The following is a 60,948-nucleotide window of genomic DNA, read 5'->3' as shown; positions in this document are numbered from 1 at the left end:
GCTCCCAGCCCGACTGTCGCCTGAGCGGCGCGGGGCCCGAGACGTGCTCCCCTCGCGTGAAACCTCCGCGTTCCGAGGGGGCCTCTGAGAGCGCGGACGGCGCCCGCGCCGCCGCCGCCGCCACGTCAGCCGCCGCGCGTCAGGCCAGCGCGCCTGCGCGCGGGAGACGGGTGGTGCGCACGCGGAGGCCCGCCCCCTTACATCCGGGGCCTGGGCCGCGGCGCCGCCGCCGCGCGGAGGTCACGTGGGCCCCTCCTTTCCATCGCTGGCTGGCTGTCTGGGCGCGGGCGACTGCTGGTGAGGCGCGTGGGACCTCGCGCTGCTTCCCCTTCGGCCCGGGCCACTGAGGAGTTCCCTGACGCTGGGTGAGCTGAGCCTGCCGCCAAGATGCCGGCCTACTTCCAGAGGCCGGAGAATGCCCTCAAACGCGCCAACGGTGAGTAAGGGGGTCGGGGCGCTCCGCGCTGGGGCGGCCGAGGCCTCAGAGGTCGAGGGGCCCGCGCCTGGCTGCTCCCTGTTCCGCTGCCTGACGGCGGCCGGAGACGGGGGGGTGAAGGGGGTCGATGGCGGCCTGCCCGCCGCCGTCCCAGACCGTAGTTGGCGGCATGGTTTCCCTTCTCGTCCCAACTGACCGGGGAGTGGGAGGCGCGGAGCCGGGAACCGTCGCCCTGGGGCCCTTCCGTCCCCCCGTCGTCGCCCTCTGGGGAGTCTCGGGGGGCCGCCGCCCCGGAGACGGAGCCCCCCGGGCCGGAGCTGGCTCCCCCACCCCGCCTTCCCCCGCCGCCGCTCCCCAGGCCCCGGGTCTGCTCGCCTGCCTAGGCCCCCGGCGCCCCGGGCCGCCATCTGGGAGTGCCGGGGAGGAGGAAACATGGCTCCCTCCCGGGGACAATGCACGCGAGAGCCTCGGCTCCACCTCCCGCCGGGGCCGCGGCCGGGCCGGGCCGTCCCACCCCCGGCCCTGCCCCCGGGCCCTCCGCCCCCCGAACCCCGCGCGGTGCCCGGCTGGGTCAGGGTCCAGCTGACTCTCCTCCGGCCACCCCGGGCCTTGGCTTCGGGCGCTCTGACCCACAGAACCGGTTTTCAGTGTGTTTTTTTTCCTTTTCCGGCATTGATTATTGGCTGCCCCAAAGCCCGTTCGGAATCACAGGAAGTTGGGCCGGAGTTGTTAGTAGTCACAGAGGGACTGACTGCACGTTCTCTCCCAAGATAACGAAACTGAGGCCTAGAGGGAAGGAATGGGCTGCCCAAGGTCACTCCGCGACGGGAGGCTGCGCCAGGGGCTGAGGCCGAGGCCCCCGGGCGCCCCAGGAGCCGCGGCGACTTCTGTCCCCGTGTGTGCGCCGGGCCGGGGCCCGCGGCCTTCTCGGGGAGAACCCGTGCGTGCCCCGATGTATTCAGCGGGCACTCATCCACCTTGGCGTTATGGGGTGACACGTGTATCATGCCTGTCTCGGGTCTTGAATTAAGTTTAAAAAAAAAAAAACTTTTTTAGGGTTTTCTTAAAGCCCCTGTCTGCACCCTTCCTCCTCCCCCCACACCAGTTTTGGGTCTCATCCATGTTGCTGATGGGTATACCTGGCCTGTTACAGTGTTAACGTCTGTGGGGCTTATGTTGTTAGCTGGTTTGAAAATTCCTCTTTTGGGAAAGGTCAGGTCAGTCATTGCATGAAATTGATCTGGCAGGGCTAGAGATGTGTTTTGTCACTTGCTTATCGTTTTAACTGAAAGTAACCATTTCGAGAAGAGTTGACAGTCTGGAATAGGTTAATTCTACATTCTGTGGGCAGAGTAATTGTTTTTAAAAAAAGCTACATCTAAAGATCTGATCAACTACCCATTCTAACCAGCTATCTCGTGGTTAGAACAGGGGAGCTGCTTTAAGTTTATAGAAATTAATTACAAAATAAAGATGACCTGTAGCAAAGTTAGGACATATGTTTTTAAAGTTTCAAAATTTACCATGATGTTAAATGACTTGGGTAAAACTCTACTGGGTTTGCCATTGTAGGTCTGTCTCACAGTCATTTGAATGCTTTTACCTAAGGCTTCCTTCCCCCTTTCTGAGAGGCTGAAGCACTGTAATCTCCGTGGCCTGAAAGTTACTCATTTGCTGTGTTCAGGCTTTATTTCCTTCATCACTCCTCCCTTCTGAACCTTCCTATGAACTTAATATTTCAGTAACTTTTTAAACTTAATAAGGATACATAATGTGTAACATCTTAAAAACTTTTTTTTTCACATTTTCTAAGTTGAAATTGATTTGATTCATGAAGGGGAAGTTGGGCAAAGCATCTAAAATTAAAGTCGGCAAGATGAGAAGGATACTGCTGGCCGGGAGTGAATTTTGTTTCTGTAGTTTTGCAAAAAAAAACTGTAGGCTCCTTGCTTCGGCCCTTTTAAGCTGTAAGATGGGTGTTTCTGTGGTAGAGATGAAAGGCTTTGCCATTCACGTATTAATTTTTGTACCTTTGATCTTGTAAGAGATCTCTTCAGTGTCAAGGTGAGCAGAATGTAGATGGTGAATGGCACTGCTTAAAAAACTAAATAGGATAATGATAAAAAGCACCTTTCAATGGGAATAACCTCATTTTATCTAAATGTTTTATCTAACATTTGTGACCTCAAACACATTTAGAGCAAATCCATTAATAAAATGTGAATAAATTTAAGTAGAATAATCCTTCAGGTCACCCTGAGTCTGTATATCAGAGCAATGCTTTTGGACACAATTGCAGTAATTATTCAGGAATATGAGAGCTTGGCCCAGCAGCTACAGGCAAAAAATTCATAACCTGGTATCACTTGGGAAAAACCCTTTTTCCAGATTATATTGTTAGTAGTGCCAAATTAGCTGCTTCTGACCCTGTAAAAGCTTTTTAATTAAACTACATGGGGAATATAAAAATAGTTGTTATTAAACCCACAAATTGTGTAACAATATAGCTTATCTAGTTGGTCTGCTGAAGAAATTAGTAAGATTGAGAGGTTCACCTAAACTTTTTCTTTATAGATAGACATACAGTGTCACTCATTGTGGCTGGAAGGTAAACTCAGGATGCACTAACAGTTTATAATTCCAGAATTTTATTTTTGTTTCAGGAATATCAATCTAGAAAGGAACATTCTTTAAACATAAAAATAGAGCCTTTAGTGTGACAGTTTTTCCAGACTTAACCCCTCACCCCAAATCAGATAATTCAGAGAAACTACATCTAAATCCTCCTTGTATGTGTTAGGGTAAAGACATCATAGATTATCATGAGAAATCTGTACCCATTCTAGTTTTTTCTTTTGAAAACATCCTTGCCTGGTATCCATGTGGTTTTTTTTTGTGTGTGTGTTTTTTTTTTTTTTTTATATCCATGTTTTTGTTGTTACTATTTGTTGATGGTTGAAGTGCTTGTTCAATAAAAATTATTTTTTAATGCATTTGCTTTGGCTTTGAAAGAATGGTATGGGATTTGGAAGCAAATTGTAATTAGCTATCTAGGAGTGAAAAATACTTTTAATTCTATTCCTAAATAAGACTTATTTTTAGAATGTTAATAAGAAACCATACTCTTGCCGAAACCGGTTTGGCTCAATGGTAGAGCGTCGGTCTGTGGACTGAAAGGTCCCAGGTTCGATTCCGGTCAGGGGCATGTGCATTGGTTGTGGGCACATCCCTGGTGGGGGGTGTGCAGGAGGCGGCTGGTCGATGTTTCTCTCTCATCGACATTTCTAGCTCTCTATCTCCCCTCCTCTCTGTAAAAAAATCATTAAAATATATTTTTTAAAAAAGAAAGAAACCATACTCATTTAAAAATCAAGAGATTGGGAAAGTGAACTATTTTTAGACAGTTTAGTATTTTGTCATCACACCATACTGGGGCCAGCTCTCAACTTTAGCTCTCTTTGTCCCTATTTTATGTTAACAAGATATTGACAGTACTTAATACAGTAATGTAAGGTTTAAATCTTCAGTATAAGATTGGGAATTGTATAGAATAGGTCATTTTAGTGCTGCTGTTAACAATATTTTCAATGTAAAGGATACATTTAAAAACATTTTCTCCCCAATTTTTGGCTGGTAGATATGGTTTTTGTTAAATAGTTGTGAAAAAGACCTAAATTCTACTGTTGCATTTTAGAAAGTAACCTTATGTGCATGCTCCAGGAATAAGATCCTATAGGTCCACCCCTTAAAACAAGAAAGGTTTATTATTCCAACAAGGTATCTAGCTATAACACGTCTTGTAGCATTTTGGGGGAAGGGTGTAATAAAATTGACAACTGAAAAAGGACTTTCTCTCTTAACGGAAATGTTAATATTCAGTTTATTAACTTGAAGTATTAAAGAGGGATTTGCATTTATTTACATACGAGGAATATTTGATGAAGTAGGATATTATATAAAGGTATTTATTTCAGTATGTTGTGTTGTGATTTACTAGTGTCCTGTTGCAAGCTTTTTCTATACTAGAGAGTTGCAATATTGTTTGTAGCTTTCTCAGGGCAAAAAATGTTCACAGTCAACATTCCTGAAAGATGTGATAATTGGAAGAAGAAATATTAGAGAATTACTAAACCTGTAGTTCTAGTAAAACCCCCAAATAAGGGGCCCTTTTGCCTATCCTTTGGTTAGCACAGAGTTGCATGATAGATAATGCTACACATTGTCAGTTTATTCTTAATTCTTTGTCAAATATTTTTAAAAATTTATTGATTTTTAGAGAGAAAGGAAGGAGTGAGTAACAGAAACACCGATTTGTTCCACTTATTTATGCATTGGCTGCCTGACCTGGATGGAATCCAAAGCCTTTGCATATTGGGATGACACTTAAACCAACTGAGCTATCTGGCCAAGGCAAAGCATTTTTTTTTTTTTTTTAAATACGTTTTTATTGAGTGAAAAGAAGGGAGAGGGATAGAGATGTAGAGACATGAATGAGAGAGGAACGGTAATGATCGCTGCCTCCTATACGCACCCCCCACTGGGGAATCAAGCCCACAACTCAGGCATGTGCCCTGACTGGGAATTGAACCAGTGACCTCTTGGTTCATGGACCAATATGCAAACACTGGGCCACATAGGCAGGGCAGATTTAAAAAAAATAATTTTTAATATATATTTTTTATTAATTTCAGAGGGAAAGGAAGAGGGAGAGAGAGATAGAAACATCAATGATGAGAGGGAATGATTGATCGGCACATCCATGATTGTGCACATCCCCTATTGGGATCGAGCCTGTAACCCAGGCATGTGTCCTTGACCAGAATCGAACCCGGGACCCTTCAGTATGTAGGCCAACGCTCTATCCACTAAGCCAAACCCAATAGGGCTAGATTTCTTTTTTAAGGAGGAAATTAAATGATTTAAAAATGAAGATGTGGTGTTTTAAGATATTTTGTATAGTGTAAAACTAGTGTTTTAGTGCTCCCAAGTTGTTCAAATGTTCAATGAAAAGGTACTGTCTGTGAAATTTGGCAATTACATATTGAGTTTATGTTGAACATAACCAGGTGACTTAACCCCTCCCCCAGTTTATTTGTGTGAAAGAAAGCAAAAAATGATAAATAAAAAAAAGATAAATTTCAACTTTAGTTAGAAATAATGTGATAGAGGGACCTTTGCTTTTGACTGAATTTGAAAATGAACAATATACATAGAACATGAGATTAGAACTGGATTTTGAACTATTGCCAAATATTGCCTTCAGTTTTAATTGGCAGTAAATTCAAAAGAGTGTTTCTTTGCTTTATATTCTAAAACATCCCCCTCCATCCCCAGTTTTAAAAAATAAAAATTGGAGAACTTAAGTTTTAGATTTTCAGAAAAACTGCAAAGGTAGTACAGAGGTCCTATATATACCAGGCACAGTTTCCCCTATTAATATCTTATATTAGTATAATAGTACATTTGTCACTTGACACAACTAATGAACAAATACTGATGCGCTATTATTAACCATTCAGATTTCCTCAGCTTTCCCTGATGTCCTTCTTGTGTTTCAGGATGCATCACATTTAGTTGTCCTGTCTCCTTAGGGCTACTTGGTTGTAGACAGTTTCTTAGACTTTCCTTTTTGATGACCTTGATGATTTTTGAGGGGTACTGGTCTGGTATTTTATAGAATGTCCCTCAATTGGGAATCTGTCTTAATATTTCCTCATGTTTAGACTGGGATAAGTGGAGACATACTCTTTGCTCATGTTTTGGCAGACTAAATTTTAAATTGTCAGTTCTACCAAACTCGATGTATACAATATCCCAATTGAAAATCCCAGCGAGTTATTTTTAGATGTCAAAAATAAATGTGACCTAAAAAGAGATGGTAATGAGTTCAGAAAGTAAAACAGCCAATTTAAAAAGCAAGATTTAGACTTTTGTGTAATATATATCACTGATTTTAATTCTGTTGAATTACCTTTCCAGAATTTCTTGAGGTTGGCAAAAAGCAACCTGCTTTGGATGTTCTTTATGATGTTATGAAAAGCAAGAAACATAGAACATGGCAGAAAATACACGAACCAATCATGTTGAAATACTTGGAACTTTGTGTGGATCTTCGAAAGAGCCATTTGGCTAAAGAAGGATTATACCAGTATAAGAACATTTGTCAACAGGTATGTACAGAGCTGGGTTTAATATTTTTTTTATAAGTGCATTTAGTAATTTTGACTTTACCGTTCAAAGTAAATATATGCTATGCCATAAAATTTGCTTTCAAGATATGTTTTGTTGGGAAAGTTTTATTTATTTTTTGTTTTTGTTAGGTGAACATCAAATCTCTAGAGGATGTCGTGAGGGCATATTTGAAATTGGCAGAGGAAAAAACTGAAGCAGCTAAAGAAGAATCCCAGCAGATGGTCTTAGACATAGAAGATCTGGATAATATTCAAACTCCTGAGAGGTATGTGGGTTAAACTGCTAATAAACTTCTCTGTGTTTTACTATACATGGGTCTCCATCCTGATTTGAAGGTGTTTATTAGAAAGATTGCTAATATTTGACATTTCAAATGTATGGTAACCAAAAGAATCATGTGTTAGTCAAAGTTCTTAAAAGTGAAAAAGTACAACCTTTAGATTGGTATATATTAATATAAATGGTTGTGCTACGGATTGGGAATTCAAATACTTGGACACTAAGCTTTATAGTTTGTCCAAAGTTGTAGGAAGATTATGTACTATTTTATAATGATTATCGGTTTTGGTGTTTTCATCATGGCAAAGTAGAAAACCGTGTCTAAAAATGTTTTCAATATATTTTATGTTTTTGTAGTGTTCTCCTAAGTGCTGTAAGTGGCGAAGACACTCAGGATCGTACTGACAGGTTACTTTTAACTCCATGGGTTAAATTCCTGTGGGAATCATACAGACAGTGTTTGGACCTTCTTCGAAACAATTCTAGAGTAGAGCGTCTCTACCATGATATTGCCCAACAAGGTAAAACAAGAACTGATTTGATAAGTTGACTTACGAATATAATTTGCAGCTCAGGCCCTTGTCCTGGGCATTGAAAGGTTGCTGGTTTGATTCCTGATCAGGGCACACATGCCCAGGTTGTTAAGTTCAATCCTGATGGGTGGCATATAGGAGGCAGCCAATTCATGTATTGCTCTCACAACAATGTTTCTCTTCCTCCCCCTCTCTCTAGAAATCAGTATAATTTAAAAAAATCTTAACGAATAGATTTTGCAACAGATTAACTGTTAATGTTTTTCGAAGTACTTCTTTTTTCGTAGTACTTATTTTACATAGTTTTTATCCCTATTGAAATATTTGCATTAATTTGAATAGTAAATAAATGACTTTTTAAGAAATTTGTTTTACTATTTGAAGTAATTTTATATGAAATGTATTTCATTGATGAATGAAACACCTTTTAAAGTCATTTTGGAGTTTTCTAGGTAATTGAAAAATATAAACTTTTTTATTGATATTATTTCTTTTTATTATTAGAGAGAGGAAGGGAGAGGGATAGATAGAAGCATGGATGAGAGAAACATCATTGATTGGCTTCTTCCTGCACACCCCCGACTGGGGATCGAGCCTGCAACCCGGGCATGTGCCTTGACTGGAAATGGAACTGCGACCTCCTGATTCATAGGACAACACTCAACTACTGAACCACACCAGCTGGGCGCAATATTAATGCTTTAATGACAGCAAGTAGTTCACATGCACATCTATGTACACAGTTAAAATTAGCTTACCACAAGTCCCCAATGGGTTCAGTTTTCATTAGTACAAAAGCTACCTGACTGTGCAAGTTAGGTAATAAAGTTCACTGCACATTTTGAACAGCATGGGGATTAGGGGTGTCGGCCCTCCATGCAGTTGAAAATCTGTATAGAACTTTTGACTTAAAATGTAATAGTCCACTATTAGAAGTCTTAATAACATAACCAATTAGCTCATGTTTTATATAAGTATCACATACTATATCCTTATACTAAAGTAAGCCAGATGGGGGAAAATGTTCAGAAAATTTTAAGGAAGAAAAAAATAAATTTTTAGTACTTATTGAAAAAAACCTGGGTGTAAGTGAACCTGCACAGCTCAGACCTGCATTGTACAAGGGTCGTCTGTATTTCAGGCTAGAATTTTTTTTTTTCTGTTTTAGGATTTGAAATAAGTGTTTGAAAGGTGAGTCTTTCTTAGACCCCAATTTGAATAATTTCCCATTGGTAAAGTCAGAAACATAATTTAGTCTTAGGACATGCTAATGACTATATCCAAAAGGTGGTTGGGGCACATGAAGTGAATTATAACTCTAACCACTTCTAAAGATATGATTAGTTTGGTAAATCTTATTTAAATAGCTGATCTTAATACATGAAATAAAACTTATTCAATACCTAAGTTGATTGTGGAAAGTACCTAATATATTTTACTTTTATGTTTATAGCTTTCAAATTCTGCCTCCAGTACACCCGGAAGGCTGAATTCCGTAAGCTGTGTGACAATTTGAGAATGCACTTGTCTCAGATTCAACGCCACCACAATCAAAGTACAGCAATCAACCTTAACAATCCAGAGAGCCAGTCTATGCATTTGGAGACCAGGCTTGTTCAGTTGGACAGTGCTATCAGCATGGAGTTGTGGCAGGTAACAGCCTATATTTTCCCCTTTCCTAATTTTCTTTATCTTGATACCTGTTGGCTAGTTTTTATTTTTTTATTTTCATTGATTTTTTTTTTTTTTTACAGAAAAAGGGAGAGGGACAGAGTTAGTTAGAAACATTGATGAGAGAAACATTGATCAGCTGCCTCCTACACACCCCTCACTGGGGATGTGCCCGCAACCAAGGTACATGCCCTTGACTGGAATCGAACCTGGGACTCTTCAGTCCACAGGCCGACGCTCTATCCACTGAGCCAAACCGGTTTCGGCTGTTGGCTAGTTTTTTATAAGTGAGGAATTAAAGCTTGTCTGATGCAGTAGGGAGAGTTCTGGACAGGAAATATTACAATATTTTGGTTCTAGGTGCCAGCTATGAAGTCTGGGCCAATTCGTGTAATTTCTTTTGGACCCAGTTTCTTTCCATATAAAATAGTTCTTCCCAGTGCTACCTAATGTGTGAACTTTTTACTGCATGATGAAATAAGTCCAGAGGAGAATGTTACTGTATTTTGTAAAAGTATTGGTGGTGTCAGGTTGGAAATTAAAAAACAAAATTTGTCTTTTACTGTGAAAAAAGAAGTGATGCACTGGATTTTCTCCTAGGTTTCTTGGTGTTGCTTAAACTTAGCATACATGATGGGTAATCAATGCTATGTTGGAAATCCCAGCCATGTTGGGAATCATTCTCTACTTGGCCTTTTCATACTAAGAATTCCACAAAGACATTTTCACATGATTTTGTAGTCATAAGTTGAAACTTTAATATATTTAATTCCCCAAAATCTAATTGAAATTGAAGAGAAATCAGTAATTTTTTTAGCCAGGTGAAAAATGGGATAACTTCCTTTTTCTGTAAGGACATCCTTAAAATAACTACCTGATGAATTAAGGAGGAAAAAGTTACGTAGAAAGGACAATTATGTGAGACCATAATCAATAAAATAAGTTATTAAAAAAAAAAGTTATGTAGAACACAAGAAAATGTGTTCATTATAGAAAACATGGATAATTGTAAAGAGGACAATATTCATATATAATCTTATAACTCAATAACTTCTATTGTGTGTTTTTTGTATTCTAGATTTTTTTAAAGTCTGCTCTTTCTACTTTAAAGAGTTTTAAGAATTTTGTATTTTTGCAATTATGGCAGTTTTTAGAAATATATCAAATACTAGGTTACAGATGAATAAAAAGAACCACACATGAAAGCATTTTATTTGCCACTTTTATTGTGTTTTGTGCTTTAGGTTTCATAATGAGATTTGAATTAGATTTTTGTTTAGTTTAGAATGTAATGACTAATTTATTCTCCTAATTTTAGGAAGCATTCAAAGCTGTGGAAGACATTCATGGACTATTCTCTTTATCTAAAAAACCACCTAAACCTCAGTTGATGGCAAATTACTATAACAAAGTCTCAACTGTCTTTTGGAAATCTGGAAATGCTCTTTTTCATGCATCTACGCTCCATCGTCTTTACCATCTATCTAGAGAAATGAGAAAGAATCTTACCCAAGAAGAGATGCAAAGGTAAGAATATTACAGTTGGATAGAACTGATGTTATGAAACAAATATCTATTACTGAATAACATGATAGTATGTTCTAGATGAGGGTTTCTCAACCTCTGCACTATTGATATTTGGGTTTGGATAATTCTTTGTGGTGGGGACTATGCATTTAGGATGTTAGTATCATTCCTCGTCTATACTCACTGGCTTCTAGTAGCAGTCCTTCCAGTTTGTGATAACCAAAAGTGTCTCCAGATACTCTGCTTGGATAGTATTATTTTATTTTTTTAAATTATTTTTCCTTAATATTTTTATAAATCCTCACCCGAGGATATTTTTTCATTGATTTTCAGAGGGAGTGGAAGAGAGGGAAAAATATTAATGTGTGAGAAACACATCGATTGGTTGCCTCCTGCATGTGCTTTGATCAGGGCCTGGGCATGGAAGAAGCCTGCAACAGAGGTATGTGCCCTTGACCAGGATCAACCTTGGGACTTTTTGGTCCACAGGCTGACGCTCTATCCATTGAATCAGACTGGCTAGGGCTTGGGTAGTATTCTTGATCTTCAGTAGCTATCTTGTCCAACTCTGCCAATGGTGCAATTGAGAAAAATGGAATATTAGGAATATTGAATATAAAAGACAGTGTTAAGGTATAAGCTTTCTATCCATAAATATAAGTATTTAAAACCTATTCTTAGAACAAATTTGACAGGAGTAAGTGGGTGGATGAAGTTTTTATTCTTAAGGTATTCATTTTAGTACGGTCTTATTTATAAATAATTTTATGCTTTAACAAATATTTATGAATATAGTTCACACTCACATAGTAATATACATAGTCTGTCACTGGCATATCGTACTAGCTAGATGGTTAAAGAGTAATGTCTTTCTGCTTGTCAAGTAACATTTACACATTTAACAGATTTTGTAATTTTCTTCTGCAGAATGTCTACTAGAGTGCTTTTGGCTACTCTTTCCATCCCTATCACCCCTGAGCGTACTGATATTGCTCGACTTCTGGATATGGATGGTATCATAGTTGAAAAACAACGCCGCCTTGCAACACTGCTAGGTCTTCAAGCCCCACCAACACGAATTGGTCTGATTAACGATATGGTTGGTATAAATTTGAGCATGCATATATACACTAGAGTCCTGATGTACGAAATTCGTGCAAAAGTAGTCCTTCCTTCCCCTGTCTACCAGCACTGGCTTCCCTCTGGTACCCGGCACCCGGGACCCGGGCTTCCTTGGCTTCCCTGGCAGCCCTTGCTTTGTCCAGAAGGTCGTTCAGAAGGACTAATGGTCTAATTAACGTGTTATGCTTTTATTATTATAGACACACACACACACACACACATAAAAAAAGAGAAATATGTTAATTAACCAGGACACAGTAACTGGTCATCGAGACAGGAAGAGGTTGCCTGCGCCATGTCGGGGGCAGGGCAGAAGGGGTCTTTGCACACCTGCACTGGGGGAGGGTCTGATTGGCTGCGGCTGCTTCCAGAGCTGGAGTCAGAGGGCCTGATCGACTGCTTCCAGAGCTGTGGCTACTGCTGGGCCAGGGGACAAGGCAGGGCTGGACTAGCCACTCGAGGATGGGCAGTGCCCCGCGATTTCAAATCGCCTGCTGGGCTCCTAGTATTATATATGCTTTGAACATAAAATTGTATGTTCAGGTTTTACAGTTCATGATTAAATACTGGTGTTTTACTTCTTAATCATTTTCCAGATTTCTAATTCTGTATTTTTTTAAATCAGTTCACAATTTTTCTTAAACAATTAAACTTTTTGTTTTATTTACTGTAGGTCAGATTCAATGTACTACAGTACGTTGTCTCGGAAGTGAAAGACCTTTACAATTGGTTGGAAGTAGAATTTAACCCCCTAAAACTCTGTGAGAGAGTCACAAAGGTAAGCCTTTGCATTTATGTTTGATTGTATCACCATATAGCTTGTCCTAGTGCAGTTTCAGATATATTTCTATTTATTAAGAGAGAAGTATTGTCCTGTGTTTGAAGTCAGTGCACATTTCATTGTCTTTTTTCTTTATGTCAAGAGAAAAGATATTTCTGATGTGCTAAATAAACCTGTGGAGGTAAATTAGCAGCATGGCCTGGCTTAGCCATTGCTGTCAGTCACCTTCAGACAAGTATTCACAGCTTCATTACACATTCTGTATTTTTTGTTGTGTTGATATTTTTGTCTAAGGAAATTGAAAAAGTTCTGTAGATGTTTTAGTATCTGTTACATAGAAAGTAGAAGTCTTTTTTTAATTTAATGGATTTTTATAGGTTCTAAATTGGGTTAAGGACCAGCCTGAGAAGGAACCAGAGCTGCAGCAGTATGTCCCACAGCTGCAAAACAACACCATCCTCCGTCTTCTGCAGCAGGTACGAATGAAAAATGGATGTTTTATGTAAGAACTGGGATTCCTTCCTTGGTTGTTTTGATTGCAAAACTGAAAAATTTAGGAATGACATAGGAAGTGAAGGTCTCCCCAAATTCTATTCCCTGTCCAAAATTAATCTTCTATTTGATATGAAAAAAGAATTTTACATAATTTACAACTGCTTTTTTTTTTTTTTTTTTAACAGTATCTTTGTACATTTTCCCTTGTTAGTCATGTAGGTTCCTCATTTTGTTTAATACCTACAAGGCTTTTCATTGTCTAAGGGTACTATGACTGAATATTCAGACTATTGATATAAATCTGTATTTCTCGGCTTTTTGCTATTAGAAAAATGTTGCAGTGAGCATTTTACACTTATCTTTGCATACTTCTGTGATTTTCTGTAGCATAGAATTAGGCATAGACTTTACATGTTTAAAGCTTTAGTAGCTCCTGAAAAGGGTCTATTAAGGGACATAACCAGTTGTAAATGAGAAAGCCTTTTCTCCTGCTTACACAAGGTATTATCAGTCTTTTAACATATTTTAGTCTGATTTCTCAAGTTTGACTAGTGTAGTTTATAATACGGCTTAAAAGTTTGTTTTATCTTTCATTTGTTTCATTTGGGGGGAGGAGCTTTCTTTATACGTTCACCTCAGTATTAGAGCACATTTCATTGACCTGCTTTCTCGTATATGTGAGCAGTGTTATTTCTCATGTGCTATACAAATAGTTGAAGGTTAATTAGCAGTGTAACTAAGTAGTAATGCTGCCAGTCTCCTTCAGACAACCAGTTTTATAAAAAAGCGTTCAGGTGAATTAGGTGGCTGGTCTTTATCTGCAAATTTGTGACCAGTTAGGTGTTTTTGTTTTGTTTTATGAAACTATGAATAGATGTTTTTCAGAAATGGTATGGGGTGACTGTTTAAAGCAGCAGTTGCCAACTAGTGGTCCGTGAGGTCCGAAAGGTTGGTGACCACTGGTTTAAAGCATGAGACTTGGGTTTGAGAGCCTTTTATTGGAATGCCAGCTCTAGCAGTGTACTGTTAATGTAGCTACTCTGAGCTTCAGCTTTTTTCTGAAAAATGGGCATAATTTCTACTTCCCATCCTATCCTATATAATATCTTATATAATAAAAGCCTAATATGCGAAGTGTCTTGACTGTTAGTTCAACCATTCAACCAGTTGCGATGATGCACACTGACCATCAGGGGGCAGGCACTGTGACCTATAGGTTAGTTTGCTGCTGGTGTCTGGGTGATCATGATTGGGTGAGATGGGCTGGACATGCCCTGTACCCTCCCACGGCCCCTTCCTGGCCTCAATTGTGCACCGATGGGGTCCTTTGGCTGGGCTTGTGGTGATCAGGCCAAAACTGGTTCTCCGACATCCCCCAAGCGGTCCTGGATTGCAAGAGGGCTCAGGCCAGGCTGGGGGACCCCACTGCACCGAGCCTTTAGTGATTTTTAAGACTGCATATAAAAAATGCTGAATAAACGATAAGCTATTCTTAGTAACCTTGTGTTGTTTTTTATACAGGTGGCACAAATTTATCAGAGCATTGAGTTTTCTCGTTTGACTTCTCTGGTTCCTTTTGTTGATGCTTTCCAACTGGAACGTGCTATTGTAGATGCAGCCAGGCACTGCGACCTGCAGGTATGTGCTGTAAGGGGACACTGAGGGGAAGGCAAGGCCCTTTAAGGACCAAAAACACAAAACCTTTGTTTCTTAGCTCTTGGTACATTGGCACTGATTTAAAGCTTTCCTGAGCTAATCTTGTAGGTTTTGTATTCAACATTCTTTCATTAATTTTTCTCAAGTTCAGTTGAAATTTTTTATCAGAAGTTGGACTTCATATATACATATAGACTTAACTATTGATGATAATATTTACTTTTCAAAGGTTCGTATTGACCACACTTCTCGGACCCTTAGTTTTGGATCTGATTTGAATTATGCTACTCGAGAAGATGCTCCACTTGGTCCTTATTTGCAAAGTATGCCTTCGGAACAGATAAGAAACCAGCTGACAGCCATGTCCTCAGTACTCGCAAAAGCACTTGAAGTCATTAAACCACCTCATATATTGGTATGCGTCTTTGGGAGAAATAGACTACAGAAATTATGAGGGGCCCTTATGCTATGTCTTTCACAAAAAGGTTTGAGATGGTGTCTGAAAGAAGGGATTTAATATAGATTATTCAGTTGTATTTGGTATTTTTAGCAAATGTCTATCAGATGTACAGAATACTAAGATGCCTTCCATTGGGTAAAATAATACAAGTATTAAATGGGTGTACAACAGAACACACAATGATGATCCCAAGTATTAAATGGGTGTACAACAGAACACACAATGATGATCCCAAATGGGGTTACTATGATTGGGCTTTGCCTTCATGCCTACGATTTTTTCTTTGTGTGTTAGTATTCCTCCCTGGCTTGAACACTTCAAAGGAGATTTGGTGCAGAGAAAAGTTGACCTAGCAAATACAGGCTTTTCAGCTATATCATTGCTGTGGGAGTAGTGACATAGCATTTGGAACTGAGAGTTTGTAGTTTGAATAATTCATCTACTGTTATTAAATGCAAACACATAGGGGTAATACTTCAGGATTATTTAGTAATTTTTGATGGCTAATACCATGATATGTCACTTAATTTTTAAAATGCGTTTGTTTTTGAAGCAAGAGAAAGAAGAACAACATCAGTTGGCTGTTACTGCATACCTTAAAAATTCACGGAAAGAGCATCAGCGTATCCTTGCTCGCCGTCAGACAATTGAGGAAAGGAAAGAGCGGCTTGAGAGTCTGAATATTCAGCGTGAGAAAGAAGAATTGGAGCAGAGGGAAGCTGAACTCCAGAAAGTACGGAAGGCTGAAGAAGAAAGGCTGAGACAGGAGGCAAAGGAGAGAGAGAAGGAACGCATCTTACAAGAACATGAACAAATCAAAAAGAAAACTGTTCGTGAGCGGCTGGAACAAATCAAGAAAACAGAACTGGGTGCCAAAGCATTCAAAGATATTGATATTGAAGTATGTAGTACATTACTCATTAAACTTAGTTTTATCCTGATTTCTTAGAAGCACAGTCCTTTATCGCTTATTGGTTTATTTTGGGTTATTTGGTTGTTCATTTTTGGTACACAGGATTTATTAACTAAAATCTGTGAAGTAAGCATCTATACTAATAATCTATACCAGTGGTCGGCAAACTCATTAGTCCACAGAGCCAAATATCAACAGTATAACGATTGAAATTTCTTTTGAGAGCCAAATTTTTTAAACTTAAACTTCTTCTAACACCACTTCTTCAAAATAGACTCGCCCGGGCTGTGGTATTTTTGGAAGAGCCACACTCAAGGGACCAAAGAGCTGCATGTTTGCTGACCATAGATCTATAAGAATAAAAGGGTAATATGCAGCCATGGGCTCAGGCAGCCAGGAGCCCCAGTGCCTGCGAGGCCCAGGGTTCAGGTTTCACAGCTGCCACGGCCAGCAGTGGCAGCAGCAGTGATGGGGGCGGCACTTCCCCTGATCAGCCCTGTCGCCTCCCACAGAGGGAGGCCATAGGGAGCGGGCCTAAGCCATCAGTAGGACAGGCTGGGCTGAAGGACCTCACTACCCTGCTACCCCCTAAGGGCACAAATTTTCTGCCACCTGGCAGTGGGCAGCCACTAATCTTTTTGCCTTTAGATTTGGCTATTCTAGGTATTTTATGTAAATAGAATCATACAATATGTTTTGTGACTAAATTCCATCTATAGTTTTTTGTGCCCTGGGTCTAATTTGTTTTTAATAGCTGTACAGTTTTTCAACACTGTTAAAAGGGAGTTTGGGTACATGCATATTTTTGTCCTTATACTCAAGTGGAAACATGGTTGTTGTAAAACATTTTTACATTGCTTAAATTTACCCATTGTGTAAAAAGTAATATAGGTTTTGATTCTAGAAGCAGTGCTCCATTGCGTTTTTCTTACATTCTTATTAATGATTGTGCATTTGTATTATCTTTCAGGATCTTGAAGAACTGGATCCAGATTTCATCATGGCTAAGCAGGTTGAACAACTAGAGAAAGAAAAGAAGGAACTTCAGGAACGCCTGAAGAATCAAGAAAAGAAGGTAAATGAAAGAACTTAAAATTTTAACATGTCAGATTAAAAAAAATATATTTTTAAACTGCATTTATTTTCATGTTATTCAGATTGATTATTTTGAAAGAGCTAAACGTTTGGAAGAAATCCCTTTAATAAAAAGTGCTTATGAAGAACAGAGAATTAAAGACATGGATCTGTGGGAACAACAAGAAGAAGAAAGAGTAAGATTTTAATTTAATTGAAATATTTTTAGACTGTAAGCTAAAATTAAATTCTCTGACACTATTGGGTCCAGGACATCAAAATTGATTTATTTTATTAATCCTCACCAAAGGACATTTTCCATTGATTTTTTTGGGGGAGATTGGAAGAGAGGGAAAGACTGAGAAACACATTAATTGGTTGCCTCCTGTTCCAACCCTGACTAGAGCCTCGGTCAGGGAGGAGCCTGCAACCAAGGTGTATTGTACCCTTAACAGGAATCGAACCTGGGACCCTTTGGTCCAAAGGCTGGTGTTCTATCTGCTGAGCCAAACCAACTAGAGAAAAATTTATTTTGTAATCTTTTGCCAGAAATGGTGTGCTTTAGTGGATGCAAACTAACAGATTGGTGGATAGATAGAAATTTTCACAGTGAGATTAAAAAATGAGACTTATAAAATACAAAGGATAGCTGAAAAGTTTAGTTTTTAAAACACCTTTAAGGAAACAGAATTCACACACCATCATGTGCAGCTTTTTAGTACAGAATTGTACAACTATCTTATACCATACCCCAAAAATAAGCTTGTTACTCATTTATCAGTCATTCCTCATGTAGAACTAAACTTTCTACCACTTGGCTGTAGAAAGTTTCAACCACTAATCTTTTTTGCCTTTAGATCTGGCTATTCTGGGTATTTTGTGTAAATAAATAGAATCATACCATATGTTGTTTTGTGACTAAACAATTCCATCTATAGTTTTTTTTAGCCTTTGTTTACTTGATACAAAAGTAAGGTTTGCTTGTAGTAGCCAAATTTATAATAAAAAGAAATGACTTGGTTCTGGTTAAAAAAAAAAAAAAGAGTAAAGTAACCACAGGCAGCAGGCAGGAGACAGCGTCCATTTGTGGGGACTGCAGTGTGGAGAATGTAGCCCTCTTCTCAATGATTGTTGTCATTGTGGGACAAGTATTGCCAGTTCTTTCAAATATTTTTAGAAGTTGAAATTTTTGTGATATAAAATTAGGAAAAGTGCTACAACAGACCAAATAAAATATTTGAGATAATTTGCTGCAATCTCTTCCTGAAGCCTTTCATTTTTCCCCCTTATGACACAAAAGGAAAAGCCTTCTTTAATCTGTAGTTTATCTTGCCTGAACCTCCAATTGTTTTTAAGGAAGAAATGCCTTTAATAATTCAACCATAGTGCTTACTACCAGTTTTTGGTGTTTTATTTGTTTTACCATATACATATATAGTTTTTCCTTTATAAAAACTTGTGCTACTGTGAGCCTAAATAAAAACGTTCTTGTAGATGTCTCGTTTATCCATCTCCCTGATTGCCTTCCTAGAGACCTGTTGGCATGAAGGATAGTAAGGTTGATAAGGCACAGGAGCTGCTTGTGTTCTGCAAAGATAAGCCAGGATTTGGGGTAAATTAGTAATCAGATAATGAATGCTTTGGAAATTTAACTTTGTATTATGTGTTTGCAGATTACTACTATGCAGCTAGAACGGGAAAAGGCTCTTGAACACAAGAATCGAATGTCACGAATGGTTGAAGACAGAGATTTATTTGAAATGCGACTCAAGGCAGCACGACAGTCTGTTTATGAGGTACATTTATGGCTTCAGGGAAATGTTCATGAGCTTTAGTTTTGCCTTAAGCGTTCTTCAATACAGTAGCACATTCTTTATTGAACTAACATATATAATGTTACCATTCAAATAACATTTTAATAGAAAATTTCTTAAATATTTTCTATGCTAAGTAGTCAACCATCAGTATTTTTCTAAAGGTGCTGGTGGGCTGCATAAAATTTGCAATTGATACAAGCTTTTGTTTACTATTTACAGAAAGAAAGAAATCAAGTATTCTGTTCATAGCATTCTAATTTAATCATTCATTTTAGTTTGTATGGTGGCAGGCCCACTTCATATTGTCAACAATTTATGTGTTTAGAAATTTGAGAAAACCTTTAATTATTTCGAAATTCTAGTTTTTTTACTTGAAGGTTGCTTTTTATGGTTCCAAGAAACCTGCAGTGCTTTTGTAAACTTAAAACTTCGTTACTTTTGTAGCTTTTCCAAAAAACTTGATATATATTTTTTAATTTGGGGTAACCAATTACAGGAAAAACTTAAACAGTTTGAAGAGCGATTAGCAGAAGAAAGGCATAATCGCTTGGAAGAACGTAAAAGGCAACGTAAAGAAGAACGCAGAATAACCTACTATAGAGAAAAGGAAGAGGAAGAGCAAAGAAGGGCAGAAGAGCAAATGCTGAAAGGTAACTGTAGACCAAGACTGGAGGTGGGATTACACAAGGTTGATATTAGGTCACTTTATAGCAGTCTTATTTAGAATATACATGAATTGAGATGTAGGGATCATTGAATTATTAACTGTAACTTTCTAGTTCTCAGTTTCTGGGATCTTAATTTTTGCTTTATGTGAAGATACTATATCATATCAGCTGAAATCTCACATTTTGGGTGTTCTTTTAAAAATCAATATTGCTTTTAAATTTTTTATTACTATATTCTGTGTAGTACTCACATTTATTTAGGAATATCTGTCAGATGAAGTCTGTCAAATGATCCTTTGTCTGGTATCAGAGATGTTCAGGATTTGAGGAGGGATTCCTAGTGTCTTCTTAAGTCATTACAAAACTTTTAATGATGAGTGGCATAATACTTGTTTTCTCAAATATCTCTGTTAGCTGATAGTAAGCTATTTTTAAATTGTTAAAAAAGGATTTACTTCTATATTATGCATGTTTAATACCAAAGAAGTAGACCTAGCACTAAAGGAAAGGTGCAGGTAGGAGGCACACTCTCTAACCTACTACATTTTATATAGAGCGTGAAGAGAGAGAACGTGCAGAACGGGCAAAACGTGAGGAAGAGCTTCGAGAATATCAGGAGCGGGTCAAGAAGTTAGAAGAAGTAGAAAGGAAAAAACGCCAAAGGGAGCTGGAAATTGAAGAAAGGGAGCGTCGTAGAGAGGAAGAGAGAAGACTTGGTGAAGATCCACTTTCTAGAAAGGTGAGTATGTAAACATTGCTTTCCCTGGGATGACCTGTTCTCTTCACGATACATATGTCAGTGCATATGTCAATGTCTGGGCTTAGTGTTTTGAACCAGTTTCATTCATGTCTCTGGAAGTCTGGTATTGCTTTGTCTTCCCAAAGGCAGAAGGTTTTTTGTTTTGTTTTGTTTTTTTTAAAATATATTTTATTGATTTTTTACAGAGAGGAAGGGAGAGATATAGAGAGATAGAAACGTCGATGAGAGAGAAACATCGACCAGCTGCCTCTTGCGCACCCCCTACTGGGGATGTGCCCGCAACTCAGGTACATGCCCCTGACCGGAATCGAACCTGGGACCTTTCAGTCCGCAGACCGACACTCTACCACTGAGCCAAACCGGTTTCGGCGGCAGAAGGCTTTTAAAGGGAGAAAATTGAACTTCTGTTAGTGGATCTGAGATTTTTATAGGCTTTGGTCTATTGCACTTGTCAGTCAGTGAATCTCATAAGACTTAAGTAGTTGACAAGTTATAACACTCATTAGTGCTATGGAAAGAGGGACTCTTCTGTGTTTCTAGGAAGGAGTTGCTGTGAATTAAAAGAATGATGTGAGTTCTCTTAGCTCCTTGGCACTCGAAATTGGCGGACCATCAATATTCAGAGTCCCCCTGGGAGCTTGTTAGAAATGCAGAATCTCAGGCCAGGCACCAAACCCGAATTAGAACCTGCTTTTTAACGAGATTGCCAATCAGTTCAAATGCTGCTCTCTTATATTTAATATGCAGCTGTTTACCTGCTTTTTAACGAGATTGCCAATCAGTTCAAATGCTGCTCTGTTATATTTAATATGCAGCTGTTTCCTCCCCCACTCTCTTGAGTCTCTTTATTTCCCCCTCCTGGCTGATAGTACTGTTACCACTTTAATCACAAGAGTTTTGAATCCCTCTCCTTTCTATTTTTATATTCCTGCCTTACTTTAGTTTTCTTTTGTTTATATTACTTACTGGTTTCCTTACTATTCTTTCTGGTCTTAATCTTCCTCCAGCATCAGACTGCTGATTTTTCATACTGAGATCATTACACCTGCTCTTGGGTTGCAAACCTTCTTTTGGTTGGTATTCATTACTTGGAACCAAAGATTAAAGCATGTCTTAGCAGTTAAGGCCTTTCATGTTGACTGTTTTTTCATTAGCTTTTCTTAGTCATCTATACTTCAGCCAGACTGAGCTAGTTTTAGCCTTTATCACGTGTCCTTGACATCTATCTGCAGGCTCTTGCCTGTCTTTTCTTCACTCCTTTATCTGTGTCATATCTTCATGAAGCCCTTATCTTTATTAGAGGAACCGTTACTACGTTACCTGTGTAGTCTTCAATTTTAGTTTAATGTGTATGTGGATGATAGATTTTCAGTTCTTTACTCTTGTCACTAATTTCTATTTTTACTTTCTTGGTATCGGTGGTTTTGGCTTATATGGTTTCTAATTTTTTTGAATTTTAGTACATTTCCCCTTGTGTTATAAAATATGGTCAGGTTTTATGAGTATTCTTTCCTTTTGGGCACAAAGTTCTGTGCGTATGTTGTGTTATCTAATTTGCTCCATCCTGGTGACTTACGGGAACTTCATCTTCTAAAGAACTTGAGGTAACTTCCTATGATTGTGGTTTCCAAGTTTTTTTTTTTTTTTTTTTTTTTTTTTTTTTTTAAGTGTTTGCAAATCTGTTCATCGTTTTGTGCATTTTAACATTTAGAGTCTGTTTTATACCCTTCTGTCCCCCACCTTCACCTTTTAATTAGATAATTTTTAGTTTTTAGTCTTTAAAATGTTTTTATTGATTGTTACAGAGGAAGGGAGAGGGGGAGAGAGGTAGAAACATCAAAGAGAGCCATCAATGTGGATCGGTTCCTTCCTGCAAGCACTCTGCTGGGAATTGAGCCTGCAACTCAGGCATGTGCCCTGATGAGGATTCGGACCAGAGACCTGGTGTATGGGTGGGTGCTCAGCCACTGAGCCACACTGGTTGAGTGGAGAGCGTTTAGTTGTATCTATTCACATTTAACATGGTTATTATTACTACTTGTTTTATTCCTAATATAGAGTTTGGAGTTTTTTATTTGCTTTCATGTGCCTGCCATCCCTTCTTTTCTTTAAGTCAAACTTAAGAACTTTGTTTTCTCTGTTTTTATTTTATTTTATTGATTTTTTAATTATTATTATTTTTTAATATATTCTATTGATTTTTTACAGAGAGGAAGGGAGAGAGACAGAGAGCCAGAAACGTCGATCAGCTGCCTCCTGCACACCCCTACCGGGGATATGACCGCAACCAATGTACATGCCCTTGACCGGAATCGAACCCGGGACCCCTCAGTCCGCAGACCGACGCTCCACCACTGAGCCAAACTGGTTTCGGCTTATTGATTTTTTTAGAGAGAGGGATAGAGAGTTAGAAACATAGATGAGAGAAAATCATTGATCAGCTGCCTCTTGCACACACCCCACTGGGGATGTGCCCGCAACCAAGGTACATGCCCTTGACCGAAATTGAACCCGGGACCTTTCAGTCCACAGGCTGATGCTCTATCCCATTGAGCCAAATCGGTTTCGGCTGTTTTTTCTGTTTTTAGTGATGACCATTTATGTTTTCCAAAATCACGTAAACTTTAATAGCCTGTAGATTTTGAGAACTCTTTTGCCTCTTCAGAACAAAACAAAATTCTGAGCATACTTTTATGTTGCGTTGAGACCAGCTGCATGTTTTTGCCCCGCAGAATGTTTAAAAGTTCTCTTAAGGACTCATTTAAGTTTTACAGCCATCTTGGCAAACATTATTTACTTTAAAATATGTTTACACTGTATCACCTTTCGCCCTTTGCAGATAACTTCTTTTTGTTTTGTATTTTATCATCTTAATTTTTTCAGAATGTCTTTGCGTATGTCTCAAAAGAGGTTTTGTTTTTATCTCCCAGTTGAACAATGGTTGAGCCAGTTCTAAATTCTCCTCTCCAGAGACTTAGCCCTCTGCTCACTGTTCTAGTACACATTGGGGAGGGGGCTTGATAATCGTCTTGGTAGAAACTCTTTAGACTTTTCTCTATCTTTGGGGTAAAGATTTAACACTATCGTTAGTTGCCTACGTCTGTGGTCTTTATGAGTCATCCTTTTTGGCACGTGTGCCCTTTCAGTCAGAGGATTTACTCAGAGAAGATTGGATTTCCTTAACTTAGGGAAATTTTTTTTCTCCTTGTCTCTATTCTGGCCTTTCAAAGTTCTATTTATCTCTCTCACTGTTTCATTTTTTCAACTTTGTCCTTTTGTAACTGGTTTTCTGTAATTCCTGTTTAGTTTCTATGTTTATCAATAAAGCCTATTCTGCTGTTGATCTACCAAGAGACTTTAAAAGTTTTGGCAATCATGTTAATTTTTCAGAATTCTTTTCATTTGTTTATTTATTGGCTCTCATAGCCACTCCCAAAATCTCCTTTGAAGTTCTGATACTTGTACTAAAACCTCATAAGTTGAAGTCTTTGAGTTTAATTTGCAGGATGAGTATGAATAGTAAGAGAAACTTGGTCTTCTGGTCTTCTGGAGTGGACATTCCCTCCATTGGAGTTGTTATGAGTTACTATAACTTAAATTGAGTAAATATTTTCTCCCACAATGTTCACTTGGGAACGTGTCTTAGAAGAACAACTCCCATTTTAAGAGATAGCCTAGAGTCAGTAGCTCTGATGACAGATGACTTATCATATGGCCATTCTTGTCCTTCACTGCTTCTTAATGTCAGTTGTTGGAGGCTTTTATTGCCAAGACACTTTAAATTGTAAATTAAGATCCTCATATTCATCTACAAGGGATTATAGTTATTCTCAGCTGCTTAGATTTTTATTTCAGTTCTCCCATCCCCTGCCTGAGCTTGTTTTCAGTGTTCTTTTCTTCTGACTTTGGCCTTATGTTTGTAGGAACAGTCAAGCTGTGCCAGAAGTGTTTGTGATTAAAATTATATGCATTGCTTATAATTTTCACCTTAAGTGTGTTGAGTATCTCTCACACCCTCTCCATAATTTTTATTGACAACATAATATTTTGAAGAGGAAAATGTTAATCTAACAATCCCCTATTAAATATTTCATTTGCTCCACTTCTTTAGTAGGCACTGTGATGTACATTTTGGGACACTCAGCTTTTTACACAACTTATAAGGGAATTTCTAGTTCAAAGAAAATCCATAGACATTTAAATTATTCTAGGGGGAATGCTGCCAGATTGCTTGCAGGTGGTTATCAATTTATAAATCCATTCACAATACTTTTCACTGTACTGTCAGTCTAATTTCAGATTAAGAGAAATTTTAAAACATTTATGTTTAATATAAAACGTTTGCATAATAATAACAATAGTAATTGTTCCCAACGTAGTGCATCTTACTATCTTTGGTCAATGTAGGACTCTCGCTGGGGAGACAGAGATTCAGAAGGTACATGGAGAAAAGGACCTGAAGTCGAATCTGAATGGAGAAGAGGCCCACCAGGCCCACCAGAGAAGTAAGTAGAGTTAAGGAAAATGGTACCAATCAATCACAGGTTCTGTTAATATCTCATTGGTGGTTTCTAGTTTGGTTTATTTGTAGGGTTGGGGAGAGGAGAGTTGTGAAGAATTGTGTATATGTCTCGTACTAAAATGTTTTTCATAGTTTACTTCAAAACTGCTGTAATTGCTGACTTCTGAACATCTTGAGGAATGAGTTCTGGAATGATGTTAGCAGTTTGAGTAAGAATGAACATTCATGACATTTTTCTTTTCCTTTAAATTTCTTAAGTAGATCAAACCATCCTTTATAGTGAAATTGCCAAGGTACTCCTGGAAAAGTATAGATGCCCTTTTAAGGCAGTTGTCTGTTTATTGGTTTATTATTTATTGATGTAATAGTTTGGATTTTAATTTTTTTTTAATTAGAATATATTGTAGGAATATGTTTAAAAGATTTACACCAAAGTGATTTTTAAAAGTGCAGTAATTCCCAAAAGCACCATTGCTTTTTTTTTTTTTAATATATTTTATTGATTTTTTACAGAGAGGAAGGGAGTGAGATAGAGAGCTAGAAACGTCGATGAGAGAGAAACATCGACCAGCTGCCTCCTGCATACTCCCTACTGGGGATATGCCCACAACAAACGTACATGCCCTTGACCGGAATCGAACCCTGGACCTTTCAGTCCGCAGACCGACGCTCCACCACTGAGCCAAACCGGTTTCGGCAAGCACCATGTGCTTTTTAAGAAAATTATTCTTTTTTTTTTTTTTTTTTTAAATATATTTTATTGATTTTGTACAGAGAGGAAGGGAGAGAGAGAGAGAGCTAGAAACATCGATGAGAGTCATCGATCAGCTGCCTCTTGCACACCCCCCACTGGGGATGTGCCCGCAACCAAGGTACATGCCCTTGACCGGAATCGAACCCGGGTCCCCTCAGTCCCCAAGCCGACGCTCTATCCATTGAGCCAAACCGGTTTCGGCAAGAAAATTATTCTTAAAGATTTTATTTGGCTTGTTGCTCTGTAGGGAGTGGAGACGTGGAGAAGGGCGAGATGAGGAGAGGCCTATTAGAAGAGATGAAGATCGCCCACGGCGGTTGGGAGAAGATGAAGATAGAGAGTCTTCTCTTAGACCAGATGAAGATCGGATTCCCAGGCGGGGCCTGGATGATGACAGAGCCCCTCGACGTGGTCCTGATGAAGATAGGTTCCCTCGCCGTGGGGCAGATGAGGATCGGCCTTCCTGGCGCAATGCAGATGATGACAGGCCCCCCAGACGAATTGGCGATGACGACAGGCCCGCCAGGCGACTCGGTGATGACGACAGACCTCCCAGGCGACTTGGTGATGACGACAGGCCTCCCAGGCGACTCGGTGATGACGACAGGCCTCCCAGGCGAATTGGTGATGAAGATAGGGGAAGCTGGCGGCATATGGATGATGATAGACCACCTAGACGAGGGCTGGATGAGGACAGAGGAAATTGGCGGGCAGCTGATGAGGACCGAGGACCAAGACGTGGTATGGATGAAGATCGGGGGCCGCGGCGAGGAGGTGCTGATGATGAGCGGTCATCCTGGCGTAATGCGGATGATGACCGAGGCCCAAGGAGAGGCCTGGATGATGACCGAGGTCCACGGAGAGGCCTGGATGATGACCGGGGGCCCAGGCGCGGGCTGGATGAAGATCGAGGACCTTGGAGGAATGCCGATGATGATAGAATTCCCAGGCGTGGTACAGATGATGACAGGGGTCCTTGGAGAAACATGGATGATGACCGGATCTCAAGACGGGCTGATGATGATCGGATTCCCAGCAGAAGGGGCGAGGACTCAAGACCTGGTCTCTGGAGACCATTTGTCAAGCCAGGTAAAATTTTGGGATTCAGAAATTCAGATTGCATTCTTTATAGACTCTATTTGATATATTTACAAGTAGAAAATGAAAGTTTTACACAATCTAGTCTCAACTGTTCTATAGATGATAGCAGGTTGTTCCAAACAAGGAGTATCTCAAATGACTACATTTTTATTTTTTTAATTAATAAAAGTTATTTTTCAACTGGAAAAAAACCCCCACAAATTTTAATTGATATATGACAGATTGGTTTGTATTCCTATTAGTTTTTAAGTAAACTGATCTTTTGCCTTTTCTTGAATATCTCTGCAGTGACTTATATCAAAGCTTACTTACCTTCAATGTCCCACACAAATTACCACCCCTTTTTCTCTTTGTTTCCTTTTGCCTTTTTGATGCTTTAAGTGCTTTTCTTCCTGAGTCCATACCTTCAGTGTCCTTGCTCATCAGGTTCTGTCCTGGACTAGCCTTCTTGTAATAAACGTTTGTCTGTACTCTTGCCAACCGTGGGATTATTCTCACAGCAAGAGCTCATTTCCTTATTTGCTAGTCTTAGGTCTGATCATCTTTTCCTACTTCACTGTTTTGAGTAATTATGTACAAGTCTGTGATTTTGATGGTCTCAGATGACAACTTCAGATCTCTTGTTTCCAACTGTATACTGTACAGAGCACATCTCTACCTGAAAATGTCAGTGACACTTCACACACCTGTCAAAACTGACTTCACATACAATACTCGACCCACATGCATACATATAAGCACCCAATTCTCTTTGGGATTCCACTTTCTTTTCTTTTTTAATGTATTTTATTGATTTTTTTACAGAGGACGAGAGAGGGATAGAGAGTTAGAAACATCGATGAGAATCATCGGTCAGATGCCTCTTGCACACCCCTTACTGGGGATGTGCCTGCAACCAAGGTACATGCCTTTGACCAGAATCGAACCCAGGACCTTTCAGTCTGCAGGCAATCGCTCTATCCACTGAGCCAAACCGGTTTCGGCTGGGATTCCACTTTCAAGCTAATCGTATAAGCTGCAAATCTGGAAGTTTTTGCTCAGTCTTTCATCCTTTAAGTTAAAGCTTTTATTTAGTTTAGTTCTAGCTTATCAGTGTTCCTTAAGCCCACCCACTTCTATTTCCCCTGCATGTACTTCGGTCTGGTCCACCATCATTCTTTGAACTCTTGCTGTTACTGGTCTCTGCTGGCTCTCCCACCCCCAATTTGAGTTTTTGTGTAATAATCAGGGCAATCTCTTCTAAATGCAAGTTTAAATGACCAGCTTCCTTGCCTTTACCTTTTGTGGTTTCTGTTGTATCTAACACAAATATTTTCTCCCATCCATTGCCTTCTTTGCTTGGGAACACTAGAGAACATTTTAGCCCAATTCTTGGAGGCCATTTTAAATGGTGAAATCACCAACCAAAAGCTAAAAAAATGCAAAACTAGACCTCTAATAGGATACTTATTTGAAGTATGAGAGATGCAGCAAGAAGGCAATGTTGCCTTATTCAACCTCTGCTGAAAATGTACTGTCAGGTGACTCAAAATATTTTGCAACTTTGCACATGTCTGCTAGTGACTATAAAAGTTCTGGAGTATTAATTTTGGGGGTATAAATTTTAACATACAGGCAAATTAGCAAATATGAACTCTACTCAGCTCAGAGTTTGGAATAGTGCTATGGCACATGATAATATAAATGCTAACAGCAATAATGATTGTTAGCCTTAACACTGTATACATTTTCATTGAGATCTCTGTTGCCTTTGGCCTTTTTGTGTGCATATATAAATAAATAAAATGGCTCTAGCAGGTTTGGCTCAGTGGATAGAGCATTGGCTATCAGACTGAAGGGTTCTGGGTTCAATTCCAGTCAAGGGCACGTACCTTGGTTTCAGGTTAAATCACCCATTCTGGGCATTTGCAGGAGGCAACCAATCGATGTGTCTCTCACATCAATGTTTTTCTTTCTGTCTTTTCCCCTTCCACTCTAAGAATCAATGGAAAAATATCCTTGGCTAAGGACTGACTAACTAAATAAAATGTTTCTAGCTTTGGACATTCTCTGGATAAGTGTGAGGTACTGGGCAGGGTCCAAGGATTTATCCTTGCTTCATGATTGCATAGGTGGTAAATGATGGAGAGCAGTAATAGGACAGGAAAGAGTGCTTTTGGTTAGGAAAGTTTTGAAAATGTGGCACTGTCTGAATGAATACATAACTGAGGCTCTGTCGTTTGTTTTTAAAAAAAATTTTATTGATTTTTTACAGAGAGGAAGGGAGAGGGATAGAGAGTTAGAAACATCGAAAAGAGAGAAACATCCATCAGTTGCCTCCTGCACACCACACCTCCTACTAGGGATGTGCCTGCAACCAAAGTACATTTCCTTGACGGGAATTAAACCTGGGACCTTAAGCCCACAGGCTGACGCTCTGTCCACGGAGCCTAACGGGTTAGGGCTGGGGCTCTGTCTTTAGAGATCGATCTAGCTCCTACCCTTCTCCCTTTAAATTTTTGCTTAAGTGAGTTGTTTATCATCAAAACATACCCAAAATAACTGCATACAGGATACTCAACCAGGGCTATATAAGTTTCTTATGTCATGTGTTCCTGCGTGTTAGAGAAACAGGATAGGTAGTCACAAATAGGAGCTGGAATCTTGTGAAATGATGTAAGTGGCTTTAGTTTGGTTTGTGTGTGTTTATAGAAGTTGGAGTGTCTTAAATTAGTATGTAGAATGGTGCTGGATTAATATCAACATTAAGATCTCCATTCATAGTTGCCAATCTGTTTCTTGAGTGGAAAATATTTTTTCATCTTTAAAAAATAGGTGGATGGAGAGAGAAAGAAAAAGCCAGAGAAGAAAGTTGGGGTCCACCTCGAGAATCAAGACCACCAGAAGAACGTGAATGGGACAGAGAAAAAGAAAGAGAGAGAGATGGTCAAGATCGTGAAGAGAATGACAAGGATCCAGAGAGAGAAAGGGACAGAGAGAGAGACGGCGAACGAGAGGATCGCTTCCGAAGACCGAGGTTTGATATTTGGATTGAAACTATCCATGGGGTTACAGTTCAGATACTCCTGAATATTCCAGACCATTTTCGAGAGATGGTGTTCCTCATTTGTCCCTCTGCCAATATTTATAAGAATTATAGGCTTAAAATTTTTTAGCTGTCATTTAATTGAATGTTTCTTCTTAACAAAGTGTTAAAATGGAACCACGAGCTGTGTGGCTGTCTACACGTTTATATAACTCTGGTAGTGGAATAAGTGCAGGTATCTTTACCAGTCTATTGCTTTTTCCCTGTGGTCTGGGTCAATCAGTTTTATTTCCCTTAAGTTACTAAAAGCCCCTTTTTTAAAAAATTGCCTGTTGGGGTGACATTGGTTAATAAAATTGTATAGGTTTCAGAAAGCCCCTTTGATGTTACTAGTGGTAATTCTTACTTGCTGTTTTTGGTTATAGTGGCTGTATACTGATAAATCTAGGCCATCACTATTTAATAGAATTTTCTACAGGCATGAAAATGTCCTATACCTGTAACATCCAATATGATAGCCAGAGTCATTTGAGGCTGTTGACCATTCGGCATATGGTTAGTGCTCCTGAGGAAGTGTCTTGATTTTATTTTAGTTAATATAAACTTAAGGAGCCATAGATGGATAATGGCTACTGTGATGGACTGCACACAGCCAGATGTTCTTATTTGCCTGCCACTCCTGAGGCACAGATTGAGATTAAGTGATGAGTTTAAACTTTATCCCTATTATATTAATAAACTCTCTGAGGACCATGTAATATGATATATTCACTATAATTCCACATATAGTCTAACATCAGAACTTAACATGTCATTTTTGAATGGCTACAGGGATGAAGGAGACTGGAGAAGAGGGCCAGCTGAGGAAGCTTCGAGCTGGAGAGATTCAGGTCGCCGTGACGATAGGGATGACCGCCGACGTGAGAGGGATGATCGCCGAGACCTAAGAGACCTAAGAGACCTAAGAGAAAGACGAGATGACAGAGACCGCAGAGGACCTCCTATCAGATCAGAGCGTGAAGAAGGTAGAGATTGCCTACGCAGCTGCTGAACCATCAGGAATCATTACTGGGAAATTTTGGATTTTTAATATCTTATAAATTTACATGGACACCAAAAATAAGATAGTGGACATGTATTCAATTTAGAATTCACAGTTCTCTTAAACTTGTCAGTGGTTGCTCTGAAGTTAGCTTATCTCTAAATTCAAAGTATAGTAGTAGACTAATTAAATTGGATAGTAAGCAAAATATAAAGTTTAAATGAGGAAACAATTTGTCATTTCTTATAAAAGTAAGATAGATTAGTACAAAGTGGAAATAAAACATTTCTTCTCTGAAATTGTAGCAATTGAAACTAGTAGAAAAATACTTCCAGTATTTAAAATGACCATTGCACCTAAATAATTGTCTCACAAGCTTTTAATATTATGTTAGTACAACTGGATCATAAGGGTATTTCTTCTCTTATAGCCATAATGAAAAAAATGTTCTTATGGCCAACTAGTTGTTAAAACAAGAGCTCCAAGATAACCTTTTAATTTTAAAATTCTAATTCAAGATTTTTGTCACTTCGTTAGTTTTTGTAGTTAAAACAACTAGGACATTTCCCAGGCTGATGATTTCTTCTTCTTTGCAAATTTGAATTATATCTCTAAATCTCTATATTCTTTTAAAGGTTTCATCAGAAAATGTGTCAAAATAGTTAAAATGTATTTAGCTTTTGTGTTGGTTTTTTTTTTTTTTATGGCAATTCTGTATTGTTTCCTTTAATACAGAATTTGAGTAATTTGAGGCATTTCTTTAGCTGACGTTCTGTTTAGTCTCAGCCAATAGAATATAGTTCAAACATACTCTCTCTTCTTTAATTAAATTTTTAGTGAGCTCCTGGAGACGTGCTGATGACAGGAAAGATGACCGCGCAGAGGAGCGGGATGCCCCTCGTCGTGTTCCTCCTCCAGCTCTTTCAAGAGATCGAGAGAGAGACCGAGACCGGGAAAAAGAAGGTGAAAAAGAGAAGGCCTCATGGAGAGCTGAGAAAGAGAAGGAATCTCTTCGTCGTACTAAAAATGAGACTGATGAAGATGGATGGACTACAGTACGACGTTAAGTCTCAAAATAATGGATTCAAACTCACGTCTTACATAGGTTTGAACACATTCAAGGATTATTATACTTGTGCTCAACCAGTCTAAATTGGATTCTTTAATGTTGTCTCACCATAACACAAAAGCATGAACTTGTATTAATCCTATATAATAGATTGATCATGCACTGTATCACAGAAGGTTGGAAAACCTTGCCATTTTCTGGAATTTAAGGTGTTGGCATTATTTCATCAATCACTTGTTTACAAAAAGAGAAAAACTAAAAAATAAATTTAAGATGTGAACCCTTCAGGTATTGAGTAACACCTGTATCTTGGTATAGACTGATCTTTTTTCTTTTGATTTTGAAATATCTGATATTAATTTGGAATGAGGTAAGGTTCTGTTAGAAAATGTATTTCAAGACTGAAGCAGGGAGCTGAAACAATTTTCACACCATTAGCAGTTGAGACATACCTCTAGGCGGTTTGAGGTATCAACTAAATATAAGAAGTTTTTAGGTTTACTATAAGTGCAGTAAACATTACACACATCTGATACAGTGGGATTTTCTGCAGATTTTACTTGAAAGAGGTGAGTATAAAGCAATTTGCAGTCATCATTGAAATGACAAGAATACTGCTCAAGTGTGAATCCAAAACAGTTACAGCTTTTAAATTTTAAAGCATTTGGTAAAGTTCCTGATATTTTTTCTGTTGCCAATAGCAAACTGCTTTTCCATTAATGGAGAATTCATGCCTTTCAAGCATTTTAAATATGACAATATTTATAAATGTGTGGTTTGGAGGACTTGTTTAAATTCTTTTTCTTAATTTCTTTTCTCTTTAGGATAGATCCTTCAACAGGTAATTTGTAGTAACGACTGTGTTGACTTCAATTCTGGAGTGTAGTAGCTGTGTTAAAGATAACTATTTGGTCTTATTGAAGCCAACACAGAACTTGCTGCTGTGTTCTTTCTTTAATGATAAATAAAATACTTACAGAATTTGTTTTTGTGTTGATTTGTGGTTATATTTAAGCTGCTTTGTTTATAATGGTGATGTTTGCATATTCAGTTGTTGATCTTGAGTTTTCCCTGTGCCATTAATTGTCTCATTACGCAGCAGTGAAGGAAGTAACCCATGTGTTCCAGAAGGCAGATGTGGTCAGGATGTTCCCCTAGGGCAGTGGTTGGCAAACTCATTAGTCAACAGAGCCAAATATCAACAGTACAATTGACATTTCTTTGGAGAGCCAAATTTTTTAAACTTAAACTTCTTTTTTTTTTTTTTTTAAATATATTTCATTGACTTTTTACAGAGAGGAAGGGAAGGAGATAGAGAGCCAGAAATGTCGATGAGAGAGAAACATCGACCAGCCACCTCCTGCACATCCCCCATCCAGGGATGTACCCGCAGCCAACGCACATGCCCCTGACCGGAATTGAACCTGGGACCCCTCAGTCCGCAGACCGACGCTCTACCACTGAGCCAAACCGGTTTCGGCTTAAACTTAAACTTCTAACGCCACTTCTTCAAAATAAACTCTCCCAGGCTGTGGTATTTTGTGGAAGAGCCACACCCAAGGGACCAAAGAGCCGCATGTGGCTCTTGAGCTGCAGTTTACTGACCACGGCCCTAAGGTGTCATTCATGAATGTGGACCCCTTAGTTTCCCTGTCATGTGTTGTCTCTGTGAGCTTATGCATTGTGTGTGCTGCTGGTGTGCACATGTGGATGTGTTGTACCATCTTGGGTCTTTCTCTGAAATTAGAAAATCACAATTCAGAGAATGTTTGTTGCAACTTTATAGTGGCTGTAGCCACTTAACAGTGCTGATCAGCTATTTCAAGTGAGAACTCATCCATGCGGCTACTTTTCTTAGTAGTTTTGGCAACCTACAGTTCTTCATTATTGTTCCACAAACCAGTGTTTTGTTATTCAATAATAGTTCAGCTGTAGACACACTGTTGTAGTAATTATCTTGGTAAATATGATGCCAAGAGTCAAGAAAAGCCGAAAGATGGATAATATAGTCTGTTGTAACTTTTTGCCTTCACCCATATATATATATATATATATCTCAAAGTTGCAAATATAGCTACTCTTTTGTGGAGAGTGGCTACAGTGTTTGGACAGGTTCAAGCCTCGGACTAATGAGAGGGTACAGTCCTCTCATGGCCAGTGCAAGTCCCAGCTTGGAAGGCAGAGCCCTCCCTGCACAATTTGACCAACAGCTGTAGTTGTAAGCTTGTACCTATGGTCCGAACATGTGGCCCCACGTGCCTGAGTGATAGAGGCTGCAAGTAAACAAAGCTTGATCAGGTGCATGTAGTTGAGTAGGATCGGAACTCATGAGAATGTTGTAAACATCTTGGCCACGCCCTTACTTTGCCTCTTGGCATCAGCTATAAAGTAAAGACGTTTTGTAGTCCATGGTGCTGTCACTAGCTCTCCATCAGGGGACAGTGTCCCACTGAGATCCAGCTTTCATTCTTGTCTGTCTTTTCTCAATCCTTCACCGCCCCCACTCAGGTTCACCCTTGGCTGTGCTGCTGCGGCACACTTTCACAAAGCATCCTTACTAAAATTCCATATTTTATTATTTTTGCCTGATTATATGTCTTGAATCTAATGCGCCCTCTCCAAGTGATAACTGCTGTTTTGGTATATATAAAGGTTTAAATTTTAAGATAAAGTGATCTAAAAGAGGTCTGACTTTGTAAAGATGGTCTGTTAAATGTTTGTGAATTACCAGTCAGATGAAAGAATGTATTTGCTCGAACCTCTTTCCAGTTATATTTTTTGGAAATATGAGTGATTCAAGTAAAGGATGTGTCGACCAGTAATCTTTCTTAGTCTCATCAATAAAATTAAACCAAAAAACTTCTTTATATCCATATAAGTAACATCTGTGCATGGTGAAGTTTTAGCAGAGGTTTTGTGGTATTTTTCCATTTGGTAATGGTATAAATTGGTCTGAGAAGTAATGAGATTAAAAAATCCTTATAAAAAAATTGGTTACTTCAATTGAACAGTTATGCCTGAAATATTTGTATGATCCTCCAAGGTTGGTAAAATGTCTTTTTCTGCCCATTCTTCAGAATCACTTGACTGTTGGATACTATCACATTTCTCTTGCCTTCTTGATGGTCTAATGTCAGACGCATTACTATCTTCTGACAAAGTACTTCCAGCTGACTCCCAAAGTCACTCAGCCAATCAAAGTGTCGCACATAATTCAGACGTTTGGCACTTGTTTTTGTAAACCTTTGCCATAATAAAATATGGATGGAAAGAATTAGATGTATTGCTCATCATGTCTAAGTTCGGACCGGAAACAAGTATACTCGTGGACAGTCAGCAAGGTGGTAAATTATTTCTCATAATGACCAGTGAGAATTCCTGTTGGTACAGCTGTAAGGCCGCCAAAAGGCAGTATTGATGCTCTTTTAATTAAATAATATCAGATGCAGTCTTTTCTGTGATGTTACCAATGATGGTAACTACTTTTTAAACAGCTTCCTTTCTAAACAAGCAGAAGTCTTTAAAGGGTCTTTTGTGAGGAGAGTTCCTTTTCTTTTGTAATAAGTTGGGGCTGTAACCTGTTTTGAGTCTGAAGTTAGGAGAGCCGGGCTGTCCTGAGATCAAGGCCCCACTGGACAGTTCACTTAGGCGGCTTTGTTTAGAGGAGTTCAGGTGCATGCCTGCTGGTTAGGCTTCCAGGCTTCTCTGCAAGCCCGCCCTTTCTGTCAGGGGCCCTTTCTGTCAGGACCCTTTCCCAGACCTGCTGATGTTCTCCACGTCTTTTCTTGGCAGTCAGAAAATGGGGCATTGGAGGAGGGAAGTCTGCTGTCGGTTTGTGATCCTGCCCTTAGGTTTTCCCCCTCCCACCCTCATATGTTAACACTGGTGTCAAAGCCGACCAGCTTACTAATGAGAAGTCAGCCATGTTCCCAGTGACGACTGCATTTTTAAACGAGAATACCATTACTTTTAATACAGGTGGTTGAGGGTGTGTAGAGATACAGTGGCCAAAAAACCCCAATCCCATTAGTTGTCCATAGTGGCTATCAGGAGGAAGTTGACACCTGTATGTGTGGGATTTTTTTTTCTCTTCTTTTTTTATCAAGGATTACCTGTGTTTTTACCATTTTGGTTGTGGACTGATTTATAATTTTATAAGGCTGACACACATGGGACACTACGGGAGGTATGTTTCTCATGTGGCCAAGAACAGAAAATCTGGACTAGAAACGTGCCTTTTCTTTCCCTTAAAGTACATATATTTGTGGTATAACTTTAAAACGTAGTTTTGGCTTGTAATAAATCTTGGCCAAAAGTTGTAATCAGTAATTCTGCAGCTTCCAAAAAGAACTTCACAGGAAAATTGAAATTCAGACATTAAAAAGCACTGGGACTGTCTCTACAGACAGGCAGTTTAGGGCTGTCCATGCCTCCAAGGTCGGTAAGGCTTACTTGATTCCATACAATATTTTGCTTTTAGCCAAGTATGTAATATGTTTTTACGAAAATAAGTTTTTCATGTTTTTTTAAACTTTGAAGAACTGGAAGGTTGATTTTAACTAGTGTGGTTAGAATACTTTTCATAAGGTATCTCTAGAATATTAATGATATTAAGTCTAATTTAAACACTATTTTAATGTTAGACGGGAGAGTAATGCAGATCTGAGGGGAAGTGATAGGAGTGTGTTTGAAGTGGATTAATGTAACGGTTGCCGAACTAATTGTGAGGGTCTTCTGGATACCTCCCCAATACTCTTCTGACAGGGACTTGAACTTCTTGTTCAAGGTGTTCCCATTTAGGCACAGCCCACCAAGGGATTTGCATACTGAAGATATATTAAAGCTACAAGCCTGAGCCCTGGAAGCTGTGTCTATAATTTGGCTCATTTAAAACACAAAGTAGCTGCCTGCCTACTCCTGGCTGAAGAATGCACTGATCGGTTTATAGTGACTTGAAAAGGAGAATAGCAGTGGGAGTGGTAACACGAATTCATGCTGACCTGAAAATCACCCCCACAGCACAATTTAAGCTGATGTATTTTCTAGCAAAAGGAGTGATTACATGGCTTTGTTAAACTGCTTGAGTTTGGGCCCAGTCAAATCTCAAGTCCTATGGCCTGGGGCTAGATAAGCAGGAGTGCATTTTTTCTTGGCGGAAACCGAAGTATGCCCTCAACCCTCTCGCTTGACGCACCTTCCCTGAACAAGAAGGCTCAGAGCTATCCAGGGTTATCTACTCCAGCCTCCCTCAACCTTCAAAGCGGTGTTCAAGCCAATTGCTGTGGAGGAAGCTAGCTTTTTAGTATGAAAGCAGTCTAACCTCTAATAACCTAAACTTTCAGATAAGCATTTTGTGTTTCTGGTACATTCATCTTCATTTCCACTTTTGCCTCCTGTCTTGACCTAGTTACATGTTTAAACTTGGTGGGTTTAAACATGAGGGTGGGAGGTAGAGTAGTGGTTAAGAACCTTTGCTTAAGGATCAGGTTTAATCTCATGTATGGGTAACTAACTGGTCGCGTTCGGCCTGGGGTCTTCCAGTGAGAATGGGAACACACGGAGGTCTAGCTCCTTGTCTCCAACCCCCAACTCCATACTTAATGCTTATTCTGGTTTGAGGACTGCCTTAAAGCCAGGCAGCCCAGAGTGGAACCTTCTTGAACACAGATGATTGCGTTAACCTTTGGGAGTGCAGAGGACTTCATCTTCCAATTAGTTTGAAAGGCAACAGGTGGAATGAGCTTCCACTGGCTCGGAACCCTGACATGGAGCGACTCGGTCAATCCAGCTCCCTCTCCACCTCAGTATCATAGTGTTTCTAAAGAACCGGGAAGGGGGAGGTGCATAGACAAAAAGCCAAGTAGCAAAGTTCTAGGTAAGATTAATGAATTCATATACAGTTACTGTATAAATACACAAGTCAATTTCTCTTAACAGCACCATTTCCAAGTGTATACACAACATGATCTATAGCGGCACATTTTTTAAAGGTGAAAAACGTTAGTTTCTAGTGAAGTAATAAAAGATCTGGTACATAGGAGAATAAGGAGCTGTGTTCTACCCGCTACAGATTGTGCGTTTTTACACCTCCAGCTAGGACAGAAACAAGCCACGAGGCGGGAACGCCCACCCAAAGCAATACCGGAAAGTTTACAAAACCTTCACTTCTCAAAACGGATTCTACCAGGGGCTGCTTCCCCTGGCACCAGAATAACTGATCAAAGACAACTAAACACCTTCTCAAACAATAAAAGTCACTTGGCCGACATTCCATAAAATCGCCTAGGTTCAATAGAGAGGCTTTTAAAAAAATATTCTAGACCTAGTAAAGTGCCTCCGTGAATAAAATTAAACATCCAAGATTAGACAATTTCATACCGATGCGCATCTAAAATAGGTCGGAGTATAGATAGAGTAAATAAATAGCGCCTCTAAGTTGCCACGTTTCAGTGAGCGGGACGCACACAGCCTTCGCCGTCCGGACGTGCACGGACTGGAAACCAGAGAAAGTCAAGATTGTAGCGTCTTGTCTCCTCCACGGGACTCCGAACGGCCGGCTGGCTTTGGGAAAAAAAATAAACCAAGACGACATCCCAAGTAGGACCGAGGATTGAGCTCCAGGAGGACGCGATGGAGAGCAGGCAGGCGGCAGGCCGGCTCAGCGCAGCTTCCTGCCGGGCGGGCCGTCGCGGGGGCCGCGCGCGGGCGGCGCCTTGGACAGCGGGCAGTACTTGATGGTGTGCGCCGAGTCGCCGCTGGCGCCGCACAGGGGGCAGGTGTAGCGCCGCAGCACCGGGCACAGCACGCGCCCGTCGGGGCCCTTCAGGATGTGCGTGGTGTAGAGCGCCACCGCCTCCTTGTTGTTCCGGCAGAACACGCACACCTGCAGCTCGGGCTTGAGCAGCCGCGCGGCGGCCGCCCCGGGGGAGGAGGAGGAGGAGGAGGAGGAGGAGGAGGAGGAGGAGGAGGACGCGTGCAGCCGGGGCTCGGCCGCCCACGCCAGCGCCCGCTCCTCGCGCGGCGGGGCCCCCTCGGCGGGGCCCGCGGCGGGCGCGCAGCCCAGCAGCACGGCGGCCGCGCGGCCGGCGAACGGGCTCAGCTCGGCGAAGCGCTCCTCCAGCAGCGCGGCCTCGGCGGGGCCGGCGCACAGGTCCAGCGCGCCGCCCAGGCAGCGGGCCCGCGACCCCGGCTCGTCGCTGTCGTCGTCGTCATCCTCTTCGTAGTCCGGCGGCCCCAGCGCCGGCCCCAGCGCCCCGGGCCCGGCCCCCGCGTGGGGGGAGCAGCAGGACGAGGAGGAAGAGGAGGGCGGGGAGCCGCCGCCGCCGCCGCCGTGGTCTCCGTCTCCGAAGCGCCGCTCGCCGCCCACCGCCTTGGTGATGAGCGTGGCGAGCCCCAGGTAGTCGTTCCAGGAGCTGAAGGGCGGCGGGTGCGCCGGGCCCGGGGCGCTCACGTAGCGGGCGCTGGGCACGAGCGCCATGGGCGGGGGGGCGCGGCCGCGGCGGGGCGAGGGGGGCGCCCAGGGGAAAGCCTCCATGGGCGGCTGCGGGCCGCGCGCGCCGCCTCCCCGCCGCCGCCGGCTCGGGCGGGACGGAAGGGACGCGCGGAGCTCAGCCGCCGGCCGGCCTGCCGCGGGGGTGGGGCCGCCCGGCCGCCTTTTATCCGGCCCCGCGCTCCCCGCCCGGCAGCCTCGCCGCTGCGGCCCTGCCCTCTGCGCTGCCCAGCCCCGGCCCGGGCGGAGGCGGGCGCGCCGGGGGCGGCGGGCGGCGGGCGGCGCGCGCTCCGCTCCGGCCTGAGCAGCTCCGGCGGCGCCCCGCGCGCTGCGCCAGCTTTGCCAGCTGCGGGGCGGCTTTCATTCCGGGAGGGGGCGGGGCGGCGCCTCCGCGGGCCCCGGCGCTCATTGGCTGCCGACCAGAGCCCCCTGCGCCGCGGGTGCCGCTCAGGACGCTGATTGGAGGAACGGGGAAAGGGGCGTGGCCTGCCCGCCCAGCCCGGCGGGGAGGGGCGAGGCGAGCAGAGAGAGGAGCCGGGGAGGGGCGGCCGCTGGGGTCCGCCCTCGCCCTCGCCCTCGCCCTGGCCTGTGCCGAGCTCTGGGCCCGGGGCGTGCACAGGTGACCGGGGGCTCCCTGGCCGTCTTGGTGATACTCGCCGAGGACGGGAGGGGGCAGGGATGGTGATGGAGGAATGCCCCGACCTGCACGCACCCACCTCCCGGCCCTTAACCCTCTGGGTCAGAAGCCCCTGCTGCCCCCCCCTTCTTACTGGCATCTGCGGGGAAAACTGGGGAGGCGGCCTGGGCGCGGACTGAGGATGCAGTTTTCAGAGGAGTAACTTGTGACAGTGAATAACTTGTTGACACAGCACACCTCTGAGAGGGTCCCAGCGCTTCCTACAGTGCCTCCCAACTAGTGTACAGAGACTGGATGGCCATTGACTGGTGACCTCGGTAAGGGTGGGCACGGGGCCAGAAAGCCTTCCTCCAGCCCTAGCGTTGGGGTGTGTGTGTGTGTGTGTGTGTGTGTGTAGCTCTCCCTCTAGTCGCCCCTGTTTCTAGGATTGTACCAAAATCTGATGGGTATGTGCAATTTGAAAAGCAAAGCATTTTCACTATCACCATTGGATACTTTGAAATGAAAACATTTTTTTTGGGAAAAATCAAGATTTTTGATTAGGAGGATGCAAGGTGGGCATGCCCTTCCCAGGGGAAGGGGCAACACTTTTGTGTTTTCACAGAAAGGCACTGGGAAGGGCCCTCACAGGGTTCTCCTCCCCTGTGGCTATTGGAACAGGAGCAGGGTGGCTGGAGCTGGCAGCTCTCATTGGGCCTGAGGACACGCTCACAGCTCTGGCTGCGCCCAGCAGCCTTTGAAGGGCCCCGGGGAGGAGGCCCAGAACCTAGGCCTGGCACCAGTTATCACTAGAATGAATGAGTGAATCAGAAATCAGCAGTGTAAGGGGTCTCTGCAGTCATTTGATCCAATTTAAAAAAATATATATTTTATTGATTTTTTTTTTTTACAGAGAGGAAGGGAGAGGGAGAGTTAGAAACATCGATGGGAGAGAAACATCCATCAGCTGCCTCCAGCATATCTCCTACTGGGGATGTGCCCACAACCAAGGTACATATCCTTGACCGGAATCGAACCTGGGACCCTTCAGTCTGCAGGACACTGAGCCAAACTGATTAGGGCTGATCCAATTTTAAAAAATATATATTTTCATTGATTCCAGAGAGCAAGGGAGAGGGAGAGAGAAATAGAAGCATCAATGATGAGGGAGAATCATTGATCAGCTGCCTCCGCACGCCCCCTACTGGGGATCAAGCCTGCAATCTGGGAATGTGCCCTTGACCAGAATTAAACCTGGGACCCTTCAGTGGTCAGGCCCATGCTCTATCCACTGAGCCAAACCAGCTAGGGCCATTCTTCCTGTACCGATGAAGACAATGAGACTCAGGGGAGAGAGAAGGAGTTCTCTTAGATCCCATGGTGACTATGTACCAGCGAGAACTAGGCCCCTTGGGCCCCATCGCCCCTGGCTTGGTGGCCGTCCTGCTGTACCATGGACCCCAGAGGCATGTCGGCGTCCATGGGTGCATCGGCCGGAATCGAGTGTAGAACGCAGGAGACGTGGGGTGATGGAGCCATGCCTTTGGCTTGGGCCGCAGCCCTCGGGGGCAACCCAGGGGCCAGGTGGCAGGCCAGGGAAGGGCTGGAGGCAGTGATGTGATGGCCACTTGTCCCCGCGAGGGGCTGAAGACAGGCTTTCCCCGTCTCTCCCTCACCTCCCGCTCCCCGAAGCCTGACTTACGTCCCGAAACCAGGCAGGGAGAGTGTGCACTTGCCAACCCCGTTCCTTTTTCAAGTTTGTGTTGGCACCCAGGTGGGAAAGCCATTCCTTCATCTCCTCCCCTTCTCCCACCAAAAATAAACACCGGGGCCCGTGAGGCGCGAGGCTCCTGCAGAAGCTTGGCAGGTTTGCTGACACAACTCCGAGCTCCCGGCACGGGAGCGAGGCCCCCGGCGCGGTAGGAAGGTTGTTATCCTATAAATGGAAAGTTCCACTCCGTTCGCACGGCCCTGCAGCCTGCGTGCTTTCAAGGTATGCAGACCTTGCAAGGGCCGAGGGGTGGGGGCCTCTGGCCGGAGGACAGCTCCTGCCACGGAAGTTTAAGACCTGCCAGCTGCTGCGTCCGATCCCCCCGGTCCGTCCAGGGAGAGGAGGGCCAAACACCAGGCCTCTCGCCGCTCCTCCATGTTGTCAGCCTGCGGTTTGACCGGGGTGGGGTGGGGGGGAATAAATACCTCGAAGTGCACCTGAAAAAGAACAGATGCCCTGATTTAGAGCCGCGGGCTGCGTGGTGGTAGTGAGGACGCCCAGGAGATGCCCTGCAAAGGGGTGGGAGGGACTCGTGTGTCCGGGGGGTGGTGTGGGGTGGTGGTGTGTGTCTGGCTCCAGGGTCTTCCCACAGGCTGCTCACCTTGTCTGCTCCCAGCCCTGTCCACGGCCAAACACCAGTAAGAGTATCTGGAAGAGGGGCCCAGCGTGCGTGAAGGCTTCTGTTTTGGGGACCTGCTGGCCCGTGCACTGGGTGGCCGTCGGAAGGCCAGGGTGGGTGCCTGGCCCAGCGCTCAGGCCCTCTTTGAGGGGGTGGCGCTGACTTCAGAGATGCTCTCAGCACCTCCGGTGCCTGCCTTTTTCCAGAAGCCTGAAACAGAGCAGGCAGGGCCAGTGGAGTATGACAGTGCCTTCGAGGGACACTCTCGGATTGGTGGAAGCAGGAAGGCAGGTCGGGACGGCCTCACACGGAGGAGGTGAGAGGGTGATGCTCAGGTTTCTTCGGAACGGCCTGTGGGCACGGGCAGGAGGCTCTGGCAGGGCAGGGGTGGGTGGTGGGGGCGCCGGTGGGCTCTGTGTCCTCACCTCTTCGCGGGGCCCCAGCCTGGGCCGTGTTCCTGGAACTGAACCAGGAGGGACGACACACAGGCCGAGGCCCTCCAGCGACATGAGGTCAGCCCCGGGGAATGAGGCAGCCACAGAGACGCTGTGTGTCAGGCTCCGGGTCCCGCTGACTCGCCTGCCAAGCTCCTTCCAGGGGCAGGAAGTGCTGGGCTCCCCAGCCCTGGGGCTCGGAGGTGGAGGAGGTGCCTCGGGGCAGGTGGGGGCGCTCTCTTCTGTCGCTGTGTTGACTTTGTCCACATCCTGTCTCTGGCCAAGCTCAGGGTCCTGGGGCCGGGGCCCCTCCCCTCTGGGGGCTTGGAGCTCGCCGTTGGCAGCTGAGAAGGCATGCATGCGGTGAGGTGGCGGGAGCTTGCGGGGCCTGCGGCTGGGTGTTCTTGCTGGGCCTTCTGCAGAGTGGCATGGGGCCTGGGACGGGGGACTCAGCCACCCCGGACCTACCCTTCCCGGCATCAGCCAGGGGCTGGCTCATGGCTTGAAGTGGCAGCCGCTCTCCCTTCTGGCTTCCTCTTGCTCCAGGTGAGTGTCCTCCCTCGGCCTCGGGGATGAGCTGGGCCAGGGCTGGGTCCGGAGGGGCTGGGTCCGCGGGGACACTTCCCTGGGCGGCTTGGCGACTTGTTCCACGAGGTGAACGCCTCTGTGGCTTCCGCCACGGAGTCTGGCATGCGTTTGCTTGCATCAGAGTTCGTCCTCCTTGAAATGGCAGTAATGTGAAAAAGATGTGGGCTGTGCGTCTGTCGGAAAGTTAGGATCTATTGAAACCGGTTTATCTCAGTGGATAGAGCGCCGGCCTGCGGACTGAAAGGTCCCAGGTTTGATTCCAGTCAAAGGCATGTATCTTGGTTGCGGGCACATCCCCAGTGGGGGGCGTGCAGGAGGTCGATGATTCTCTCTCATCGATGTTTCTAGCTTTTTATCCCTCTCTCTTCCTCTCTGTAAAAACTCAATAAAATATATTTTAGAGAGAGAGAGAGAGAGAGAGAGAGAGAGAGGGAGAGGAGAAAGGAAAGGTGGGATCTGATGTTCTGGCCGGAGGGCGCTGGCAGCCAGGTGGGCATGGTGCGTGTGGGCCAGGCAGGGAGGAAACCGGAGATGGGGAGCCAGGGCTTTGCTGGCCTCCTCGCTCACGGGCGCTGCCTGGCGATAAAGCCTCCAGCTGGCAGCGGAGACAGGAACAGGTGCCTGGCCAGGTGCTTCCGACCAGGTGCCTCGCCGCCCGCTCAGGACCTGCCACAGCAGCCACGTGGCCACGTGAGGCAGGGGCTGCGATCGGCCGTGTGGCCGGCTGAGGGGCAGGGCTCCCACTGACACCTGTGTCCCTCCCGCTGCAGGGCTGGGCCTGCTCCATGCACCTGGCCTCCTCCGGCCTGCGGCCTCCGGGGACACATGGGAGAGGCCAGGAGCGGGGGCAGGAGGAGACGGTAGAGGGAGTGGCCCAGGCCAGTGGTCGGCAAACTCATTAGTTCACAGAGCCAAGTGTCAACAGTGCAACGATTAAAATTTCTTTGGAGAGCCAAATTTTTTAAACTTTAACTTCTTCTAATGCAGGGGTCCTCAAACTTTTTAAAGTGGGGGCCAGATCACAGTCCCTCAGAGAGCTGGAGGGCCGGACTATATGAACTACTAATTCCTATTGTAACACCTCGGCTGCGCTCACTGCCCAAAAAACCTGGCGGGCCGGATCAGACTCCTCTGCGGGCCGCATGTGGCCCGCGGGCCGTAGTTTGAAGACCCCTGTTCTAATGCCACTTCTTCAAAACAGACTCGCCCGGGCCGTGGTATTTTGTGGAAGAGCCACACGCAAGGGGCCAAAGAGCCGCATGTGGCTCGGGAGAGGCAGTTTGCCGACCACTGGCCTAGGGCAGCCCTGGGCACATGGCACCCTATGTGTGAGAGATTGCCCCCCAAACAGAACCAGCTCCATGTGAGACGGTGTGGATGTTTCTGTTTATCCAGTCGTGGCTCCGCAGGTCCAGCGGGGAATCCGTTTTCTCTGTCACAACCCCCCCTCCTCCTTCCCCAGAACAAGCGGGTTTGCTTTTAGAAAGCTGAATCGTCCCTGTTTTGCTTAAAAGCAGGACCTGCCTGGGCGCTGACAGCCTGAGAGACAGATGTCCCCGGGCTGATGGTGCTGATAATCGCAGCAATAACAGCAGCTCTCAGGCGGCTCTCAGGCGCTCGGCGTGAATCACATCATTCCTGAAACCCTCCAGCGGCTGCAGGGACACGCGCTTCCGGGAAAGGAAAGGAAGTCTGGGGAGGCGAAGGGAGCGTGTCTGGCCCGGCATCGGCCAGCTAGACAGTCGCAGGCCTGTGCTGTCCTCCCTCCTCCCTCTCCGGGCCCACGGACATCCGTTCTGTCAGAACTCACCGCGTCCTGCATCATCATTGGTCAGCTGCCTCTCGCACACCCCCTACTGGGGATCAAACCTGCAACCTGGGCATGTGCCCGGACTGGGAACCGAACCGTGACCTCCTGGTTTATAGGCCGATGCTCAGCCACTGAGCCATCCTGGCCGGGCGTGAAATGCTAAGCATCTTGAAAGTGGGCCTCAGGTCTGCCCTCAGCTCGGTGCCCGAGGCCTTGCTAAAGCTTCCAGTGAGGGCGTCTCCCTGGTGGAGCGGACCAGGACGGTGCTGGTCCCGGTGGGCACAGAGGGACCTGCTGCTCTGCTGGGAGGGACATTTTAAATGGCACAAGCCATTTCCGACGTCTGCCGGTCTCACTGGCCGATGCGAACGTCTCCCCAGCTGTCCCCCGGGCCCTGGGGCCGTCTCGTGCCCTGGTGGAGCGCCATGTTGGCAGTCGTGTCTGTCCTGGGCTTCTGGGCTTGGTGACCAGGAAGGACGCAAGGTGGTGGCCTTGGGGGCTAGAAAGTGAGCAGCTCGAGCAAGTCATTCCTCCTCCTGGACCTCGGTTTTCTCTCATTTAAACATGTTTTTTTGGCTCTTCCCAGCCCCCACGGTTACCTGTTGGCCATCAGGACCTGGGCCTGCGTGGAGGAGACTGACCTTCCCCGGAGCTTCTGGAGCTCACCCTCTTTTTTAAAAAAATTTATCAATTAAGTGTTACATATGTGTCCACACTCTAACTGGGCTGACAGCCAACCCCCCAGGCGCCGGTGGGACGCGAACTGGTGCTCCCTGGCTGCCGGGATGCATGGCGGCCGGGATGCATGGCCACCAGCACAGGGGGCTTCATACACACACGGGTTTCCTCGCGTGCCGGAGGCCGGAGGCTGAACGGTCGGGCTGGGCTGGCTGCAGGGCCGCTTCCTTGCGGGAAGCTCTGGGGGAGAGGCTGTTTCCTCGCCTTCTCCCGTTCCCAGAGGCCGTCTGGCCCCTCCTGGCCGCCGCCTCCAAAGCCGGCATCCGCGAACTCCGTCCTCTTACCGCCCCACGCTGCCGGCTCTCTGTTTTCTCTCTTCCATGTTCAGGGGCCCTCGTGCTGACATTGGGCTCATCACCCAGGGTGACCTCCCTGGTGTAAAACCAGCTGGTTGGCCACCTTAATTCCACTTCCTGTTTTACTTCCCTTTGCCTCGGAGGGTAACACAGTCACAGGTCTGTGTGGCCACCGCTGTGCTGACCGCACTAGCTGAGTGACCGTGGGCAGGGATTCTCCTGAACCTCAGCTTCCTTATTTATAACAGGGTTTCTTTATTTTATTTTTAAAAAATCCTTACCCAAGGATATGTTTATTGATTTTTTATTTTTGGGTGGGGAGAGAGAAACACTGATGTGAGAAACATTGATCAGCCGCTTCCTGCACATGCAGGACAGGGGATTGACCTGAAACCCTTTAGGTATAGGGATGGTGCTCCAACCAGCTGAGCCATCTGTCCGGGGCATAATAGGGTTTCTTAACCTCAGTTCCACTGACCTTTATTAACATAAAGAATGTTTTAGGGGGCGGATCTGTGCATTTCGGGGGGCTCAGCAGCACCCCTGGACTCTGCCCATTAGGCCAATAGCAACTGCTTCCTTCCCCACAGCCTGGCAGCCAGAAATATCTCCAGACTTTGTCCCATGTCCCTTGGGGGCAGAATCGCCCTCCATGGAGAACTGGCCCATAAAATGGGTATCTCATAGTGTTGTTAAGAGGGTCAGACAATGCCGAAACCGGTTTGGCTCAGTGGACAGAGGCCTGTGGACTGAGGGGTCCCAGCTTCGATTCCGGTCAAGGGCATGTACCTTGGTTGCAGGCACATCTTCAGTAGGGGGTGTGCAGGAGGCAGCTGATTGATGTTGCTCTCTCATTGATGTTTCTGACTCTTTATCCCTCTCCCTTCCTCTCTGTAGAAAATCAATAAAAAAAAAATATATATATATATATTGTATATATCATCAGACAAGGTGGGAGAGTAAAAGGATTGACATGGTGGCTGGTGCTCGGTAAGTCCTCTAAGTGGCGGCTGTCTGTATTTTGCATTTCTGGGTGCACATTACTGTTACGATAATTAAAACAAAAGTTATCAGAAATAAACTTCTAGCAGTTGGGCACTAGCGAAGATGAAATATCCCCAAAGCCCAAGGTACGTTTTTAACGCAAATACTACAAATGAAATGCAATTATTCCCATAGTGGGTTAATTCCTGTTATGAAAAACGATAACAGTATAGACAAGGCGACCATCTTTCTTCATCTCCCCAAACCCACCCTCTCTCCTTCCCTTCCCAGAGGAGACTCCTGAACATAAAGGCCACAAGGACAGGGACTTCATTTGTACTTTTCATCATTTTTTCTCTCTCCCCAGAGGTAGGAGCGTGGCAGGCACATGGTAGACATTCAGTTCACGTTTGCTGAATGACTGACTGACTGAATGAGTAAATGAATGGGTTTAGTGTGTATTCCAGTTCTTTTTTTTTAAAAAAAATTGCTATCTAAATCTCAGTGGCTGTCTTTCCCTTGTTCCACAGTTTACTAGCTAAGAGGTCAAGTCCCCTAACCTCTCAGAACTCGGATCATTTTACCTGCAAGACAGGGTTAAGAATACCGCGGATGGGGTTTTCACGAGGTAGGCCACTTGGTGGGCTCGCACTCACATTCTTTCACGGTCAGTACATCTGAGATGCTACGTGTGGTTCTGAAATTTGCTTTTTTCACTTTGTATGTCTTATGGGCTTTCCAGGGCTGTATGTATAGCGCCGTCTCCTCCTGCTTAGCTGCTGAGAAGACGCAGCGCGGTCTAGTTCAGGGCTGGTGTCAGACTCCCTGCTCTCCGCCTCCCTGCGTCTGGCCCGTGCTCAGCGGACAAGCATCTTTTGCTGAGTCACTGGGCAGAGCGCTCTGCAAGCTGGAGGGGCCTGTGGATGCTTTCGTTCCCATCAGCCGTCCAATCTCCGGGTCTCTTTGTTCGAATGCGTCAGAGTCTGGTCTGGAAATGTTCCCGAGGTTATTTTTAGCCTGTTGGGCCCGGGGACCAGCCGCTGACGGAGAAGGGCTCCGGGTCAGAGGCTCTGCTGCACGTGCTGCCTTCAGCGGGCGGTCCCGGGCGGTCACGGGCTCTGGAGACCTGCCTGGGCCCGGGGTGGACCTGGCCGGTGTTCTCCTGGCTCAGCCTGGCAGTAGGTAAGGGACCGAGGGGATTCCCGGGCCCTGTTCTGGTGGGTCCTGCTCGGACTGTCTGTGATGGCAGTTGGATGCCGATGGGCCTTTTTCACTCGGCCCCCAGCCCTTTCTCAGCTCCAAACCAAGTGTGCATGTTGGCACCGCAGTGCCTTGGCCCAAGCTGTTTCCTCTGCCAGGAACACCTAAAGTTTCTTCTCAGAACTTTAAAAACTAACAAACATATCTTTATTGATTTCAGAGAGGAAGGGGGAGAGAGAGAGAGAAACATCAATGATGAGAGAGAATCATGGATCAGCTGCCTCCTGCATGCCCCTTACTGGGAATTGAGCCTGCAACTCTGGCCATGTGCCCTTGACTGGAATCAAACCTGGGACCTTCAGTCTGCAGGCCGACGCTCTAGCCACCGAGCCACACCAGCCGGAGCCTTCCTAAGCCTCCCGGAAGGCTGGATGAATCACCAGGGCCCCCGAGGTCCTCTGCTGTCACGTTTGCTGATGAACAGCTCCCTTCCTGAGCCAGAGCATCCATTGTCCCACCACAGGAAGAGCGTCCACGTGTCCCCTGACAGCCCGGGGATGAACGCTGACTGTCTGCACAAGCTCGGGTGCGCCTGTGGCCTTTGGGTGAATCAATCACACCTGTCTCTCCGCCAGAGGCGAGGTCCGGGGCCACCTCTCTGCTCGGGGACGGCCCAGCTGGAGGGCAGGGTCCGGGTCCTGGCCAGGAAGACACAGTGGCTGCCCCGCGGGTTGCTGTGAGGCTGAGCCCTGGAATCTGCTAGGGAGGCCTCAGCGTGGTGGCACCATCTGCCCTGACTGCTGCCTCAGCCCCTGGTGTCACCTTCAGAAGGAACTCCTCAGGCAGTAGTGTCCTGGGCTGGGCAGGGCCCCCAGGAGCTGTTCCCTCCTCCGGACCCCGGTTCCTCTCCGTTAGGTTAACGTGGAAAAACGTTACTGCGATTCACGGATAACAAGGTCACGGAGCAGTAGGACCTTCCCCCTTTCAGTAAGGGAAACATTTAGTAGGCAGAGTGGCCGCTGAACATTTTGTGTCAAATAGGAGTATGTGAATATGTAAAACTAGAGGAGGGACATAAAATCGCTAACGGTGGTCATCTCCAGGTGCTGGGATGATGGGTGACTTTTTTTATTTTTTGCATAGCAATGCTTTTAAAAAAAATTTTTTTTGATTTTTTTTTACCCAGAGGAAGGGAGAGGGAGAGTTAGAAACATCAATGAGAGAGAGACATTGATCAGCTGCCTCCTGCACACCCCCCACTGGGGATGTTCCTGCAACCTTGGTACATGCCCTTGACTGGAATTGAACCTGGGACCCTTCAGTCTGCAGACTGATGCTCTATCCACTGAGCCAAACCGGTTAGGGTGCAATACTTTAAAAAAAAAAAAAATTTTGTTTTTCAATTACAGTTTATAGGAAATACTATTCTGTATGAGTTTCAGGTGCACAGCATAGTGGTGAGACAATCGTGTACTTTACAACATGCTTACACTTACTTAAAAATACAGAAAATTCAATCCCAGGATGTTAGATTCCAAATACCATGCTCCTGGCTCGTCTGTGCTGCTCCCTCTGCTCTTAAGGCCCCTGAAAGCAGTGACCCTCCTCTCTCGTCCCTGGAGACTGCAGCCAGCGGCCACAGAGACCAGGTCCACCTGCTCGGTAGGCCTTGGTAGCTGCCTGCCCACTCTGCCTCCTCCCTCTTGCTGGGCTCTCTGCATTGCACACCGGAGTGCTGAAGTCCATTTCCCAAACAGCCCCTGTGGAAGTCTGGGTCCTGAGTGTTTTTTCCCCTCTTGCCACCGCACCCATTGCCCCTGCCCCCATGTTCAAACCCCCTGTGGGCCCTGGAGAGGTGAGGATGAGAGGAGCAGGGTGAGGCTAGTGGGTGGACTCGGGTGGGTCTCCTTTGCTCTCCTCTTCGTCTCAGCTTGAGCTGCTCTAACAGGATACCAGGGGTTGGATGGCTCAGAAACAGCAGAAATGTATTTCTCACAGTTCTGGAAGCTGGAAGTCCAAGATCACGGCAGCGGTGGATTGGGTGGATGTGATGTCTGGGGGCGGCCTGCTGTGGGGCTCGTAGTTGGCTGTCTTCTCTCCGTGTCCTCACATGGCCTCTTTGATAAGGGCACTAATCTCATTTGTCAGGGCCCCACCCACGAAACCTAATCACCTCCTCAAAGTCCTCCCTCCAAATGTCCTCACATTGGGGATTAGGTTTCAACATAGGAATGAGTCTAAAGCATTTTCCTTCCTACTCAGTCTCTGGGTCACTCCTGGACCTCACCTTTCCCTCTGCTCTCCTGGCTCTTCTCCTGGTAAATCCAGCCCAGCCATCAAGGCCAGCTCAGGTGCACATCCTCAGCAAAGCCTTGGGCAGTTGGCTGGGGAGGTGAGTTTCATCTGCCCAGCAATGCTTTCCCACACTCCTCTGGGTTTCTCTGGAGGTCTCCCTCCTGTCAGGTGCTCCTGCTAGGGCTGTCAGTCACACCTCTGCCCTTGCCACAATTGTGGTCATAACATGGGCTGACCAATCAGAGAATCTGATGCTCATGGCCACAGGGATTGGTTCAGGGGTGGGCATGTGACTCAAACAGGACCCATCAGACTCTCCCCTGAGATTGATGTGGGAACATTGCAGAAGAGAAATGCTCTTTTCACCGTCACTGCCCCCCTGGATGCTGGGAGTTTGCAGCTGCAGGTGGCCATCTTGCCTGCCTAGGAAGAGCACCTGGGCACAGACAGAGCCCCAGTGATTTCATCGCACAGCTTCCGTGTCCAGCTGCACCTGAAGCAGATGCTCCTGGGCCTCCCATTGGGTGAGCCAGTAAGCCTCCTTTTTGTTTGAGCTGTTCTGGGCATCTGAGGAGACCTGACTCCCTCTCCCCCTCAACTTCCAGTGGCCCCGGCCATGCACATTTTTGGAGTTACTAACTCGTATATATTTTTTAAGTTTTAAAAAATTATTTTAGTGAGAGAGTAAGTAGAGGGGTGGAGAGAGAGAAACATTGATGAGAGAGAACCATGAACCGGCTGCCTCCTGCACACGCCTTACTGGGGATGGAGCCTGCAACCCAGGTATGCGCCCTGACCAGCAATAGAACTGGCGACCTCTTAATGCACAAAATGATGCTCAACCAACTGAGCCACACTGGCCAGGGCACTAACTCCTATTTTTACTTCCGCACACGCTGTTCCCACTTGCTGCCGTCCTCCTCAGCAGGACCTGCTCTTTGGGGGCCCACAGCTCGTAGCCCACAGGTCATTAATAATTGGTGACTGAGCGAACCCAGGGAGGGCGGGATGAGCATGTGACCGCCTGAGACCCTTTCTGCAGCAGCTGCCGCTTCTGCTCAAGGCCAAGCTGGGGCTGAACTTACCTGGCGAGGAGACCTGTCAGGAAAAGACAGATCTAGCCCCACCAGTCAACATTCCTGCTTCAGGAATGAGGCTGGGCTTGGGCAGTGCCTCGATGGCCTGACCTCCCGCAGGCTGCGAGAACAGGCAGAGCTGTTTCTGGAGCAACGAGAGAGCCAAAAACCATGGCCCTGGCACCTACCGGGGACAGAGCTGACATCAGAGTGCGTCTTGGCCCCTCAGAAGGCAGTCAGGAGCTGGCCAGGGGGTCGGAGGCGGGCCCCGACGTGGCGGTGGGGCCGTGGCTGGGGACGGTGGTCCGCTGGGATGGACGGGCAGCTGACGTCCTGCCAGGCATCTTGACCACAGACAGCTCCAGCTCCCGGCGAGAAGCTCAGATTTATTCGCTGTGAGGCAACCCTGGGACACGGGCTCTGTTTTCGGTGTGGCTGCCGGAATAAAAGTTATGGATTAAAAAAAAAAAAAAAAAAAATGGACTCAGAGGAGCAACATGCTTCCAGGCCTGAGACTTGTAGAGAGCTTGGCAGACAGTGGAAGGAATGTTTTCCTATAATAAATAAGGAAGTGTTTTGTTTTCCTTGAGCTAACCTTTCATAATAAATTCAATTGTGGTATGTCGGGGCAGGATTTGTTTTTAAAAAAATATATTTTATTGATTTTAGAGAGGGAAGGAGAGGGAGAGATAGAAACATCAATGATGAGAGTCACTGATCGACTGCCTACTGCATGCCCCACACTGGGGATCGAGCCCAAAACCTGGGCATATGCCCTGATGGGGAATCGAACCGTGACCTCCTGGTTCATAGGTGGACGCTCAACCACTGAGCCACACCAGCCGGGCAGGATTCTTTTTTTTTTTTTTTTTTTAAATATATTTTTTATTGATTTTTCACAGAGAGGAAGAGAGAGATAGAGAGTTAGAAACATCGATGAGAGAGAATCATCGATCAGCTGCCTCTTGCACACCCCCCACTGGGGATGTGCCTGCAACCAAGGTACATGCCCTTGCCCGGAATCGAACCCGGGACCTTTCAGTCCGCAGGCCGACGCTCTATCCACTGAGCCAAACCGGTCCCGGCAGGGCAGGATTCTTTTAAATAATTCTTTCCCGCAACATAACATCTGCTGGTCTCAAAGTGCCAGAAAGGACTTTGATGAGTCTGAAACTGGTGAAGAGAAAATGCTAATTTCACAATTTCCCCAGAGTTTGCTTCGATTTGTGGAAGGTGCCCTCTCCCCCTCCCGCTGACTCTTCGGGAGGGTCTCTTCCCGTGAGAAAAAGCACTGCTCACCTGGAATGTTTTGGGACGGCCGATGCTGGTCTTCCTCGTGTCCCTTCCCTCCCTCCAGCGTCACATGCCTCTGCACACGATGTGATAGCCTCCCAGAGAGCCTCGGGGCAGCTGGGATCAACCCATCCCCTCAGCGAGGGGGCAGGGAAGGGAGGAGGCAGGAGGGGCCTCCGGGCACCAGGCCTCGGAGCTGGGCTCTGCCGTTCTCTTGCCGAGCGGCCTCAGGTGTGTGGTTTGTTCACTGGCCGAGCGGCCTCAGGTGTGTGGTTTGTTCACTGGCCGAGCGGCCTCAGGTGTGTGGTTTTGCTTTTGCTGAACCTCAGTGGCAGGACCAATGCTGGGGCAGGAGCGCCCCAGGGCCTGGGTGAGGATAGAGTGAGAATGCAGGGGATGGCATCTGTAAACCGGGGAGTGCTGGGCGGGCCCCTCAGGCTTTCCTCCCAGCGCTGACCCCCCGGGGGAATTCTGACCCTTTGCCACCCCGCTGCCAGGACCAGCTGGGATGGGGACAGCAGGGGAACAAACTGGCCTGAGCGACTCGGGCAATAGCTGCAGGGCGCCCCCTGGTGTCCATGGTGATGGGTGTATAACCCCCTTCCAGAGGGCGTGCGCACCGCATGGTAAAGCAGGACTTCCTGGGCTGAGCCAGGCAGTGCCCAGACCCCCTTGAGTATGCACAGGAGCCCACGGTCCCCCTGTAGAGGGCGCTTGCCCTGAGTGGAGCCTGCAGGAGCGGGAGTGCTCTGGGTGAGACGATGAGGGAGAGTGAAGGTGAAGGCCTAGGACATTACCGTATGCGGCTATACCCTTTATGCACACCACACACTTCGGCTGCACTGTGTTCATAAAGCAGCATTGTTATAAAAACGATTACATGTGTACACCTTTCCACTTGTAGGTTTTTTATTTATTTTTTATTGATTTTTCACAGAGAGGAAGAGAGAGGGGGTAGAGAGTTAGAAACATCGATGAGAGAGAATCATCGATCAGCTGCCTCTTGCACACTCCCTACTGGGGATGTGCCCAAACCACTGTGCATGCCCTTGACCGGAATCGAACCCGGGACCTTTCAGTCCACAGGCCGACGCTCTATCCACTGAGCCACACCGGTCCCGGCTCCACTTGTAGGTTTAAATTAAGCACAAGAGGGAAGGACGCAGCCAGAGATGCAGTAACCATTAGAGGTCTGAGGCTGCTGCTGGGTCACAGCACAGGGCTTTCCGGCAAACTCTTTGTTAAATAGAGAGTACAGTCTAACAATGAACACTACAGTGTAGCGCACGCGCACACACACACACACACACACACACACACACACACGTGAGCATTGGGTGGTGCTGACACCATGTCCATAGCCATGTCACCCAGGTGGCCACGTCAGGTAGTACCCCTAGCCGGTTTGGCTCAGTGGACAGAGCATCAGCCCGTGGACTGCAGGGCCAGAGGTTCGATTCCCATCCAGGGCATGTACAGTCTCAATCCCCAACCCCAGGGGGGTGGGGCGTGTGGGAGGCAACCAATGGCTGTGCCTCTCTCCCAGAGATGTTTCTCTTTCTGCCTCTCCCCCTCTCTTCCACTCTTTAAAAGTCAGTGGGAAAATAGCTTTGGATGAGGATTAACAATAAAAAAAACAGTGACAGGCAGGAGAGGCGGTCAGAGAGGTGGCGAAGGAAGAGGCAGGAGAGCGGCCAGCCCTGTTGCTGGCTCTGAAGGCGGAGGAAGGGCCTGAGGAAGGAACAGCACCAGCGCTTGGCGGCCAGCCGGCCGGGAAACGGGCTTCAGTGCTGCCCGGGGCAGGGAACGGATCCTCCCGCCACCGAGGGAGAAGGCGCTGGGTTCTCCTCTGGAGCTTCCGGAAGGAGGGCAGCCCTGCACACGCCTGGATTGTCAGCCCATAAGGCCCCCCTTTCAGACTTCCGGCCTCAGAATGTAAGGAAGCATTTGTGTTGTTCTAAGGCACCACACTGGTGGTAATTTGTCCCAGCAGCAATAGAACACCAATTACACCTCCTGCCCTCACACACACATAGGCCCTTCCCTCTTCTTCTGATTCAGTTATAACTCATAGGAGAAGGTTAAACAAATCCTGGTCCCCGCTGAGCCATGCAGTGTGCCACACCTCCATTCCTTTAAAAAAAAAAAAAAAAAAAAAAAAAAAAAAAAATATATATATATATATATATATATATATATATATATATATTTTTTTTTTTTTAATTGAATTTTTACAGAGAGGAAGAGAGAGGGCTAGAGAGTTAGAAACATCGATGAGAGAGAAACATCGATCAGCTGCCTTTTGCACACCCCCTATTGGGGATGTGCCCGCAACCAAGGTACATGCCCTTGACCGGAATCGAACCCGGGACCCTTCAGTCTGCAGGTCAACGCCCCATCCACTGAGCCACACCAGCCAGAGCACTGACTGTTTTTAAAGAGCATCTCATTCTGATTTCGTGGATTGAATATTTTTGCTAATTTACTTGATAATCTAACATCTGAGAAATGACCGGTTCTCCGGTTCTCCCAAAGGTTTCCTCTTCCTGTCATCATTGCTGTTTCCCCCAACTTGCTTTTCTCTGCTTAATTATTTCGGTCTGTCTTTCAGGTTAGATGTTTTTCTTTGATGTCTGGTGACCCTTGCCTGTCTAGCCATATTTAAAAATAGGTGCCCAGATGCTGATTGGTTGCTCTGACCGAATGAATAGGCTTGTCCACTGCAGGCTTCGCTTTTCCAGTGTTTTCATTTTGGTGACTTTTCAACATTTGCTGCACATCGGAATCACCTGGTGAGCTCACACAACGAGGACGGCCCACTCGACCCCGATCAATAAGTCAGACTCTCCAGAGGGTGGGGCTGTGGGGTAGGGACGTTTTCAGAGCCTCCCCAGGTATCGCTCATGGCAGGCCACGTTGAGAGGCCCGCTGGCAGGGGATTTAGTCCAGCTGTCTGGAGAAACAACAGGAACAGGAACGTGAGTGGAACCTGCAGACGCGTAATCCCGCCTGTCCGAGAGCACGCCGGCTGCTCCCCGTCCACGCAGACACGGTAGGAAGTGGAGCAGGACATCGTGTCTTCTCTGACAGAAGTCGATTCTAAATCAAGCACCCCGGAGAGGAAAGCAGGGGAGACTTTTTCACCTGCCCGTCACCTGTCCTTAGAGGACACAACACGAACCCTTTGGCTGCTTGGACTCGGTCAGGTGCCCCATGAAGAATTTGGCAACCTCTGGCTTTATTTTTTTTCTTGGCCAGCGTTCTGAAATCCGAGCTTTAATTTCCTGCTCTCGGCACAGGTCGCCCCTCCCCAACGTTCCTGGGTGTCCCCCCAGTGGAGAAATCCTGTTTTCCTGTCTCCAGGGAACCAGCTTCCAGTCTTTCCTGGGGCAGGAGGGGCACCTGGCCAAGGACGGGAGTGGGCGGAGTCACCAGGGCCAGGCTTCCAGCCCCAGCGCCGCCCCTGCCGCCAGGTGTAGATGCCTGGCACGGGGTTCAAGAGTGCAGACCAGCTTGGGTTTCAGCTTTCTCCACTTGACTTTCTGGTCCCAACTCTGTCGGTTACAATTTATCCCTCTGCTTTCCAGCTTCCTGCTGTTTCTCATTCCTTTCGTTCTTGTGTATTTATTCCTTTAAAGAAGCCCTGGACTACAGTTTTAATGGGGCTCAGGGAGGAATCACACGCCTCTCACCCATCACCTTTCATCAGACGCCCTCACCGTCCCCGCCCTCACCCTCACTGCCCTCACCCTCACCGCCCTCACCATCACCGTCCCCACCCTCACCGTCCCCGCCCTCACCCTCACCGCCCTCACCGTCACCGCCCTCACCCTCACCGCCCTCACCATCACCGCCCTCACCATCACCGCCCTCACCGTCCCTGCCCTCACCATCACCGTCCCCGCCCTCACCCTCACCCTCACCGCCCTCACCATCACCGCCCTCACCATCACCGCCCTCACCCTCACTGCCCTCACCGTCACCGCCCTCACCCTCACCGTCCCCACCATCACTGCCCTCACCCTCACTGCCCTCACCATCACTGCCCTCACCGTCACCGCCCTCACCGTCACTGCCCTCACCGTCACCGCCCTCACCATCACCGCCCTCACCCTCACTGCCCTCACCATCACCGTCCCCACCCTCACCGCAGTGAGGATTGAGGGTATCCCTTTGCGTGGGCCTGGGATCGTTTTAACTTTAGGGAATGGCGAGGTAGCTATTTCTGAGTTAGCTGCTCAGGTGCGATTTATCTCCCAGGAGGCTCCGATGTAACTGCAAACAAAATGGTCTCTTAGAACCTTCTAGGGTAGGGGTGTCGAACTCAATCAGAGAAGGGGCCAAAATCTAAAATCCAGCCTAAATCTCGGGCCGAATGGTTTACTGAACAGTCATAAACTGACAATGTCATAAACTGACAGCGGAGTGCAGTGATGACAGCGCGGTGCGGGCCACATTGCAAGGCCTGGAGGGCTGGATTTGGCCCGCGGGCCTTGTGTTTGACGCATGTGTTCTAGGGCAACAATTTTCAACCTTTTTCGTCTCACGGCACACAAACTAATTACTGAAGTTCTGCACACCAACTAGCACACAGGAGCTGATGTGACAAAAAAAGAAAAAGAAAAAAAAAAAAAGGTGTAATTAAAAAAATAGCAGTAATTACCCTTTTTTTTGCTCCAGAGTGACTTTTTAAAAAAACAGTGGCCAATAAGGATTTCTGGGACCAAGAATAAACGAACCAGAAACAACCTTCTTATTGATGTAACGTGACCAATACAGTGCAACTCTGTAATGGGACCCATGGATGTATGGCTCAAGACGGGGCCTTCTCACTGGCTGGCTATTGTGTTGGCTGCTGTCATTTTTTTAAACGTGACCGTCTAGGGGAGAAGAGCCCCCGAATAAATGGAATCGCATGTCTGAAAAACTCTTGCGGCACACTGGCTGGAGCGCTGTCGGGGGCGGTGGGCTGGATGAGGAGGCCCTGGGTAGGACAAGCTCTTTTTTCCTTGAAGAGACACCTGTGTGCCCGCTTCGCGCAGGAACGTGCTGGGACGTGTCACAGTTGCTGCCGGCATGTTCTGTGGGCTTCCTTCCCCCAGAAGCATCGTGCACTTGGGCATAAACATTTCTTCTTTCGCTGCCAAACGCAGGGATTTGTAAAGCCGGCCTCGGAGCTGTGGGCTGGGAGAGGCGTGTGCCGGGAGGAGAAGCAGCCGGAGTTCCTGGGTGTCGGGTTTCCACGGAGGCGCCTTGCCACAGGGATCCGTGCGGGTCTGTGTGTGACCGGGAGTGGAGGCAGGAGCTGGAGGTGAGGGGCGGTGTTAGGGGCCCACCGGGGAAGCTGTGGGCGTGAGGCTCCTGTGTGCCGGCTGGGCGGGAGGAGGTGCCGCTGTGGCCACGGGGAGACCCAGTTACCGGGGTAAGACCCCAGACGGCAGGTGGGGAGGGAGGCGCCCGGAAATCCGGACTCGGGGCTGCAGGCAGGTTGCCAACGCCAGTGAACTTCTGACGAACCATTCCAGCGTTGTATCCCGTCTGGGTGGAGGCAGCTCGGGGGAGCAGCCAGAGGCCACGCTGCAAGGCAGGGACGGGAGTGCGCTGGGTTAGTGAGCCCCCCCATTGCCCTCTGCAGGGGTTGGCACCCTTTTTCTGGGCAGAGCCAGACAGCAGACATCTTAGGCTTGGGGGCTGTCGGGTCTCTGTTGTCGGTGGTGTCTTGTGGGAGCCTGCGAGGCTGAGGCCGGGAGCCTCGCCAGGGTCTCAGTCCTGTTTGTTTCTGGCGCCCAGGCCTGATGTCAGCGTGACCTCGGTGACCTTTCCGTGGACATTTGCAAACTGGAGGAGCTTTCTTCCAGGAACAGGAAGCCAGAGCTGGAGGAGAACCCTGCCTCTGGCGTCGGGCAAGGAGGGAGGAGAGTGGGGAGGAGGACGGGGGGTGGGGAGAGAAGGGGTGGAGGGGTGGGAGGGGAGGGGGGGAGGACAGGGGAGGGGTGAGGGGAGGGGGGATGCACTGGGGATGTGCCTGCAACCAAGGTACATGCCCTTGACCAGAATCGAACCCAGGACCTAAAAGTCCGCAGGCCGACGCTCTATCCACTGAGCCAAGCTGGTTTCGGCCAGCTCGTCATTCTGTCGTTGATTTGGGCATAGCATTCAGTCCCAATTACCTGTGGGCGGTTAGACCCCCGTCTCTGGTTAACCAGCCCCTGGCCCCCACCCAACCACACTGCTAACCAGCGGTTTCCAGGCGGCCGTTACCAGGATGCCCACACCCCAGGCTTCCTTCAGGAATGGCATTAGGGGATTGGGAGGCAGAGATGGTTTCGGAATAGCGATGGGAGGCAGCAGTTATTATTTTTCTGGTACAATTGGGGGGGAGATTTTCCTCTCTGTTCTCTCCCCCTGCTGAAGGACGCAATGGGCTAAGTAAGAGAAACAGCAGCATGCGTTATTTGAAAAACTGTTTAGTGCGATTACTGCGGCAGACTTGACTGAATCTGAAAATGATAGATGGCAATTCTTAATTTCCCAGGCCCTCCATCCTGGCAAGCAGTTTTTTAGAGACTAGCGGTGCGGCTAATTGCTGGTGCGCGGTGCCCGTGAATACACGGCTTCCCCTTTTACAGAACACATTATGCTAATCGCCCCGTATTCCATTTTTCAATGAAAGGTCAGCGGAGCACTATTTGTTCAGAATGTGCAATTTAAGCTTCATGTCTGTCATTAGAGATAATCTGGGTTTGCTGTATCGAGTGGGGTTGTCATGGAAACCAGACCCGCCAGCTCTGTTTATGGCCTTCGGAGAATACACACACGTTGCGTTTATTTCTCTGGAAAGGAAAAGGAATCAGAAATCATCGAACAATTAGGGAGGGTTGGGGAACGAAGCGGTAATAGCCCAGAAGAGAGAGCTATGTCATCCGTCGAAAATCAATGAACTGTTGCACAGTTGGTGTAGCGGGCGTTCAAGCAGGTGACTTGACGGACGCGGACAAGAAAAGGGGAGTGGATGTGCTGTTATTATGCCGAGTACGGAACGAATGCTAATGCGCTTTATCCAATCAATTATATCCTTGAAAAGTATTTTGTGTAAATATTGAGTGTCTGAGAAGGCTTTTCTGCTGTATATTTGGACTTTCATTTATGAACCCCAGTGAGCCGAGACGATTCCCTATTATGGTTTCTCTGCTCTTCCTTCTGTCACTGAGAAGGACACTCCCAGAAAGCAGTTCAGGGATCCTGGGATTTAATCTTTAAAGATCCTGCCTAAGTAGCATCAGGGTAGTATTTATGTATATAAAAGGCTAATATGCTAAGTATCTGACCATCCGACCAGCCATTATGATGTGCACTGACCACCAGGGGGCATCCGCTCAACTCAGGAGCTGCCGAACTGCAGTGACTTGGCAGCAGTGGTTCTCCGGTGACGCACCCCAAAACCAGAGGGGAGGGAGCCCGATTCCTTGCGGGGCCTCCTGACTCCACCTTCAGCGTGGGTTATGTTGCTGGGGCACTGTCGACCCCGAATCTGCTTACTGCACACTTGCATTTGTGTTCCACACCCTGTACGACAGCAACTCTGCAGAGCGCCCTCTCGCACTCCGGGACCCCTCGGGGGATGTCGGAGAGCGGTTTCAGCTGATCCCTGCAGGCCAGGCTGGGGGACCCCACCTGCCGAGGGACCCCGCTCCGCAGTGTGTCTGGCCCATCTCACCCAGTCCCGCCCCACTGGCCACCTTTTAATTAATTTCCTTTCCATGTGTACGAGTCCATGTACCAGGTTCCTAGTTTATCCATAAAAACACAGGCTGTCCAGTTACATTTGACTGTTTTTTTTTA

General features: G+C 45.8%; 2 protein-coding genes across 2 annotated transcripts; one reads left to right on the top strand and one right to left on the bottom strand.

Moving 5' to 3' along the window:
* The first annotated feature begins 210 nt into the window (after nt 1-210).
* On the top strand, nt 211-32,882 carry EIF3A (eukaryotic translation initiation factor 3 subunit A). Its single transcript, XM_084904420.1, has 22 exons — nt 211-436; nt 6,416-6,606; nt 6,757-6,893; nt 7,265-7,428; nt 8,894-9,093; nt 10,430-10,638; nt 11,566-11,737; nt 12,434-12,538; nt 12,919-13,017; nt 14,558-14,674; nt 14,922-15,107; nt 15,706-16,053; nt 17,036-17,140; nt 17,223-17,336; nt 18,813-18,935; nt 19,453-19,606; nt 20,179-20,363; nt 24,792-24,889; nt 25,908-26,749; nt 29,576-29,777; nt 30,618-30,811; nt 31,666-32,882. Exons 1-22 carry the CDS (start codon nt 388-390, stop codon nt 31,893-31,895), a joined length of 4,224 nt encoding a protein of 1,407 aa, XP_084760546.1. The 5' UTR covers nt 211-387; the 3' UTR covers nt 31,896-32,882.
* A 2,951-nt stretch (nt 32,883-35,833) lies between these two features.
* NANOS1 (nanos C2HC-type zinc finger 1) lies at nt 35,834-39,567 on the bottom strand. Its single transcript, XM_084904606.1, has one exon. The coding sequence runs from the start codon at nt 39,429-39,431 to the stop codon at nt 38,556-38,558; it is 876 nt and encodes a 291-aa protein (XP_084760732.1). The 5' UTR covers nt 39,432-39,567; the 3' UTR covers nt 35,834-38,555.
* Nucleotides 39,568-60,948: the final 21,381 nt, after the last annotated feature.

This window comes from Pipistrellus hanaki, assembly GCF_964339955.1.
Source record: "Pipistrellus hanaki genome assembly, chromosome: 14".
Classification (NCBI taxonomy): domain Eukaryota; kingdom Metazoa; phylum Chordata; class Mammalia; order Chiroptera; family Vespertilionidae; genus Pipistrellus; species Pipistrellus hanaki.
Note: the sequence above shows the minus strand (reverse complement) of the source record. Positions and strands in the feature narration are given on the sequence as shown.

Bases quoted from the DNA above. Each gene is read 5' to 3' on its own strand.
- NANOS1 (XM_084904606.1), bottom strand. From the start codon at position 39,431: ATGGAGGCTTTCCCCTGGGCGCCCCCCTCGCCCCGCCGCGGCCGCGCC.
- EIF3A (XM_084904420.1), top strand. From the start codon at position 388: ATGCCGGCCTACTTCCAGAGGCCGGAGAATGCCCTCAAACGCGCCAAC. The intron at 9,094-10,429 runs GTAACAGCCTAT...TCCTAATTTTAG, and splicing joins TCAGCATGGAGTTGTGGCAG to GAAGCATTCAAAGCTGTGGA. The intron at 19,607-20,178 runs GTAACTGTAGAC...CATTTTATATAG, and splicing joins AGAAGAGCAAATGCTGAAAG to AGCGTGAAGAGAGAGAACGT.